This window comes from Lactuca saligna, chromosome 5 (assembly GCF_052625555.1).
Source record: "Lactuca saligna cultivar CGN05327 chromosome 5, ASM5262555v1, whole genome shotgun sequence".
In the NCBI taxonomy this organism is placed as follows: domain Eukaryota; kingdom Viridiplantae; phylum Streptophyta; class Magnoliopsida; order Asterales; family Asteraceae; genus Lactuca; species Lactuca saligna.
Genome location: NC_136421.1, coordinates 292,326,657 through 292,398,745, shown reverse-complemented (window position 1 = coordinate 292,398,745; position 72,089 = coordinate 292,326,657). Strand labels below are relative to the sequence as shown.

At 35.3% G+C, this 72,089-nt stretch overlaps 1 protein-coding gene and 1 long non-coding RNA gene across 2 annotated transcripts; both read right to left on the bottom strand.

Moving 5' to 3' along the window:
- Positions 1–20,342: 20,342 nt before the first annotated feature.
- On the bottom strand, positions 20,343–21,662 carry LOC145048195 (uncharacterized). Its single transcript, XM_078996630.1, has one exon. The coding sequence runs from the start codon at positions 21,348–21,350 to the stop codon at positions 20,547–20,549; it is 804 nt and encodes a 267-aa protein (XP_078852756.1). The 5' UTR covers positions 21,351–21,662; the 3' UTR covers positions 20,343–20,546.
- Positions 21,663–50,161: 28,499 nt separating this feature from the next.
- On the bottom strand, positions 50,162–56,141 carry LOC144998272 (uncharacterized). Its single transcript, XR_013660223.1, has 3 exons — positions 55,961–56,141; positions 55,202–55,266; positions 50,162–50,379 (listed from the first exon to the last, which is right to left on the bottom strand). It is a non-coding gene; the product is annotated as an uncharacterized LOC144998272 (long non-coding RNA).
- Between the last annotated feature and the right edge of the window lie 15,948 nt (positions 56,142–72,089).

Sequence of the window (72,089 nt, the reverse complement as noted above, 5' to 3'; positions counted from 1 at the left end):
CCGCATCGTCGATACCTTTCTAATGATATATACATATGTATATATATGTGTACGTATACATGATTTATACTTTATTTTAATACGTAAATATGCTATTATAATATGTAACTCGTTCATACGAACTCCGTTTTTAACGTTCTTTATATCCAAACGTAGGTGGAGGCGTACTCTACAACTTTCGTTTAGACTCCGTCGGCTAATTTTGACTTTATTTTTAAAGTTATATTTTTAACAGGCCGGGACAGGATTGGTCTGTTTAAAATCTCATAACTTCTTCATACGAAGTCAGATTTGGGCGTTCTTTTTATCGATGTTCTTAGTTTAACATATTCTACGACTTTTGTTTAGATCGTTAAGGCTAAATCTCGCTCTATTGTAAATTCACTATTCACGCTTCCTGGTATCGTGCCGGTTCTGTCGTGAAACTTCGACGGGTCATAACTTCATCGTTATAACTCGGATTTCGGCGTTCCTTATATGCACAGAAACCTTGAGACATATTCTACAACTTTATGTAGAGATATCGGGATTATCTCACACTTTAATTTTAACGCTCAGTTTTATTCTTTATTAATTATACATTTATAATTAAATAATAAACACATAAACACACATAATTCACATAATACTCAAATATTTCACCTTAATTACTTCAAAAAGAGTTACAAGAGTTGACCTAGACTATTACATTGACAAAAATGCTTCACCCTGAAACCCGGGCGTTACACAAAATCATCCCATGCCATCGAGTCAACCGCCACATCACCAACGGAGCGCCCAACCTCCTCTCACCAGTCTCAAGCTTTGTTATTCAGAAGATAGGAAGCAAGTCTGACCTTTGCCCCATCGGGAAAATTGTGAGTGCGGAAGGCATTAGAGACACCTGCTAACCAACTCCTTCTCACGAATAAGTCCTTCTCCTCGAAGTACTCCGTAGCCCCACATGCCCGGAACTCCCTGAAGGTCAACGAACATGCCCCAATCAAAGCCACCATCTTAGAACAAAAAGAGCTCAAGTGATCCTCCAACACCTGCATGATAACCTCATTGATCGTACCATAGATCGCAGGAGTCTGCTCAAGTATGTTGCAGGTAATCTCAGATGAAATGAACTCTCTCATCTGATCATCCAACTGTCCAGCTCTAGAACCCAAGCCTGAACCCTCACCAACACCAGAACCACCAACTGGTCTACCTTGAAGAGTCACCATACTGAAAATAGACCATATAAACCATCAAAATGCACATACACACACACACACACACACACATATATATATATATATATATATATATATATATGTAATGCCCGAAGATTTGGGCTACTCAATTTAGAAATAATTAGTATTAAAAACGACTTTTGATAGAAGATTACTTAGAATAAATAATCTTAACCAAAGTTATAGTATACGTCACAAGGATTTTATACATATAAAGAACGCTGAAAACTTACTTATAACTAAGAAGTTATGACGCGTCGAAGTTTCATGTTTAAACCGACACAGCTCAGCGTATCATAAAAAGTAAATTTCTGATAAAATACTTTTTAGCCTTAGATATCAACACGAAAGTCGTAGTAGACATTAAACAGAGAACGTATATATAGAGAACTTCCAAATCTGACTTTGTTAGAGGAAGTTATGATTAAGAGTTAGCATAGCGGTACGCAACTCGGAAATCGAATTTTAGATCGGTCGATTTTTAGCCGACATCATCTTAATGAGAATTGAATATCTCGTTAATAGGAGCTCAACAATATAAAGACAGCCGAGAACGAACGTCGGATGGCAAAGCTATGAATTTTTAACGGACTTTAACTGTCTAAGCCTGTTAAAATATAACTTTAAAAATAAATTCCAAATTAGCCGATGGAATCTAAAGAAAAGTTGTAGATCACGTTGCAACCTAGGTGTGGATATAAATAACATAAAAAAATGGAGCTCGTATGCGAAAGTTACGGATTTTAGAAGATAATTAATTTTTGGATTAAACCTCGAAGTGCCACATGGCAAGATCCGGGCCACTACTTCTTCTCACAAGTTTGCATGGGATGGCGACACCAGGCATGATTAGGCCCAATGTATCTCGGAGTACGCCCAACATATTGAGTACGCCTAGTGTCCCCTTGCGTACATCCCGCGTACATACGAGCTGGCATCCTATAAATAGAAGGTGTTTTTTACTCATTTCTCCACACCTCTTCACTCATTTCTCTCCCAAACACCCCAAATCATCTATTCTTCTCCTTAGTACCTCCTAGGTGTTAGTAGCGAGTCTCGGAGCACCATAAGACCCCAAGAAGAAGAGCTTTCGGCTCAGAAGTTCTACCGGCACAAAGTCTGGTTCCTCACTAAACCCCCTTCTAAGTGAGTTATGCTTACCACACTTTAAGTATAACTTATGTTTAAGTTTATTATCGTTATTATGAATCTATAAATAATATTTACTAGTGATTTCAAGTCGTTATACTGAATGATCTAGCATCTATTGACTTAGTGCCTTATAACTGAACATTGACAGATATGGACTTAGTGCCTAATAGATAACATTGGCAGTTATGCCTAATAGATAACAATGGCAGCTATCGACTTAGTTCATGTTGGATAAACCCTGATAGCAATGGAATTTATGCCTATTCCTTAGGAATAAACAAAAGATGAATATATGATTCATAGGGTAGATCCTTAATAATAAAGAAGATAATGGGGATGGGAAATTGGGTTAACTGATTGATGAATAAACATAATAATTATATTATGGCGTGTTGAAAACCATATGTGCTCACCAGGTTTCCCAACCTGACCCATTCAGATTATTGTATCACATGTGGCTATATGAAAGATACATTCTGCTGAGAGATTCAAGGAGTATTAAGCCACTAGTTTAATGCTTGTAATATTTCATTATGCTTATGTTTATGTATTGACGATGACATCCTAATGTTTTAATATAAATAAAAGTACATTTCTTCGAAAATGCTTTGATAACATCATTATCTTGTTTTTTGGGAACAAATTCCGCAATACTATGTTTCAAAAAGGATATTCTGATTTTTAAATAAGCATAAACAAATCAGTCTTTTCTAGCCGTGAAAATGGGGATGTCACAGTTGGTATCAGAGCATTAGTTTATGCGAACTAGGAATTTGTAGGATTTCTAGACTTAAACCTAGAATTCTAAGCGATGATTGTGAGATGAGGGTCTGCTATATTTAGGATGTATGCCTGAATAGACACGAGTACTAGTTTATTTAGGGGAGATGCCTAAATTGCTTTTATGTGCTAAATGATTTATGCTATAAGATGCATTATATGCTTTATAATGCTCTCGTTTGATCAAATCTATGGCCTATTGCCGACCGAATCTAGAAATTTTATATGCTCAGGTTTCTAAACGTTTAATTAGGATATTAGAAATGACATGTAACTTTTCAGAGTGATAAGGAGATTTATATGTCTATCGTAAATAAAGCTTTCCCTATCTTAATTCTCATCACTACAAACCAAAGGTATGATTTGGTGTATAGATTGACATGGTGAGCACCCGCAGCAGATTATGAAATGCTAATGGAAACCAACAGCCTGAACCATAGGTGATTGAGCGTGTACTAGAGGTAGCAGCTGCACTCGAGCCAATCACGATGGCAGGAGTCCAAGCAATGATCCGGGCTATGATGTTCGAACAAAGTGAGGAAATGAGACAAATGTTTCTTAATAATAGGGGTGAACCTACTATGCATGTCGTGCAGCCCGGACTGAATGAAGAACTGTTGGAGGAAGGAATTACAGTCATACGGTGAGTCAAGTTGAACCCCGAATGGTCAGGAGGAATGACCCAGATAGAGGATTGACAAGAATGAGCGGATGTATAACAACTTCTTAGGTGCCAAACCACCAAGTCTTTCTGGAGGCCCAAATCCAGTAGAGATTATGGATTGGATCTCCAAGATGGAGATGGTATTTGAAAGCTACAATTGTAGCAACAATCATAAAACTGTCTTTGCAGCCAGACAACTAAAGACCGGAGTTTTAAGCTGGTCGAAGTTGTTGGCAGATACAATGCCATGGGGATAAGCCATGAGAATGTCTTGGGAAGCATTCATGGAGTAGTTGAAAATGCAATACTACTCAGAGATAGATCTGATAGACCTAAACAATAAGCTTCAAAACCTGAAGAAAGAATAAATGAGTGTTGATGAGTATGTCACCACATTCACCGAGAAGATGAAGCTATTCCCCTACTTGGTGTCTATTGAACTCTCCACAATACATAGGTTTGCCAACGGATTGCTAGCAGACTTTGGTGCAACGGTAAAAATGGCAGCTACTTTGAAAAAAAAAACGTTAGAGCAGCTAAGAATGTGGAAACCCAACTTAGGGAAAAGGGATTAGAAAAAGATAAGGCAGGAAAAAAGAGGAATCTTGATGGATCCTCAAGATCCGATAATAAAGGAAGATTCTCGAAGTCTAACTTGGATGACCAAAAGTATGGAGCCAAGTGGTGTGAAAATTGCAAGAAGATGCATTATGGGAGATATGAAAGAGAAGTGACTTGTATTAAGTGTGTGAGGATCAGTCACTATTCCAAGGATTTTACGCTTAATGATAAGGTATGATACGAATGTGGAGACAAGGGGCATATGTCAAAAGATTTCCCGAAGAAAAATGAAGCATCAAGGCCAAATGCATCGCCGAATCCAAAGGAAAGAGCATTCCAGATGATCCTTGATGAAGCAGGTGACGATGCGAGGGACCAGGAGTAAGGATCTATATATCCGAAGATGAAGGTAAAAGTATCCATGTAGATAGTATCATGTGATGTAGCCTATTATAAGAGGCCTAGTGTAGGGTGAACTTGAACATCCATGTAATCAGTTCAAGAAATAATGTAAACCTTGGTTATGTTATCTGATGTGTTAAGTTGCTATATGATTTGTCTTGTGTGGTGACTTGGAGAACAGCGAGAAAATACTTAGGACGAGTATGAGTAGGTGTGAAAGGTAGTAGAGGCCTATACTATCGGAAGCACAAGACTCACACTTGGATTGGGGAAAGTCACAAGGTTACCAAGGCACTAGTAATTGATTTTATTTTTGTTCATGTTTGTCGTTACCACCGTTTCGATAATGACTAAGAAGATAATTGTTATTTCGAAACTAGTGGTCATATCAAATAGATTCCAACTAAGATACGTATGTTACGTGGTTTAGAGAACCAAGATCGATGTAGCATCTGACTGAAGCCAAAATATTGAAGTGAAAGATAAACGAAGCGATTAATAGAAGCATCGCAATCGCAGTTAAGGTAAGAAGCTTGTAGCTAGAAGTGCTACATGCTAGAATGTGATTATACCACATTAGAACATGAAGTAATGTATATTCCATTCTAGAATTTGAGTCTAAAAGACCTGATTCTAATCATTACATCATACGATGAGAAGTTATTAGGACATGACCCATCGGTTTGTTACGATAATCGAAGTAAATAACTTAACTTAAGATATGTGTGTTTAAGAAGGAACATGAGCCTCCAATAAAGATCGAGTTTGTAACTTGAAGGTTACGATTGAAAGTCCAACATAGTATGAAGAGCGGGTGCAAGATTGAGCACTGTCAACAGTCAAGAGGTCCAAGTGCTAGATACTAATTTGAAAGGACATAAGAGTTATGGTGATTACCTAGGATATAAAAATAACATATGTAGTCATTATACAAGCTCTATTTTGTTGATTATTCCGGGACGTAATCATCGTAAGTGGGAGATAACTGTAATGCCCGTAGATTTGGGCTAGTCAATTTAAAGATAATTAGTGTTAAAAACGAATTTTTGATAGAAGATTATTTAGAATAAATAATCTTAACCAAAGTTATATTATATTTCATAAGGATTCCATACATATAAAGAACGTTGAAACAAACTTATAACGAAGAAGTTATGACCCGTCTAAGTTTCACGATTAAAGTGACATGACTCCGCGTATCGTAAAATGTAAATTTATGATAAAATACCTTTTATCCTTAGATATCTAAATGAAATTCGTAGTAGACGTTACACTGAGAACGTATATATAGACAACGTCCAAATCTATCTTCTTTAGAGGAAGTTGTGATTTTTCTAAGATTCAGTATAACAGTACACAACTCGAAAATCGAATTTTAGATCGATCGATTCTTAGCCGACACAATCTAAACGAGAATTGAACATCTCATTAATAGGAGCTCAATGATATAAATACAGTCGAAAATGGACGTCGGATGACAAAGTTATGAATTTTTAACGGACTTTAACTGTCTAAGCCTGTTCAAATATAACATTAAAAATAAATTCAAAATTATCCAACGAAGTCTGAACGAAAGTTGTAGATCAAGTCGCTACCTATGCGTAGATATAAAGAACATAAAAAACAGAGCTCGTATGTGAAAGTTATGCATTTTAGAAGATAATTAATTTTTGGATTAAACCTCGAAGTGCCACGTGGCAAAATCTGGACCACTACTTCTTCTCCACAAGTTTGCACGAGATGGAGACACCTAACATGATTACGCTAAGTGTAGCTCGGAGTACACCCAACGTTCCCTTGCGTACGTACGAGCTAGCAGGCTATAAATAGAAGGAAAAGACAGTTGCTAGAAGCGAGGCGCTGCCCAAATTCCATGTCGTCACTTTAACAAGTGAGTGTATAGTTACTTTCATCTTACACATAGATATGAAGTATTTAATATTAATACATGTTATATGTGCTCATTATCCGTGTTCCTGGTATCTATGCTAGATGAACTATTTATACATGTTTTACTTGATTTAAACTGTATACGTATATTTATACCTATAAATATATTAGGTAAAGATGGGTAGATGAAAGATGATATGGACGGTGAGATATGAAAGATGATATAGATGTTGAGAGGTGAAAGATGATGAGAAGCCATGACTTTAATGTTGATCCAGTAATATAGCAGAGTATAGATGACAACCACTAACTATTCTAGACAGTCTAGTGGAACACTAGCAGGCTCGCAACCAAAACGTGTTTTTGAACTACATGTTCACCAAATGTACTCTAAAACCCTAGCATCTATGGACTTAGTGCCTTATAACTAAACATTAGCATCTATGGACTTAGTGCCTAATAGATAACATTGGCAGTTGTGCCTAATAGATAACATTGGAAGTTATGAACTTAGTGCATGTTGGATAAACCCTAACAACAATGGACTTCGTGCCTATTCCTTAGGACAATCCTTAGGAATAAATAAATGATGAATATATGATTCTTAGGGTAGATCCTTAAGAATAAAGAAGATAATGGGGATGGGAAATTGTGTTAATTGTTTGATGATTAAACATAATAACTATATTATTGTGGGATGAAAATCCTATTTACCCACCAGGTTTCCCAACTTTACTCACTCAGTTTATTGTATCACGGGTGGCTATATGAATGATACATTTTGCTGATAGATTCAATGAGTATTAGGCCACTTGTTTAATTACGGTAAGGCTTGTAGTATTTCGTTATACTTATGATTATGTATTGACGATAGCATCCCAATGTTTTAATATAAATAAAAGTACATTTCTTCAGAAATGCTTTGATAACATCTTTATCATGTTTTCTCGGAACAAATTCCGCAATACTATTTTTCAAAAAGGATGTTTTGATTTTGAAATAAGCATAAACAAATCGGTCTTTTTGGTCGTGAAAATGGGCATCTCAACACTAATCTATCCGTACTTTCCTCCATAATCGCTTTGAATCCTCAAAGTTACTCCTTATCCATACATACACTCCTCAATAAGACAAGGCTCCCAACACTAAATATATTCCTAGGTTCTCCCAGGGAAAGCACCATACCACTTTCTGCCATCAATTGCAGAAGGAACTCCTACTAACACCCTCTAAATAGCTTACGTATACAATTACATATCACTGACACCAGATAATTCTTTGAATGAAAGGTCTCACACTATAACGGTTGGACTGAAACAAGAGCTGCACAATAGAGTTAAAACCCAAACTTCTAAAATTATTTAGTTTCCATAATATACAACTTAGCATATTCGCTTACTAGTTAGCTGAAGTTACTAAGAACTCCTAGAAGTACAAAGCATGTAGCATTCGAGCATTGAGTAATCGGAATCAAGCATAACCTAATAAGGACATCCTATTACTGACTGATCAGTACTATCATGCAAGTCTACAAGATCATATAGTAGGCATATAAAGGCATCTCTCCTAGCATTCTATCATGCAAATCATCATCACATCCTTAGCCCTAACTAGCATGCCATTTACACATTCATAAATAAAGCATAACATAAAACATGTATGGGTATTTTGGGAAAACTTACTTGAGCTCGGTCGATTGCATGCACCACACCCTTTTCTTTTATTAGCAATCCTTTTTATAAAACATTTATTTTTGAAAAATTCTACCAAACCCTCAGTTTGAGTTCAAACATACCCGAGATTATGTCTGAATCCCTCAAACTAAGGCTCTGATACCAACTTGTAACTGTTGGATTAGTGTCTAAGTCCATAACTATTTTGGTATGTACTTGACCCGATGGTGCATGGTCCTTTTGGGTTGCCTTCACCAAAGCAACTTGATAGGATGATTTATGGAGAGTAAGGATTAAATATGATTTATTAATGTATTATGAGAATAATATATTAAAGGAGAAATCATATTGTTTAATTAATATTAGTCAATAATTAATTGGTAATTAGTTTGTGACTAAAAGAGATTAATTAAATTTAAGGGACTGGAATTGTAATTATAGGATAATTGCAATTTGGGCCATGGATTGCCTAATATTAAAGGATGGACAAATTCTAATGGGAAACCCATAAGGAAATCGTCCATGGGCTTAATAAAAGGAGTCTATGGGTTGCTTAGGGCTTAAGCATCCAAATTAGGGTTTCCTTGTTAGATAACCCTAATAGCCCAACTATATAAAGACCCCTTAAGGCTCAAAAACGTGGCTAATGTTCTTGTAAGGGTTTACACACGTTTTTGGCAGCCTCCATCCTCTCTCCTCTTCATCCTCTTGCTTATGGTGTTTGTGAGCCATTAGAGGAGTGACACTTGTGACTCTAAGCCTTCCAAAGTCAATATAAGGAGGAATTGGGATTGTTATTGCTACATAACAATCAAGGTAACATTATAAACTCATTCTTATGTTAATATGATTATTTGAATACTAGAATTAGGGTTTATAGTCTTGGATTCAAAGCATGTACAATAGAGAAACCTAGATCCAAGCATTAGGGTTTGTATGAGCACATAGGATGTCTTATGACCAAAACCCATCAGTGGTATCAGAGCCTTGATTGGTTTCTATTGTATTGATGCATATTTGATCGTAATAAGCACTGAAAATCAATTTTTTTTGAGTTTTGAAGGTTTGACTCGCCGAGTCACTTGGTGATCTTGCCGAGTCAGCTGGACTCGACGAGTCAAAGTGTCTGACAGCTCGTTTTCGCGATTTTCTTCCTGTTTTGGTTTTGGATAATTACCATAAACTCGTTTTTGTGATAAAATCCGAATTTTTTCATTATTATGTGATTATCCTTACCTAAATAGAAGATAATTGTCAAAATTTAGATAATCACTTGTTTTATTAGATAAAGTTTGATTATTTGTAATTTAGATTTGAATTATCTTGTGAAATAGTTTCAATTTATCCCTTTAGGTTTTATAGTTTAAATTTGAACCCCAAAAGTTTTGTTGTTTTGAAATTTAAATAGTTAAAACCCTAATGTTTTGAAAAAGGTTTCAAAACTTGCCCTCAAGTTTTGGAATTTAAATTTTGATTGAATAGTTTAATTTTGATGCATATTTAAATTCTAAACCCTTATGGTTTGAAAGGTTTCAAAACTTGCCCTCAAGTTTTGGAATTTAAAAGTGGATTAAAAGGTTTAATTAGAAATGTTAAATTCTAAAACCCTAGTAATGTTTTGAAAAGTTCAAATCACACCCTTATGGTTTTATTAATTAATTAAGGAGTATAATTAAAAGAGGTTTAATAAATCCATAAAAGTTTAGGTTAACCTTTTAATTGAATTAAAAGTGTAATTGTTAAAGTTAACCACATAGTATTTTAAAAGTATAAAATACACCCTATACTATATATAACATTAAAAGTATAACATTATATATATGTATGAGTAAAAGTCAATCTTACCGTTAGTAGGCCTCATTCACGAAGCTGGTCTATAAGGGGTGTTTAAGGAAATTGCCTATAAAATGGCGATTGAATGGGTATCCACTCTTACCCACCGCACTCTTGACTAGTGGAAGGTCGTTAGCCGAACGGGTAGGATAGGACGAAACCTTCCATTATAAGTATAATGAAATACAAAGTAACTAAATGTTTTTCAAATTCCCAATCTTAGTTACTTAGGTAAAAGTGAATTGATGCAATTCCATGAAATTACACTTTGTGCCCTTGCGAAGACGTCAGTGGAGCGTGTGTGGTTTACCGGCACACTAAATGGTTCTAAGCAAAGGTAGCAAAGGGTGACTCAATGTTTGTCATAGTTCGGTGGAGCGTGTGTGGTTTACCGGCACATCGAATAGGTGATGTAACATGTGAGGGCACCATGTAGTTTGCATGGTTATTCACACCCGCTTTGTGATCCTCGGCATCCCAGTCACAAACAAGAGGGGCATATCGAGATTTAAACATGCCATTGAAATGTTCAATGAATCTCAAAGGATCTAGGAGTTTTCATAGATTTAAAACTTAAATTTCTTTTTCGTTTTTCATGGTGGAAACTAGTGAATCGTCATTCACTTACCTTCAAATGTTCTGCAATTTGGGTTACGGCATCCCTCTCCCGAGTTGTAGGATATTGTGTTGGGTCCTAGCCTTGGAATTTCATTTGGGTGATTTACCAAGGACTCAATCAATCAACTAACTTGAATTCGTTTTTCTCCCGATGTCAAAGTTCGACAACTATGGTCTTCTCAAATCCCGTGGAACAAGCATTCCACATGAAGATGATATTCCACGATTCGATCGAGGAACAAGAAATCATGCTTCACTTCCTCCTCCTCCTCCAATTATTCTCCCTAACCCACAAGATTGTAAAATTGAAAGGTTCAATATCACTCAATCCCTTTTGGCAAGTAAACATAAAGAGGGCAAGTCGGTGTGTGCACACGTCTTAGGGATGAAGTCACACATTGATAGGTTAAGAATGTTGGGATCCGTTGTCTGTGAGGAAATGGCTGTTGATTGGGTTCTTCAGTCACTCCTCAACTCGTATAGTGAGTTCGTAAGAGAGTACTATATGATGAACCACGATGTGACACCTATAGATCTCACCTACATGCTTATTGCTGCTGAATCAACAATGGTTTGGCGCAATAGAAAAAGCAAAGTTGATTGGTGAATCTGCCTTCAAGACCTCTATGGATATAGACAATGGAAATGGAAGACATGCAATGATCGAAAAGTTTGATCATAAGTGAAAGGCGATGTCTGAAGTAGTTCCATGTGTTGTTCTAAAAGAGTCAATTTGCTTTTATTGCCGAGAGAAGGGGCATTGGAGACGAAGTTGCCCTATTTACCTAAGAGATCTAAGAGATGGGAGATTCAAAAGTATGACTACGCTTTAGGTAAGAATCCACTATCTAACTCCATTAAGTTTCTATTCATTGATTCTTATAACATGATGTGATAAGATTGCATTTGAATGTTTTGAAGGATCGGTGAAAAGAAAGGAAGCTTGATAAGAGAGCAAGATGAATCTAATCACAAGAGATGGATCTTGATCGCATGGACTTGAAGATTGGATTTTGAGAGTACTATATGATGAACCACGATGTGACACCTATAGATCTCACCTACATGCTTATTGCTGCTGAATCAACAATGGTTTGGCGCAATAGAAAAAGCAAAGTTGATTGGTGAATCTGCCTTCAAGACCTCTATGGATATAGACAATGGAAATGGAAGACATGCAATGATCGAAAAGTTTGATCATAAGTGAAAGGCGATGTCTGAAGTAGTTCCATGTGTTGTTCTAAAAGAGTCAATTTGCTTTTATTGCCGAGAGAAGGGGCATTGGAGACGAAGTTGCCCTATTTACCTAAGAGATCTAAGAGATGGGAGAGTCAAAAGTATGACTACGCTTTAGGTAAGAATCCACTATCTAACTCCATTAAGTTTCTATTCATTGATTCTTATAACATGATGTGATAAGATTGCATTTGAATGTTTTGAAGGATCGGTGAAAAGAAAGGAAGCTTGATAAGAGAGCAAGATGAATCTAATCACAAGAGATGGATCTTGATCGCATGGACTTGAAGATTGGATTTTGAGCTTAGATAGTTATGATAGAGTTGTTAGAAATTTTCTTTTTACATAGTTTTCAATAGATTTTGCATTGTAAGGACAAATGTTTTTCCGCTGCTTTTATAAATAAAATAAATTTTGTTTGACTTATTTATTTATTTGTTTACTTCCTTGCAATGAAATCGTTATGTGAAAATTGATGTTTGCATATTTCTACAACGAATGGATATGATTCTTAGTTATGTTATTTATGGAAATGTTAAGAATTTACCAAATACGGAGAGTTTCTCATCGCCCAAGTTTCAATTGGACAGAAACTTGGAATCACGCAACTTGGTTGTACGATGAATGAGAAATTTCATATTTGGAAATTAGAGTAATTCATTGACAAAGTGTCAAGTGAAGGACTAGGAGATCGAGTACACAAAGTTGTGTGTTGATCGAGTTTACCATAAGAGTAACAAAGATATTCGTCATGATTTGCTAAAGGCTTAGTAAATATGATTACACTTACAAGATTAAGTGTAATTTTGAATTGATTAAAGGGTTTAGATCAATAGCAAAACGAATAAGAAGAATCAAGTAGGCAGAAAGATAAGAGTTTCTCCATTCTAAGAAGAAGGGAGAGTAGCTTTTATGCTTTATGATAGGTCTTAATGATTAAGAACCATATCTCAATTGATCCTCTAAGTGAGTCTTGGTACAATTGTATGTCCAAGAAGAGGAATCAAAGATTGAAGAAATGGTCAAATCAAGAAGTCAATCATACTTCGTTCCAAAACAAGTCTTAAAGTCAAGATTGTGACATTGAGTGAATAGTATTAAGAAGGTTTATAACATTCATCAATTGTGGAAAATTGTGATGTCTTGGATAAGACAAAGACCAACTAGGACCAATTTATGAAGTGTTTTGATAAAAGCTACACTAACTCTTGAATATTTGGTTGTCAACAAATGTTTATTGACAAGAGAATCTTATATGTCAAGGAGTCAGTGGGAGTCTTAATGGTCTTGAAAGGTTTCAAGAACAAATCAAATAAACCTTATTGATCATCACTAGCACACGAGTTGAGTTTTACAACCTATCGTGAAGACATTATTTTGTTTCTGTGCCAATCCAATCGAGTTAATTATGCATGTGAGTCCTATGAGTTCTCATTTGAATGCATAAAAGGCAAGGACCTTGATCAATGGAAAGTACATTGATAGGAAAAGGTGAGCTGCTTAACTACTTGGAAGACGTAGTGGGCAGCTGTGCTACCATAAGGCAAGAAATCAAGATTAAGGAAGTTCGATCCATATGAGTTTGAATTTGTCGTAAACTTTAGTTTTAACAAATTCACATGGATAAGAACACATACACCGTTTAAATCTAAGTGTCATAAGATTTCCTCCTTCATGAAAATGATTGTGAGGAAATGCTTTCACTAAGAAAGATTTTAAAAGATAGTGATTGTAAAATTGCATTCTCGAATTCAATCATGGTTACGGTATCCCTTTCCATAATTTGAATTGTGAAGTTTGGCAATTAGTCTTAATTGTTTAGACACACATATCAACTATCAAAGGCAAAGGTGTACAAGTTCAAGAAGCCTTGATAAAAGATTATCAAAGCACTAAATATTAGAAACATGAACTTAAGAAATTCAATAAGTATTGTTTTTCTGAAAGTTAAGATGTTTATGAATACATGTCGAAGCTAGTGGGAGCATAAGTGTTATGTTTTATAATAATCATCATGATAGTGGGAGCATAAATGTTATGATTGTATGATTATTAAGGCACGTATTGCATAGTTGGCAATATTAATTATAGAAAACAAGAGTCATACTTTGCAAAGTTATAAGAGTTGAAAAGTTGTTTTGCTATAATTAAGGGAGAGAATATTATGCTTCATTTCAAATCTAAAGGATTAGGTTGTGGAATGTTAATAAATTTAGTCAAGGGTACATAGTGTGTTCTTAAAATTTCGATTATGATTACGGCATTCCTCTTCACACTACGAATTTTGAGAACATAGCAAATAAAACATTATGCGTCGTGTCCCATACGCTTCGAGTATAGGATCGATTGCAAATGATTTAATGTTTGACCATTCTAAGATTTTCCAAATGTCTAGTGCATTTAGAGGGAAAAGGGACTAGAATTGGTTTGGACTAAAATAATTAAACAACTATCAAAGGATGATTCGAAGTTCGACGAGAATTGGTCGCTTGTGAGTAGTTGGAAGTATAGTATTGGAAATTATGGAAATGTTTCCATATTGGATGGACAATATCGACATCATTACGAATAGATAAGATTCTAGTTGGAAAATATGGAAGCGTGTCCATATTGGGAAGTAAATATTGAAAATCTATGACTAGATTAGAAACCTTCATGCAAAAGGATGTTCAAAGGAATGTACTTTGAGTGAGAGACATCATATCTAAGGAATTGTCTTGTAACAATCTCCGATAGAGGACTTTGTAATATCATTGGCAATAGTCTTTGAGACTTTGGTGCAGTGACATTACAAAAGGATCGTTGCATAAAGTGTTAGAATCTAGTATATTCTATAAGTAACAAGAATTTGATATTCTTACACTTAAGAAAATGGATTCGGAGTTGTAAAATGAGAATGATTGGAAATGTGTTCAATTTGTCTATTTCACAAAAGTAAGAACCATAGGTAAACATTGTGTGCATGCTAAGAGCATGGGACAAGTGTAATAATTCAAGTAAAAAGTTGATTACCCGAAACGACAAATAATGAGTAATCGATATGGTGATAAATAAAACGTGTTTTGTTTATACTCAAAGGTTTGAGGCCATATGGGATTAGTATTATTCTTGTGTTTCACTTTGCATGTTTTGACTTCCAGAATAATTGATTTTATTAAGAATAATCGAATTATTCAAACGGGCCACAGTCGTTCATATGTTGGAAGTAGATATGAATGAAGACTGTCGTGAATTGGTGTGTGGATTGTCTAAAAGAGTATTAGACATAAGCAAATGTTTGCTGCAACGTTCATGAGTGCTTATGAATATGATTTGAGCATTGGATTAAACCCACGCTCACTTGGATCACTATCTCGAGTGATTAGTGAGACGATAACATCTTATATTCTTGAAACCGAGATGTGTGAGTTGTATCTTGCTAATCGGTTGCACATTGATAATATGTAAACGCACTAGTAACTTGGTGTTATAAAACATATTGTTGTGTGTGATTTGGTTAATGAGTGCAAGCAAGCATTGTATCAAAGTTTATTCGTTCCTTTTATCCAAGGTAGGATAAAAGCGATATCTTTGGGCCCCTCGATGGTTTAGTGATGACATACGTAAATGCTCGGTCGGGCTAGGGCTAATTTGATTTGTTCAATTAGTCTGTCGTCATAAATCGGAAATCGAGATATAGTACAAAGAGAATGATTTGAAATCATACCTCATACGATATCTAGAATGGAGGAATATATGATCCCTTATCTAAGGACACGCGTATCTGATATGATCAGAGTTGAAAGCGGCTTTGGAAAGCTACGATTGCATATCAGGATCTGAATTCATACGCAGAATAGTTGTTAGACTTATCCAAGTGGGAGACTGTTGGATTAGTGTCTAATTCCATAACTATTTTGGTATGTACTTGACCCGATGGTGCATGGTCCTTTTGGGTTGCCTTCACCAAAGCAACTTGATAGGATGATTTATGGAGAGTAAGGATTAAATATGATTTATTGATGTATTATGAGAATAATATATTAAAGGAGAAATCATATTGTATAATTAATATTAGTCAATAATTAATTGGTAATTAGTTTGTGACTAAAAGAGATTAATTAAATTTAAGGGACTGGAATTGTAATTATAGGATAATTGCAATTTGGGCCATGGATTGCCTTATATTAAAGGATGGACGAATTCTAATGGGAAACCCATAAGGAAATCATCCATGGACTTAATAAAAGGAGTCTCTGGGTTGCTTAGGGCTTAAGCATCCAAATTAGGGTTTCCTTGTTAGATAACCCTAATAGCCCAACTATATAAAGACCCCTTAAGGCTCAAAAACATGGCTAATGTTCTTGTAAGGGTTTACACACGTTTTTGGCAGCCTCCATCCTCTCTCCTCTTCATCCTCTTGCTTATGGTGTTTGTGAGCCATTAGAGGAGTGACACTTGTGACTCTAAGTCTTCCAAAGTCAATATAAGGAGGAATTAGGATTGTTATTGCTACATAACAATCAAGGTAACATTATAAACTCATTCTTATGTTAATATGATTATTTGAATACTAGAATTAGGGTTTATAGTCTTGGATTCAAAGCATGTACAATAGAGAAACCTAGATCCAAGCATTAGGGTTTGTATGAGCACATAGGATGTCTTATGACCAAAACCCATCAGTAACGTCCCAAATATCAAGACCAAAAATTTTTGTTTTTAAATTAATAAAACTATTATCCAAAACATAATCATAAAAACCATGGTGAATTAAGTGTATCAACTACATCGCAAAACATCATAGTAACATAAAATTCGGTTGAAAGTGGTGTGTGCACTGCAATCATCCCGGACTCTTCCCCTTCGAACCAGAAGTACCCAAAAACATAAACTGAGAACTATAATCACAAAGCTTAGTGAGTTCCCCAAAATACCACATATCATACGTAATAAACATATAATGGGCCCCGTCCTACATCGAGCTCCTCTCGGTATACGGATCTGTCAGTCATCAGGTCCCATCTGGTATATGTATAAACATATAAACAGATAAACATATAACACATGTAATAATCACAAAGATAAATAGCATACATAATGGTCATCAGGACCCGCCTGGTAAGTATACAAGCACATAACACATGCAAGAGTCACGCAAACATCTAACATCCTAACATAACAAACCATGGGCCGCATTGGTGCCTTCAACCCGCTAAACATAGTGAGGAAACTCACATCTAGCTGTTGAAATACACAAACGAATCTCTGCCCGTTGGTCTGGAAAATCCCCACGCTATCATCATCAAAATAATATCTAATTATTAATTGGATCTCGATCCATAACCAAGAATCTTAGTTACTTAGCCCATAACCATGGTAAAAGACCATTTTACCCTTTTTCTAACTTGGCATAAAGCCAAGGCCCAACCTAACTACTAAAAAGGCCCAAATCCTAAATGGCAACCCAAAGCCCAATTATGGCCCAATCTTCCAAAAAGGGCCCAAAACCCATCATGGGCCTAAATCCAAGGAAGCCCAATATACTAGTCAAAAGCCCAAAATCAGAAGTCTAATGGCCCACCAAGGCCTAAACTTAGAAAGCTCAAACTATGGCCCAAACCGAGAATGTCATGCCCAAATGTCCATCTACTAAGTATGCAGGGCGTACTCAGCAGCTTCAGGCTCCAAAACTACTTCATTAAGCTTTTTAACAGTTAAGACCTTTTGCCAAACTCTCAGATATGGTCCCAAATAGTGACTTATCATGTAAAGTTGGCAACTTTACACTCATGCATAACTTAATGGGATTCGAAGTTCAAAAATGAGCTTAATAAAGATCTTAATACATGCATGGACCAACATCCTCCATAAAGCTTGCATTTTTATGAACATTGGACCTCTATGGAGCTAAGATCTAACATCTATTGCTTCCGGAGTAGATCAAAAGCTCAACTTTAATTCAAAAGATTGAAAAATGCACAAATAACACCATAAAGTGGATCTAGCACAAATGACCATCAAAGTGAGAGCTTTTTACCTCAAAGGCTTGCAAATGTCAAGGTAACTCTAGATATACAAGCTCAAGCTATTCCCCACAAGTGTTCCTCTTCTTCTTCTTCACCACAAACACCAACAAACATACTTTCAAGCTCAAATCTCACCAAATGCACTTAGGGTATCGTTTTTAGGGTAAAGGGTGATGGAGGTTGATCAAAAATGTCCAAGAGATGCTATAATGATGTTTAAATAGGGTGCAAAGCCTAAAAATTAGGGTTTGCCCCTGCACCATATACGTCATGCGTACTCCACGTACGCCTCACGTACATGGGTAAAACTCGCGATCAGACAGTGGGCTAGTACGCTAAGCGTACTCATAGAGTACGCCCCGAGTACTATCCAGGGACCAAAATGTTGATAATTTTCATTAAAGGGCTAAAAGGAAACTTACCAAAACTCGAATGTTACATTTGTAATCAAATTTCTTCAACTTTTTTTTTTTTGTAAACAAAAAAACAAAATTATTTTCATACTTATTATACTTTTCAATCTTATTTTATGATAAATCATCGCTTGAAATTAAAACAATAAAACACACAAGCCACAACAGAAGTAGACCGATTATGAAATTGAAGCACAACAAGTGAGCATTGGATTTCTTAGAAAACCGATTCTAATTTTTTAGATCAAAACAATCAGTTAATCAATAATACGAAATTGAAGGCCAAAATCGATTATGAAATTGAATGATCTTATTGGATTTTGAAACTTACAATTTTGATTTATGAATCAGATGATGCATTTATTTTGAATTTAGGTAATCAATAATCAAACACACTCACACACTCTCAATGACTTAGCAAGTTCAAGAGAATGAGTAACGTCATAGCAACTTTTGACTTGGATTGGCGTGAATCTAAAGACGTAGTGACTTTGGCTTGGTAACCATACCTTTGAATTAATTTTGTTTTCGGACCCAATTTACTAGTCTACTATAAATAGTATGTAAAAATTGAGTCTCATCCATGAAATAGGTCATATGTAGTCACCCACCTCGCACACCCTCAAAGACCTTCAAAGATGACCATGTGTTTTCTAAATAATTATTACACAAAACTACCAATCATGATTATATTTGTAGTTTTTTTTTTTCTTTTCAATTGAAAACATATTTCTAAATTCTATATTTTGAATTAGATATTTAACTAAATATATTATTTAATTGTATGCTGCATTATTCCATTTATTGTGTTTTCTTTAATCAGTGAAATAATATTTAAATTAAAGTGGGAGGGAATTAATGAGAAAACAAACAAACACAAAACCCCACAAGTTTTCCTTTCGAAGAAGCAAAAGAACATGCTTCGTGGTTATCGCCATCATATTCCGGTAAGTGTTGTTCAAAATCATTACCATACATGCCAACTACAAAATAATATCCCCATTTTATTAATATCTTATAAATATTATTTATAGAATAAAACATTTATTTTGTCGCTAACTATTTTCGGCAACTCATACAAAATTTTATGATTATTTAATATTTTGTATTATACAAAAATTCCAATCGATTAAACCTGTAAGTGGGCAATATCATCAATTATAATTATTATCATCGATTAAATGTATCCCACCAAAGTGGTCCCTTTTTTATTATTATTATTATTATTATTATTATTATTATTATTATTATTATTATTACTATTATTACTACTACTACTGCTGATGGTTTTAGTCAAAAAGAATCGAAGAGTTTAAAAGTTTGCTCTTACGTGAACTCATCAATCATAGGACAAACAGATAATTGTGTTTCTTCTAAATAACAATAATATTCATTGATACATTATTTGTACAACTAAAACTTAGGGATGGATTTTGTAATTTACCCTGTATGAAATATACGTTTTTAACGGGATTTCATTAAACTAACATAGTGCAACATGTATTTAAAGAAAAGAATTTTAAAAAAATGATAAAAATAACCATAAAATCCAGAATGAGGCATTCAACAAAAATATTTTTTCTGATAAAAAATATATTTAAGACTTCCAGACTAAAATTTTAAAGTTTGAAAAGTTAAACAAAAACTCCATATGATATTAAGACATAAAATAAAACATTTTTAAAAACGAAGATACTACATACTTTAAAATGAACATTTCGATTATAAGTAGAAATACTTCATCAAAAAAAATAATAAAAAAAGCTCGGGAATTTAGAAAATAGTCTGAATTGGACATCTTAGAGAAAATGATAATTTCTCTAAAACTGATTATTTTAAATAGGCCATTAATTTTTTTTAAAGCATATGTAAAATTCATATGATCCGTAATCTGATTATTGAAGACCTGAAGTGATCACTTTGAAAACATCTAAGATCTAACTTGTACTTGTACATACACATCACTGACAACACTAACTCACTAAGAACAAATAAATTAAAAGAAAATAATAATAAAAAAAATATATATCAAGAAAAAAGAAAGCATCACCCACTTCAAGAACCTGTAGCTGCATGCTCACTGTTTCATGTCAATTTCACTCATTGTTTGATGGCGAAGACGACAATGGAAGCACCTTTGAAGCAGCTGAAATTTGATGACTTTGTTGAATCTTTCCCTTACTTTCGACCAATTTTACAAAAGAGCCATCTTTCTCCTCCATTTTCGCAGAAGAATTCGCCTCTTTTCCAGACTCTAATTCCATCAATCTTCTCAAAAGCTTCTCCTCTGCATCTCTCAAGAACTTGAACGTAGGAGGTGGTGAAGATCCGACCTTGTTAATATCAATATCATAAAGCGGATTAAAACCATGGTGATGAAATTGAAAACTTTCCGGATTTAGCAAATGTGACGCCTTCAATGGCGGCGAAGCTTGTGGGGTATCGAAATGAGCAAGAAGATCACTCAAACTTCTGGTTCTTGACCCTTTTCTACTCCTCTCTGATTCCAAATCCTCTTTGGTTTCTTCATTAATGGTGGTTAAAAACCTTGGAGGTCCATGGAGATTATGCAGCCTCATGAGTTCAAGATCGAAACTTTCTTCTTCAGAACCCATTAAAACCAGATCTTCCACCAAACCCATCTCTGGATCTTGTTGTTTTTCTTGGGTTTTTGTGGGTTCTGAAGAATTAAGGTTTTTCCAACAGGAAATGTAGGAGGAGATGTGAGTAGGGGTATAATTGGAAGAACAAGAAGAAAAAGATAGCTTTAGATTTTGGTTTTCAATATCGATTCTTCTTTTCTTCCACCATAGAATATAGTAGAGCTCCGCAGCACAGCCTAAGAGAACACACCCACATACAAAACTCAAACCAATTTCTAAACCACTAAAAGTTGCCATTTTTACCCTTTTGGGAAACTCAACATCAAATGTCCAAAAGATTGATTTTTTGATGTTCTTTTTGGAATTTTTGCAAGTCGGGAAAGCTTGTAATCAGACTCCCTGCGATTGAAAGTCGGCAAAAAAGAAAAAAAGACAGTTGTTGAAATTACACACAAAGGGTCGAGATTTTCTTGAATTGAAGTACTAACTGGAATGAGAATGGAAGATTCTGCTTTTAAATAATTGAGAAATCCCCATTAATTAAATCAAGTGTGTGAAGTTTATAAAAAGCTAGACAACTTCGAAAAGAGCCAAGGAAAATGATGGCTTGTCACATGCCAAGAGAATGCCTAACAGGCGAACTCTGCGATTTTCCAGAGCTCGATTTAATAAATCCAAGGCCCTGCTGCTTTAGTGGTTTGTGGATATTGAATACAAAGTTGTAAGTTGTTCTGAGTTTGTGGACTACAGCATGCCAAAATTTCATTAGAAAATGGCATCCAACTAGACATATGTTTTTATGATTTTTTTTTTTTTGGTAACAACAGATATACTAAAAAAAGAAAACTACCAAGATGCAAGATACATAGTTTTGAATACACTTATACAAGGAAGAACTAAACCAATTCGATCTATCTAATGAAACCAAATTTGATCTATGTTTAACCCCGTTATTTTCATACGAGCGATTCTCACCTTTTTAAACAACAATTTATTCCTTGTCTTCGAGATCTGCCACAAAGAAGCTAATCTCAAGAGATTTGACCTTCTGTTTTGACTCGGGGATTGCAGCATTACACGAAGATCATTCAGGTTGCAAGTTTTTTTTTTTTTTTTTAAAATAAAAATAAGTTATCTTATAGTTTATAGTACATTATAAACTAACTTAAGTAAAATTGTGTTTTAGCCGTGACATTCCCATAGGGCTTCATTCTATTATATAGGTACAAATACATAGATAAAGATAACAATAAATCCTAAATGATTGGATCTTGTTTGTACAACAAATCTAATTATAAGTTATCATAATTTATCTTAAGTACCATGTTTAGATAAGTAGCTCCTAGATTATCACACGAGAATACATAATCTATCTTAAGTACCATGTTTAGATAAGTATCTCCTAGATTATCACACGAGAATACTGGTGGTTGTAACTATTGACCTCCCAATTCTTTAAGCAAAGATTGCACCTAGGTTGCTTCTTCTAAGTTATCGTCTGATTCTCTTATTCCCAGACATATTTCTTTCCTTTCATGTTTTTATTCTTTCCTTACTTTGGGCTCAATTATAGGCTCTTGTTTTGTATTGTCCCTGTATATATTTTGTATCACTTCGTTGAATATGAAAGACAAAATATGAAAGACAGAAAGATTGTTCATACCAAAACTTAGATGGTATCATCTGTACTCTCAAATAAACAACCCTAATATCTTCTTCTTTGCAGTCAATCATGACAGTCGATTCATCCTCAGGGAAGAAAGTCGAATATCTTCTTCTTTGCAGTCAGTGGATGCAGTGCGATGCCATGATCAAAGGCTGGCTCACTACCGCGATGGAGAAAAACATAAGAGACAGCGTCAAATACGCTGGAACAGCTTTCGAAATTTGGAACGATCTCAAGGAAAGGTTTGGGAAGGAGAGTGCGCCACAAGCGTATGAACTCAAACAAACCCTAAACAATACCCGTCAAGATGGCTCATCTGTGTCTACTTATTACACTCGTTTACGGGCACTGTGGGATGAAATTCAAACTGTTTTCCCAGCCCCACGGTGCTCATGTGGGAAGTGTTCTTGTGATGTCGGGAAGAAGATTAGTGAACAAAAGGAAAAGGAGAGAGTTTATGAGTTTCTTATGGGATTAGATGGGGAGTTCTTGGTCATAAGAACTCAAATATTAGCAATGAATCCTACTCCATCCTTAGGCACCACCTATCACTTTGTGTTAGAAGATGAACAGCAACGAGCAATATTTGGGGGGAAAAGAATAGGAACCGAGACAACTGCTTTCGATGCCTACGCCCCTGTCAAGCACGACGGGAACCATGGGTCTCATAGTGGGAGTTCGAATCAAAAGCAAGTCAAAAGAAATAACCGCTCGGAGCATTGTGATTTCTGTGAGAGAGATGGACATACTAAGGAAGGGTGCTTCAAAAGGATTGGCTACCCGGAATGGTGGTCGAGGAAAGGCAAACGTTAAAAGGGAAAAGCAACGGCAGGTTGTGTTGAAATTAACTCCAATCCTATACCAGGACTAAACGATGAACAATATCAAGCCTTCTTAAACCATTTTGCAAAGAAAGCAAACATCCTCAAGGATGGTGCAACTCCAGAAGCCAACATGGTGGGTAGAAGCAACGAAGGTAACGACTGGATCATTGATTCGGGTTGTACCGAACATGTAACCCATAAGGCCGAATGGCTGGAAGGTAAAACCGTATCAACACACGAATTGCCTGTTGTTATACCAAATGGTGATTCCATACCCGTTGAAGGAAAAGGAGATTACCATCTACCTAATGGATCCACCATAAAAGGGATTCTACATGTTCCAAAATTCAAGTGCAATTTATTGTCTGTGAGCCGATTAGAAAAAGATCTCCAATACTATGTAACCTTTTTCCTGGATTTTTGTTTCATGCAGGATTTGCGTTCGAAGGAATTGATTGGAGTGGGTAATTGCAAGCATGGACTGTATCGAATGCAGATGGTGGAAAATAAAAGAAGGGCAATGATGACTACAACAAGGTTATGGCACAGGAGGCTTGGCCACACCTCTAGTAATAAATTATCTCATTTTATTTTGTTGAGAATGTTGATTTTAAAACTTTGGATTGTGATTCATGTGCTAAAGCTAAACACACCAAATTGCCTTTCCAATTAAGTTTTATTAAAAGCAAAGAATGCTTTGAATTATTGCACTGTGATATATGAGGGAGATATAGAAATCCTTCTCTTACTAGATCAAGATATTTTTTAACAATTGTGGATGATTATAGTCGGTCCATTTGGATTTTTCTTCTTAAAAACAAATTTGAGGCAAGTGATTGTATAATGAATTTTCACAAAGTGGTCAAGACACAATTTGGCAAAACGATTAAAAGAGTTCGTTGCGATAACGGAGGGGAGTTCACATCAAACCGCATGAATGAATTTTATGTTGAGCATGGCATCTTACTCGAAACCACCTGTCCACACACCCCACAACAAAATGGTGTGGTGGAACGAAAGCATAGGCATCTTCTCGAGACTGCACGAGCCCTCAGATTTGAAGCAAATTTACCAATCAAATTTTGGGGAGAGTGTGTCATGACGGCCGCTTACATATTTAACTGTCTCCCTTCGAAGGCTATCAACAACAAGACCCCGTTTGAAATTCTTTTTCAACAAAAACCAAGCTATGAGCACATGAAAGTATTTGGATGTCTTGCTTACTTTCGAAACACGAATACGAAGGGAGATAAATTCGAGTTAAGGGGGAGCCCGGCGGTATTTTTAGGTACCCACCAGGAACAAAAGGCTACAAAATATATGACACAACTCTTAACAAAATTTTCATATCAAGAGATGTGGGATTTGTTCAAAATATTTTTCCTTATGCCAATTCTAAGGTCGTTGATGTACAGGAAAACAAAGACCTTTTTGATTTCCCTCCATGGTACTACAAAGAAAACATTGGGTGGATAAAGAAGCAATGGACCAAAATAAAGGCCCACATGAAAATGAGACATATGAAAGTGGATCTAATGTATTAGAACAAAATGATAATGCACAACCAAGAAACAATGGTTGGCCTCATCAAGATGAAAATGGGCCACGTGAACCTGTTGTTGCACAAGAAGAATACACATCAGATTTTCCAACTGAGAATATAAGTGAGCATGCAGATGTAAATGAAGAACATGAGCCAGTAAGGCAGCAAAGAGTTAGAACCAAGCCGAGACGACTAAACGATTTCGTCGTTAACCTTCCACCATCCATTGATCATGCATCACCCACTCCCAATCAAGAACCTTCGACAATACATCCTTTAGATAATTTCATCTCTTATGATAAGTTCACCAACAATCATAAAGCTTTTTTGGCGGCCAATGGCATAGCCGATGAGCCGAAATCCTTTAATCAAGTCGTACAGGACGAGAAATGGAAGGAAGCAATGGAAAAGGAAATACAAGCTCTAGAAGAAAATGAAACATGGATGCTCGAAGAGCTACCCGAAAGAAAACATGTTATCGATTCAAAGTGGGTCTACAAGGTAAATTACAAACCCAATGGTGAAGTGGAGAGATACAAAGCAAGGCTTGTCGCGAGAGGGTTCACCCAGTTAGAAGGAGTTGACTTTCATGACACATTTGCCCCCGTTGCAAAGCTTGTCACAGTTCGCACTCTTCTTGTCATGGTAGTTATAAGGGATTGGCAAATCCACCAATTAGACGTCAATAATACCTTCCTACACGGAGACCTAAACGAAGAGGTTTACATGAAAGTCCCACAAGGTTTTAAAAAGGGGAAAGAAAACAAGGTTTGCAAGTTAAAAAAATTGTTATACAACTTGAAACAAGCATCACGGAATTGGTACCAAAAGTTCACTTCTGCCCTCCTGGTTCTTGGTTTCAAATAGTCAAAGACCGATCATTCTCTCTTCATTTACAGAAGGGGAAAAATATTTATGGCTACTCTTATCTACGTTGATGACGTGATTATCGTTGGAAATAACCCCTCGAAAATTAATGAGACGAAGGAATATCTCAACAAGAGTTTTAGCATCAAAGACTTAGGGAACCTAAAATACTTCCTAGGGATAGAAGTGGCGCGAACGAAGGAAGGTTTAGTCCTCAACCAACGCAAATACACCCTAGACATACTAAAAGACTGTGGTGCTCTAGGTTCACAACCAAGTGCGTTTGCCAATAAGCAAAATCTGAAGGTGGAAAAGGACGAAGAAGGGTCGCGAGTTGATGCAAAACAATATAAACGTCTCATTGGGAGACTACTTTACTTACAAGCAACTCGACCGAACATTGTCTATTCAGTTAATGTTTTAAGTCAGTTTGTTTCTGATCCACGACACAGCCATATGGAAGCAGCAACAAGGATCTTGAGGTATCTAAAATCCACACCAGGCCAAGGAATTTTACTACCAAAAGAAGGTGGTTCAAATTTAGTTGCATATTCCGACTCCGATTGGCTTGGATGTCCCGATTCAAGAAGGTCTAGAACCGGCTATTTGTTAATTCTAGGAGGAGCGCCAATCTCATGGAAATCCAAGAAACAGTGGGTTGTTTCTCGTTCATCTGCCGAGGCGGAATATCGGGCAATGGCAACCACAGTTAGCGAAATATTATGGATACGGTGGTTGCTAAGCGAACTTGAACTAACTCAAGATCAACCAACATCGCTCTTTTGCGACAACCAAGCAACTAGACACATTGCCAAAAATCCAGTATATCATGAACGGACCAAGCATGTTGAAATGGACTGTTTTTTTGTCCGTGAGCGGGTAGAATCAAAGGAAATTCAACCAAGACAGATCGATATTAAGGCCCAAATTGCAGACTTGTTTACTAAAGCTTTGGGTTTGCAACAACTGTAATTCCTTCTTGGCAAGTTAGGCATTTGTAACCTTCACGCTCCAACTTGAGGGGGAGTCTAAGTTATCATCTGTTTCTCTTATTCCCAGACATATTTCTTTCCTTTCATGTTTTTATTCTTTCCTTACTTTAGGCTCAATTATAGGCTCTTGTTTTGTATTGTCCTTGTATATATTTTGTATCACTTAGTTGAATATGAAAGACAAAAAGATTTTTCATACCAAAACTTAGACTTCTGTTGTATCATTTGAAAGATCCTTGTATTCAACTTTTGTACTTGATCTTGATACGATAGGTTCCTTGCAAGAACTCCAAGAAATCAAATTTGGCCGTAGAAATACAGCAAAACCTCCGGTAGACCTGCAAAAATCTAGACATCCAACACAATCAACATTTGTATATAGACAGAAGCGTAGCATTCGATCATTGAATACCTCTATTACGGATTCAAAAAAAATGTTCACAAACTTACAAGTTCAAAAGGAATACCTGAGGTATTGTTGGAAACTAAGGGCGTCGTTGTGACATCCCTAAAATTTCAGAACCAATTAAAACTTTTTATTTACGCTTGAAGTTATTGTGTTGCAGAAAATATCAGTTTAATTAAAACATTTTTGAGATAAAGCTATTTCATTATATTAAAATACCAATGATGTCACTATTAATATCCTAACATACGTCACAACATAAATAAAGAGGTCCTGAAATACTAATATAGATTCATCTCTTATTTCACTCAGCATCATAATTAGTTTCCAACAACCTTAGTTTTGTTACTTATGATGCATATAAATTGAGCAGTTCATGTTTGGGAAACCTGGTGAGATGCATGAGTTTTCAAGCTTGTAATATTTTAATGATAATAATTCATAATAACATTCTTGCAAAAAAAAACATTTACTAATATAGATGTATATAATCTGATGTAAGATCATCTACCTTGCTCAATCGATTCTCACAAATCCTAATCCGACGGTCATCTAGAAGAATCACCTTACCTGATTAATCATCTGAGCAACTGTTTGGCTACACAACTATGGGGCTCCTTGGCCAGTGTAAGTTATATTAAGGCAACCAATGTTCAAAGTATTTGATAAATATGGTATCTCATTTTATTTACGTCTGTGGGTTATAACTCCACATTAGCAACGTAATTCAATAGACCGCCTAGAATAGTCAAGTGTTGTCATCTACTTTGGTCGATGATCGAGACATACTTGTCGGTTGTCTGATCTGGACCCACCATTTCTCGTCATCCAAAAAGAGGACTACTACTCTTCACATTGATCTCACACTCTACCCCAGGATGAGACCTATTCGACATTCTACTTAATTTGACCTAGGCATCTTTTATAAGCCTTACTTTCATAGCTAAACAAGGCTATAGTTAAAGGCGTTCTACTTCCAATACAAATCCTAATCAAGCAGTGTAACGCCTGGGTTTCGGGGCTAAGCATTTTTAGATGATGTAATAGTCTAGGTCAACTATTGTAACTCTTTTTGATGTAATAAAGATGAAATATTTTAATTTTATGTGAATTATGTGTATTTGTGTGCTTATTACTTTATTATAAATATATATTTAATAAAGAATAAAAATAAGCGTCAAAATTAAAGTATGAAATAAATCCGATATCTCTGCATAAAGTCGTAGTGATCGAAACAAGGATTTTGGGGATATAAAGAATGCCGAAATCCAAGTTATAACGAAGAAGTTATGGCCCGCCGAAGTTTTACGGAAAAACCGGCACGGCACCGGGAGACGTAAATAGTGAATTTACGATGGAGGAATTTTTATCCTTACTGATCTAAACGAAAGTCGTAGAATATGTTAAACCGAGAAAATCCATAAAAAGAACGCCCAAATCTGACTTCGTATGAAAAAGTTATGATTTTTCTAAGATTCGGCTTAGCAGTGCCCAGCCCTACACTCGAATTTTAGTTCGAGTGGTTTTTGGCTTACGCAACCTAAATGAGAGTTGAAGATCTCATTAATAGGAAATCAACGGTAAAAAGACAGACGAAAACAGAGTCCGTATGTAGAAGTTATGAATTTTACGCGGATGTTTAACAGTATAATCTCTTTGTACTGTTAAATTTAAGATCGGTCGAGAATTAGCTGACGGAGTCAAAATGAAAGTTGTAGATCTTATTATTACCTACGTGTGGATATAAATAACATCAAAAACGAAGATCGTATGTGAAAGTTACGGATTTTAGAAGTCGGAAGTGTGCTGTGTGAAAATGAGTGATGTGGCACAATCTTGGCCATTGCTTTCTCCCCAAGTCTTGCCACTAGATGGTGACATGTGGCACCAAGTTCAGCCAATTTTCACCCTATAAATACCACCTATCCCACCTTCATTTTCTTCACACCTTTCTCATTCTTTCTTCTCTTTACTCTCTCTCTCTTTCTCTCTCTAGAACCTCTCTCTAGCCCCGAAATCCCCCGAGAAGCCTAGGGAACCTCCCTAGCACGAGGCGGAAGCCCCGGAGTGCTCGACAGCTCCGAGAAGAAAATCTTTTCGGCTCGGAAACGCTGCTCCAAGCAAAGCCTGGTTTTCTATAAAACCCGTTGTAAGTGAGCTACGCCTACGCTATTTTTAATATAGCTTTTATTTAATTATAGTAACGTTATTAGGAACTTATAATAAATACTTGGGCTATTATTATGAGTTATATAAGTATTTTTTAACGCTTATATAATAGTAATAATAGCTAGACTATTAATTAGTCTCCGCGAATAATAGACTAAATTCTAGTGGTAATAATACTAGGTTTCGTCGAAGGAAATTCTTTTCAAGAAGCGAAGCGCTGTCTGAGTTCGGAATCACCACCTTTTCAAGTGAGTGCATAGTTACTTTCAGCTTACACATAGATATGAAGTATTTTATATAAATTATGTGATGTGTGTGCATATTATCTGTATACTTGCTATCTATGCTGGATGAACGATTTTATACATTTTTTTTAAAATGATATAAATTGTATATGTATTTTATATCTACAAAAGGTGTTGGGTAAATCATGGGTAAATGTAATAGTTGGTGTGTGACAAAATAAAACAAGGAGAGGCCTCGTTATAGATGTTATTGATGATCCAGTCATCTAGCGGAGTATAGATGACGACCACAGACTATTCTAGACAGTCCAATGGAACGCTAGCAGGCTCGCAACCTGTAGGTGTTTATTTGAACTATGTGTTTAATTGAACTGTGTGCTCACCACGTGTACTTCATCCCCCATATGGTTGCCTTAAGGACATTTATTGCTGAGGAATCCCCTTAGCAGTAGTCTCTATCCCGATGATCGTCCTTAGACTAGGTCCCTTGTGTTAGATGTCTTAGGGACGTAAAGTGAGGATAACGGGAATGGGTAATCGGGTTGGTTTGATAAAGTTAATAAACTTATTTATTGTGGGTTGAAAACCCTATGTGCTCACCAGGCTCCCAAGCCTGACCCACTCAGTTTCTTGTATTACAGGTAGTGGCGCATGAGCATAGATGTGATGTTTTGGACGAGGGATTACGGATATAGGCCTGTAGATATGAAGTAATGTAGTAAGGCCTATGTTGTATTGTTTATACTTATGTATTGTATCGAACATGACATCCCGAGTCTTTTTAATGAAATACATTTCTAAGGAAATGCTTTTGATAAATCTTTATCATAATATTGTTTTGAGTCAAATTCCGCAACTTTTTTTATTAAAAGATTACTCTGATTTTGAAATAAAGTATAAACAAAACCGGTCATTTCTGGCCGGGATTTTGGGGATGTCATAGTTGGTATCAGCGCATTAGTTTAAGCGAACTAGGAATTTGTAGGATTTCTAGATTTAAACTTAGAATGTTAAGCGAAGATTGTGAGGTGTGAGCACTAGCTTATTTTTGGAATTATGCCTAAAATGCTTTTATGTGCTGAATGCTTTGTGCTTGATATGCTGTTAATTGTTCGGATCTATGATCTGTTGCCGACCGCATCTGGAAACCTTATGTGTTTAGGATTCTAAACGTACGACTACGATATTAGAACTAGCATGTAAACGTTTCGTAGATATAAGGATGATTTGAACATCAGTCCCAAATAAAGATCTAAATTCACCTTATTTGGTGTATAGATCAAGATGGCAAGGACCCGTAGCGGAAACGTGAATGCAAATGGGAATAGAAACCAACCCCCAGTAATTGAACAAATACCGGTTGTGGTAGCCGCTGCTGAGCCAATAACGATGGCCGGAGTGCAAGCGATAATCCAGGCGATGTTGGATCGTCAAATGGAAGAAACCATATGTTTGATCCAGAAAAATCAAGAGGAAGCGACTATTTAGATCGAACAGCCCGAATTGAACGAAGGGCGGACTGAGGAGGGAAACTACAATGGGACTGTTGGTCAAGCCAACCCACCAATAGTTCAACAAAACAACCAAGGTGACGAAGTTGAGAGTTATGGATGCAATTACAAGGATTTTCTAACCTGCAAACCATCAACTTTCACGTGAAAGGAAGTTCCGATCGGGGTTATGGATTGGATCTCGGAGATGGAGTTAGCTTTCATGACGTGCGGTTGCAGAGGAAAACTACAGACCACGTTTGCAGTGCGTCAGTTTTGAGGAGGCGCTGTACGTTGGTGGAATACCTTGGGGAAGACTTTAAGCCCCAACAAGCCCTTGCAACTGACATGGGCAGAATTTCTGGTGTAATTCAAACGAAAGTACTGCTCAGCTCAAAACCTACTCAAGTTAGAGAACCGGTTTCTAACCCTAAAGAAGGGAAGCATGTCAATCGATGAATACACGAACAACTTCACAAAAAAGATGCTCAGCTCAAAACCTACTCAAGTTAGAGAACCGGTTTCTAACCCTAAAGAAGGGAAGCATGTCAATCGATGAATACACGAACAACTTCACAAAAAAGATGGAGTTTGCCTTGTGTCTTGTTCCGGATGAGCTGACGAAAATTGATAAGTACGCAAAGGGACTTCCATGGGAGTACGCGGTGCCAGTACGTCAGGCACCTACTCTGGAGGCAGCTATCTGGACTGCCAAGTCTGTGGAGGATATGATTAAGGGAAGAGCTGTCAGCAAAGTCGACGTTGGTGAGAAGAGGAAATTTGAAGGGTCTGCTAAACCCAACAAAAAGAAGAGCAAGTTCGGTTCAAAGAAGTTCGGGGGAGGAAATGAATTTAAATGGTGTGAGAAGTGCAAGAAGAAGCACTCAGGAAAATGTGGCGAGGAAGTAACCTGCTACAAGTATGGGAAAACGGGGCACTATGCCAATGAGTGCACCACCAACAAGAGGGTGTGCTACGAGTGCCGTGAAGAAGGGCATATTGCTAAGGATTGCCCAAAGAAGAAAGATGTGGGAAGGCCCAACATTCCACCGAAGTCGAACATGAGAGCCTTCCAGATGACGCTCGAGGTTGCAAAGGAGGCAGCAGACGTCGCTTCAGGTACCTTTCTTGTAAACGGTTTGCATGCCAATATACCATTTGATTCTGGAGCCAACTACTTCTTTGTGTCGTGTAAATTTGGTAGAAAACTAGCACTACCTGTAGAAAAACTTGATAATGCCCTGATTGTAGAAGTTGCCAGTGGCAAGTTCGTACCTGTTAGTAATCGTATTAAGAACATAGTCATCGACCTAAATGCAAATGAATTCCATGAGGAACTATTACCCATAGAGTTAAACGGTTTCGACATCGTTTTGGGTATGGATTGGCTTAGCACCAACGATGTCGAGATATTATGCCGAAAGAAGATAGTTAGGATAAACCCACCCGGAAAGGAATTATTTATGGTGTATGTGGACAAACGCAGATAGAATTTTGGAATCATCTCCCTGATGAAAGCCAGGAAATGTTTGTCCAAGGGATGTGCATCATACTTGGCATTCGTAATCGATGCTAAGAAAGAGAAGAAAGAGGTGCAGAATATACCGGTTGTGTGTGACTATCCGGAATGCTTTCCCGAAGAACTTCACGGATTACCACCTGATAGGCAAGTGTAGTTTCGTATAGACTTGTTACCAGGAACAACACCGATAGCGAAAGCACCATACCGATTAGCACCAACGGAGATGAAGGAGCTTATGACGCAACTTCAGGAGCTGTTGGACAACGGTTTCATTCGACCTAGTTCATCACCCTAGGGAGCTTCGGTGTTATTCGTAAAGAAGAAGGACGGAAGCATGAGAATGTGTATAGACTACCGAGAGCTGAACAAGGCAACGGTGAAGAACAAGTATCCATTACCGAGGATTAACGACCTATTCGATCAGCTGCAAGGTTCGAGCTACTTCTCAAAGATCGATCTTAGGTCGGGATATCATCAGCTGAAAGTGAGAGATCAGGATATCAAGAAGACTGCATTCAGAACAAGATATGGACACTACGAGTTCTTGGTTATGTCGTTTGGACTAACTAATGCTCCAGCGGCATTCATGGATTTGATGGATAGGTTTTGTAAACCATTCCTCGATAAATCTGTGATAGTGTTCATCGACGACATTCTCATCTACTCGAAAAGCCAGGAGGAGCATGGCAAGCATCTACGGGAAGTGTTGGAAGTGTTAAAGAAGGAGAAGCTTTACGCTAAGTTCTCCAAGTGTGATTTTTGGATTCGAGAAGTCCAACTGTTGGGTCATGTGGTTAACCAAGAAGTGATAATGGTAGACCCAGCAAAAATCGAAGTTGTAATGAAGTGGGAACGTCCAAAGAGTCCCACGGAGATCCGAAGCTTTCTAGGATTAGCCGGATATTATCGACGATTTATCCAAGGCTTTTCTTCGATAGCTGCTCCATTGACAGCTTTGACTCACAAAGGAGCTACATATACGTGGAATGAGAAACACGATGAAGCATTCGAGAAACTAAAGAAGAAGTTATGTGAAGCACCGATACTTTCTCTACCAGATGGAGTTGAAGACTTCGCGGTTTATAGTGACGCATCTGGAGTCGGGTTGGGTTGTGTTCTGACCCAAAGAGAAAAGGTGATAGCATATGCATCTTGACAATTGAAAGAGCACGAAAAGAACTACCCCACTCATGATCTGGAGTTGGCAGCGGTAGTATTTGCCTTAAAGATATGGAGGTATTATCTCTACCGCACGAAGTGCAAGTTGTTCACTAATCATAAGAGTCTCAAGTATCTCTTTAATTAGAAAGAGTTGAACATGAGGCAACGACGCTGGCTAGAACTACTCAAGGACTATGACTTTGAGATATTTTACCACCCAGGTAAAGCAAATGTTGTTGCTGATGCTCTCAGTCGGAAAGTCAATCTTGAAAGGAAAATGCCAAGAGCATTGAGAATTGAAGTCGTCTCGACGATTGTGGAAACTATCAGGAAAGCCCAAGAAGAAGCTTTAGAGAAGAATGACCGAAAGGAAGAACGTTTGGGCAAAACGTTAGTGTTCGGTACAAACAGTCGAGGACTGAAGGTATTCCAAGATCAGATTTGGGTACCTAAGATGGGAGGAATAAGATACCTTCTGATGGAAGAAGCACATAAGACCATGTACTCGATTCATCCTGGTAGTACTAAAATTTATAGGGACCTAAAACCCTATTACTGGTGGCCAACGATGAAGCTTAATGTTGCAAAGTATGTGACCGAGTGTGTGACTTGTGCGAGAGTTAAGGCACAACATCAGAAACCGTATGGGAGTTAGAATCCTTACCTGTACCCATGGGTAAATGGGAAGACATCACCATGGATTTTGTGACTAAATTGCCCAGGACGAAGAACGGACACGACATGATTTGGGTAGTCGTGGATCGTTTCACCAAGAGTGCACACTTCATAGCAGCCAACGAGAAGTGGTCTATGGATAAGCTCGCAAATGCTTACATGAAGGAAATTGTAAGACTTCATGGTGTTCCTCTTACGATTGTATCAGATCGTGATAGTCGTTTCACATCGAGGTTTTGGAGGAGTGTACAAGAGAGTTGGGTACAAAGTTGTGTTTGAGTACTGCTTATCATCCACAAACTGATGGTCAGAGCGAAAGAACGATTCAAACATTGGAATATATGCTGAGACCATGTACTCTTGAGTTCCAAGGGAATTGGGACGAGCACTTACCTCTGGTATAATTCTCCTACAACAACAGTTTCCACTCGAGCATCAAGAAGGCACCTTATCAAGCCTTGTATGGACAGAAGTGTCGTACGCCGTCTTGTTGGCTTGAAGCCGGAGAGAAGCAGTTTATGGGCCCCGAGATAGTCCATGAAACTGCCGAGAAACTAAAGGTGATTAGGGAAAGGATGTTAGCAGCTTAGGATCGTCAGAATAGCTATGCTGACAAGAAAAGACGATCGATGACCTTCGAAGTTGGGGATTCGGTTTTGCTTAAAGTCTTACCGTGGAAGGGACTTATACGATTCGGGAAATGAGGAAAGCTGAGTCGAAGGTTTATTGGACCATTCAAAGTGCTTCAGAAGATTGGGAACCAAGCTTACAAGCTGGAATTGCCCGAAGAACTCGATGGTATACATAACACCTTCCATGTGTGTTATCTGAGGAAATTCACAGGAGAAGTTCCCGACATAATTCCAATCTCGAAGTTAAGAATTGATGAAAATAAGAGGCTAATCGAAGAGCCCGAGGCAATTGTTGACCTAAAGACTAAGAAGCTACGACGAAAGATTGTTGACTTAGTGCTAGTCTGATGGAAACATTCGAATGAGTCGAATCTCACTTGGGAAACAGAGAGTGACATGATGAGTCGCTACCCACATTTGTTTGTTGATGCATGATTCCAGGACGGAATCATCCTAAGGGGGAGAGAATTGTAACGCCCGGGTTTCGGGGCTAAGAGTTTTTAGATGATGTAATAGTCTAGGTCAACTATTGTAACTCTTTTGATGTAATAAAGATGAAATATTTTAATTCTATGTGAATTATGTGTATTTGTATGCTTATTACTTTATTATAAATATATATTTAATAAAGAATAAAAATAAGCGTCAAAATTAAAGTGTGAAATAAGTCTGATATCTCTGCATAAAGTCGTAGTGGTCGAAACAAGGATTCCGGGGATATAAAGAACGCCGAAATCCAAGTTATAACGAAGAAATTATGGTCTGCCGAAGTTTTACGGAAAAACCGGCACGGCACTGGGAGACGTAAATAGTGAATTTACGATGGAGGAATTTTTATCCTTAGTGATCTAAACGAAAGTCATAGAATATGTTAAACCGAGAAAATCCATAAAAAGAACGCCCAAATCTGACTTCGTATGAAAAAGTTATGATTTTTCTAAGATTCGGCTTAGCAGTGCACAGCCCGACACTCGAATTTTAGTTCGAGTGGTTTTTGGCTTACACGACCTAAATGAGAGTTGACGATCTCATTAATAGGAAATCAACGGTAAAAAGACAGACAAAAACAGAGTCCGTATGTAGACGTTATGAATTTTAAGCGGACGTTTAACAGTATAATCTCTTTGTACTGTTAAATTTAAGATCGGTCGAGAATTAGCCGACGGAGTCAAAATGAAAGTTGTAGATCTTATTATTACCTACGCGTGGATATAAATAACATCAAAAACGGAGATCGTATGTGAAAGTTACGGGTTTTAGAAGTCGCAAATGTGCTGTGCGAAAATGAGTGATGTGGCACAATCTTGGCCATTGCTTTCTCCCCAAGTCTTGCCACTAGATGGTGACATGTGGCACCAAGTTCAGCCAATTTTCATCCTATAAATACCACCTATCCCACCTTCATTTTCTTCACACCTTTCTCATTCTTTCTTCTCTTTACTCTCTCTCTTTCTCTCTCTAGAACCTCTCTCTAGCCCCGAAATCCCCCGAGAAGCCTAGGGAACCTCCCTAGCACGAGGCGGAAGCCCCAGAGTGCTCGACGGCTCCGAGAAGAACAGCTTTTCGGCTCGGAAACGCTGCTCCAAGTAAAGCCTGGTTTTCTATAAAACCCGCTGTAAGTGAGCTACGCCTACGCTATTTTTAATATAGCTTTTATTTAATTATAGTAACGTTATTAGGAACTTATAATAAATACTTGGGCTATTATTATGAGTTATATAAGTATTTTTTAACGCTTATATAATAGTAATAATAGCTAGACTATTAATTAGTCTCGGCGAATAATAGACTAAATTCTAGTGGTAATAATACTAAGTTTCGTCGAAGAAAATTCTTTTCAAGAATCGAAGCGTTGTCTGAGTTCGGAATCACCACCTTTTCAAGTGAGTGCATAGTTACTTTCAGCTTACACATAGATATGAAGTATTTTATATAAATTATGTGATGTGTGTGCATATTATCTGTATACTTGCTATCTATGCTGGATGAACGATTTTATACATTTTTTTTAAAATGATATAAATTGTATATGTATTTTATATCTACAAAAGGTGTTGGGTAAATCATGGGTAAATGTAATAGTTGGTGTGTGACAAAATAAAACAAGGAGAGGCCTCGTTATAGATGTTATTGATGATCCAGTCATCTAGCGGAGTATAGATGACGACCACAGACTATTCTAGACAGTCCAATGGAACGCTAGCAGGCTCGCAACCTGTAGGTGTTTATTTGAACTATGTGTTTAATTGAACTGTGTGCTCACCACGTGTACTTCATCCCCCATATGGTTGCCTTAAGGACATTTATTGCTGAGGAATCCCCTTAGCAGTAGTCTCTATCCCGATGATCGTCCTTAGACTAGGTCCCTTGTGTTAGATGTCTTAGGGACGTAAAGTGAGGATAACGGGAATGGGTAATCGGGTTGGTTTGATAAAGTTAATAAACTTATTTATTGTGGGTTGAAAACCCTATGTGCTCACCAGGCTCCCAAGCCTGACCCACTCAGTTTCTTGTATTACAGGTAGTGGCGCATGAGCATAGATGTGATGTTTTGGACGAGGGATTACGGATATAGGCCTGTAGATATGAAGTAATGTAGTAAGGCCTATGTTGTATTGTTTATACTTATGTATTGTATCGAACATGACATCCCGAGTCTTTTTAATGAAATACATTTCTAAGGAAATGCTTTTGATAAATCTTTATCATAATATTGTTTTGAGTCAAATTCCGCAACTTTTTTTATTAAAAGATTACTCTGATTTTGAAATAAAGTATAAACAAAACCGGTCATTTCTGGCCGGGATTTTGGGGATGTCACAAGCAGTATTATTATTGCTATACAAATAGCACATAATATAATTATTACAATTAGTATTTAATAAATACCTTTATTAAATTATGCTTTTGAAAGTAACTACGCACTCACCTTACAAGAGTGGGTGATTTGAGGTTAGGGCAACGCTTCACCTATCGCATTATCCTTTCAATAGACCTAGATTTAAATAGTGTTAAGACTTAGTCTAGTTTCACATTTCTTGTGACTATACTAATGATAGTCTAGATTCCTCAACAATCCCAATGTCCACATCAAGATTTATCAAGTAAGGAATAACCAAGTAGGATCATATTGGAGATACGGTTCATTTGGTATACAAAGTATATTGTTTGGAAATCTTACTTTAAACACCTCATTAAATTCAGCCTAGACATCACTCTCGTAAGTAGATCAATCACTGTCATGACTTGGAATCAATAATAAATCTTATTTATAGGCTCATAATAACGATTATGATTATAAATATAAGTCACACTTGAATTAAGATAAGTGCAGCTTAACTTACAGAGTTTTCTAACGAGAACTAGTAATTACGCAGGGATAAGTGCAACCCGAGAACTTCTATTTCTCTGGCTCTCTGATATCGCAGGGCCTCGCTAAAGTATTCAGGAACTAGAAAGTATAGGGACTAGGGGTAGAAGAGATTCCAGAGGATTGGGGTGGAAAGGAGAGAAAAAATAGGCTGAAAACGACTCGTATTTATAGTTGGGAAAAGGGGCATGTCGTGCACCTTGTCGAGGCGTGTCGTGCATCTGGTCAGGGGTGTTAGCGTGGTTCTAGTCAGAGGTTGTCACGTGTCAGATTTTGGGTGGGCTGTTAGTGTGCATCGTGCACCTTGTCGATGTGTGCGAAATTTCTTATGTTTTTCAAATATTAATATATCCACATGTAACTATCAATAAACACTACAACTTTCATTTAGAATCCATTAGATAATTCTCACTTTATTTTTAAAGTCATATTTTTAACAGACTTAGACCGTTAAAGTCCATATAAAAATCATAACTCTCTCATACGACCTCCGTTCTCGACTGTTTTTATATCGACGAACTCGTATTCATGAGATCTTCGATTGTTGTTTAGATTGTTTTTCCTAACAATAGACTAATTTTAATTTTGGTTTCTATGTCTCACACTGTTATGCTGAAACTTCGAAAAATTATAATTTCCTCACACGAATTCAGATTTACGTGTTCTTTATATGCATGAGTTCGCTTTCTCGATCACTACAATTTTTTGATCATTTATCTTAAATAATCTTTTATTTTTAATTTCTAGTTTAACCTTATTTATTAAGTTTCAAATTAGATTTTTATTGTATACATGTAATATCTATATAATTCACATAAACACACACACACACACACACACACACATATATATATATATCATAACTCTCTCATATGACCTCCATTCTCGACTGTTTTTATATCGACGAACTCCTATTCATGAGATCTTCAATTGTCGTTTAGATTGTTTTTCCTAACAATCGACCAATTTTAATTTCGGTTTCTATGTCACACACTATTACGCTGAAGCTTCGAAAAATTATAATTTTGTCACGCAAATTCAGATTTAGGCGTTCTTTATATGCACGGATTCACTTTTTCGATTACTACATTTTTTTGATCATTTATCTTAAATAATCTTTTATTTTTAATTTCTAGTTTAACCTTATTTATTAAGTTTCAAATTATCTTTTTACATAAATATTATACACATGTAATATCTATATAATTCACATAAACACACACACACACACACACACACACATATATATATATATAACTCTCTTTCATTAATTCATAGAGGTTCCAATCGGCGAACGACATACATACAAACTAATAACTATGCTTAGCGAGAAATGCGGATGTTACAATCATTAGTGGTTTTGCAACAGTATGGAATCCTAATGTTAAAGTTGATAGAGATGAAATGAATCTCAAGAATGGGTCCATTATTGATACTAATGTGTTGATGAATAGTAATGGCATTGCTCATAACATTTTCCTATATATAGGCATGAGGAGATTATTTTAGACCATAGATTGCCTTCTTTAATTTGCACAGATATTGGGGTCGATGAGAATTTTCAAAACCTGGTGGTTACTACATATATACTTCTTTATTTAAGAACGCATGAAGAAAGGCATTGATGACATCAATTTGTTGAAGATGCTAACCTCGAGAAACTGGCAATCAGAAAATTCGAACGGTGGCAAGTTTCACGAATGGGCTAAAAGTTTCCTGATAATTAATGCCATATTGTTGAATGAAACCATGAGCCACTAGTATTGTATGGATGTTCTTTAAGCTTGAAAACTGTAATATCTTGATGTTGAGGTATTTCCATTTTTAACCTTAAGTATGAGAACTATTTTCGTTTTAGCCCTTATGTGAGATATTGTTTCAAAATGTCCTAAAGTCGCATTTTTGTAATTTTTTTGGCGGAGCTCTCGTACACTGGGCGTACACAGCGTACGTGGGGCATACGTTCCAGAACCTCAAACCATAATATTTAGGGTTTGGACCCTATATAAACATCATTAACTCATCATGGCTCATTCCCTCATCAGCCTCCAGCTCTCATTTTGTCCATGGCAAACCCTAATCTCCTATATGTTCATTTGGAGCTTGAAAGTGTGTGTCTTGGTATCTTTGAAGCTAAGTAAAGATTGAAGAACCACCTTGGAAGATCAAGATCACTTAGATCCAGAAACACCTCACCTCCAAGCTTCATTTTGAGGTATAAAGTTATGAACTTGATGATCATATCCCTAGATCTTGATATTTTAAAAGGTTATGCTTATGCTTATTTGCCCCATAATCTTGGTCCGTTTGGGTATAAGCTAGCCTAGACCAAATGAGTTGTCCTTTTGGATGTTTTTTGTAATGTCTTGATAAATCATGACATAAAAATTTTTGTTTTTAGATTAATAAATCAATAATACAAACGATTTCCATAAAACCAAGGTAATTCAGAGTTAACAAATCATCAAATCAGAGTAAATCACGAAATGCAAAAACTTATGGTGTGTGCTCTGCAATCATCATGAGCTCTTCCAACTGAAACCAAAGTACCTGAAACATTGACTGAAAACCGTAAGCACAAAGCTTAGTAAGTTCCCCAAAATACAATTCACAGAATATCATGAAACATACATATAAATGCCATGGGCTCCCCCTATGGTCTTTACCTGGAATGCCATGGGTTCCCCCCATGGTTTGATATCCAAATGTCGTGGGCTCCCCCATGGTCTTCCATCCAAGCATCACAAAGACAACTAGAATTCCACATAACAAGTAATGGGCCAATATTTGTGCCTTTGACCCATGGATACAGTGAGAAGACTCACCTCGATCCACTGCAAATTAAATAACACTCAGCTGCCAAACCAGAAATCCCACACTAACAACAAATAAATTCCAATTAATAATTTATGCCATAAACCATTAACTGCACTCTCAACTCATAAGTCCCAACTCCTAGGGTAAAAAACCATTTTGCCCTTTCTTTAATGGTCCCAGACTAAACTTGGCCCAAGGCTCACTGATGGCCCATCAACAAGGACCAATTTATACCTAACGCCCACTCAAAATCCAAACAGCTAATTCATAGCCCAATGAAACAATGCAACCCAATCAAAGCCCATTCCAAGAGAGTCCAAGTCCAAAAAGCCCAATTCCCATATGGTCAAACGTACGCACGGCGTACGTTGTTGGTCTAAAAACGGGCATCATAGGCAGAACACACGGCGTTCCCTAATGGTACACACTGCGTTCCTGGCAACCACCAAAAAATCATTCCAATGGCTTAATCCTTTAAACCAAATGTCCAAAACCTCAGAATAGCTTAACAGAAGTGACTTGATCCATAAAGTCGAAGGCTTTAAGCCTTTGCATGCCTTAATGAATCCTTATCACCAAAGATGAACTCCAAAAGGTCAAAGTCACTAAAAAATGTCTTACAACTTCTTAATACCTTAAGACCTCAGTCCAAACTTCCAGATCTGATTTCAAGGGACTTCTTAAGTCATAAAGTTTCCCACTATATGACTTAACATAACTCAATGGGACCTAAATCAAAACTCTAAGTCCCAAACTTCATCAAATGACAACCAAATAATGTATGGAAGGTTTATACCCATCAAGATCCAAACATTATGAAGGTCAAAGGTTCTGGAGTAACTTCTACTCACAAGAACCATCTCAAAGGGACCAAAACCATAACAAAATACCACTTAGCTAGATCTACATGAAAGAGTTGTCAAGGTTGAGACTTTATACCTCTAGAAGATATATCTAGGTGCGTAAAGCATGGATCCAAAGCTCCAAGTCAAGAAATGACTCTTCAAGAAGTTCCTTATTCCTCCTCAAGCACCAAAACACACATAAATCACTTTGAAGCTCAAGAATCACTCAAATGGAGGCTAGGGCGTTCCTAAATTAGGGTTTTAATCTGTCCTGACAAACGCAGCGCGTTCCCTTGGGGAACACATGGCGTTCCTAAATGCTCCCGCGTCCAAATTCCCTTGTACGCCATACATACCCGATTTGGCCCAAACCCTTTTATAAACTTCATTTAGTTTGAAACCAACCGAAATTAAATCCAAAATTCATAAAAAGGTCCGAACCAACGCCTTACCGATACCCTTGTGCTCTAAAACACAAACCGAATACTTGGATCATCCAACTACATCATCCACCTCCAAATGAGCCCAAACTCAATTCTTCAAGGGTTCTAAGTATGCTAATACCCACTCCTTGATCATCACCCCGAAATGGGAAACGATTCGAAACCTAACATTACATTTTTGGGAAGTTTGAGTGATAAAAATGTGATCTTGTACCTCCTTTTCCCTCCATGCAAGTGTTGAACTGTCTTAATGGGATAATAAGTTAGGGTTTTAGCTTTGAGGCCTTGTCTAGTCATGGAGAGTCATAAAGGTGGAAACTTTATGACTTAGAGTATTGTTTTAAGCTTAGATATGTGTTTGGAAGGAAAAGTCTTAATGGATTATGCACATAAAAAAAGGGAATAGTTGGCTATGGAGTACGTTGGGAATACTTCAGAGTGCGCTGCATATATTCCCTTAAGCCCCCGATGCTGGATAACAAGTATGTTAGGCGTAATAGTTGAGTACATCGGGCGTACTCGGACTAAGTTAAAATGCTTTAGTTTTTGACTCTTTGACCTTGACTAGGGTTTGACCTAAGGGTATTTTGGCTATTTTGAGTGGTATTTGAGATTGATCATTATTTGGTGATTAGGTGACTGGTTGAGCTAACATTAAGATTTGTGTCCTGTTCAACGATCTTTTCAGAATGAGAGGTGAGTTTTCTAACTGAACTTATGGGCCAAAGACTTGGAGGCTGGAAATGAGGCCAAACTCTAGGGCTTAAGTTGTTTAAATAGGGTGCAAAGTCCCGATTTTAGGGTTTCCCAAACCCCGTCCAGCTAGTCGAGTTAGTCTTCCAAAAACGCACACCCCAAATTTCCAACACATGTTTCTTGCCCCAAACTCGACGGGATGATCTTAGAAATGAGGTTTTATTTCCATAATTAACCTTCTAAATTCCGAGTGTTACACCCCGACACATAATGGTACCCCGACACGAGTAGCACCTGAGATACAGCGTTATCAGAAAATGAATTTGTACATAAATAGTACTTATGGCACATAATAGTACACTGACACAAGTATTACATGAGAAAAAGAGTTCTATTCTCCATTACAAACTCACACACACACCCCAACATAAAACTACCCAATTTCCAAACTTAATTGAACTAAGCATCACTTTAAAGTCTTAAGGTATAACAAAACAAGATTCTAGTACCCAAAATCATCCAAAAGTTATGCCTATGTAATATCTTTACAATACAGGGTAAATCTAACATCTCTTCAAGTTAACTCAAACTAAGCATCCACTAAGCATCATTTTTAAGTCTTAGTGTATAACAAAACAAGATTCTAATACCCATAATCATCCAAAAGTTATGCCTATGTAATATCTTTACAATACAGGGTAAATCTAACATCTCTTCAACTTAACTTAAACTAAGCATCCTTTATAAGTCGTATCTCATCACTAGTCAAGACTATATTGCTTAATATTAACTCCCAATACCTACTATGTTTAAGAAACATTATCCTAATCTAGTGTATGCATTTAACACAGAGTATTAGATAACAACATACTGAAACTTACTATAAATAATAATTCTATTATTATCATGTAATAATATTCCATATACATCTTAGCACATATATAACAAAATTTGGTTCACACAAAGTATATTTTGTCAATATACATTTAGCACGTATTTCAGGTAATAAGCATATTAATATATAAACTTTCAGTAGATACTTAGTACTTTAAATAATATTTGTACTAAAATCATGTTCATGAAAGTAACTATCCACTAACCTAAATACAATTATTACTACATCTCAGTATTCGTTCATATTTATACGGGTTCTATAATTTTTCCTCAGATTCCTAACCATCCTAATGAATACATAGAGATTTATCAAATAAGGAATAACTAAGTAAGATCATATTGGAGGTAGGGTTTGTTCAATATACAAAGTTTATTTGGAAATCTCACTTTAAACACCTCACTAGATCTAGCATAGACATCACTCTCGTAAGTCGATTAATCAATATTATAAAGTTGAATCACTGATAAATCTTGTTTATAGGTTCATAATAACGATAGTGTACTTAAACATAAGTTATACTTAAAACATAACAAGTGTAGCTTAACTTAGAGAGTTTCTAGCAAAACGCCAGGAATTGGGTAGGGAGAACTCTGACCCAAAAGCTTTTATTTGTTAGGATTTCTAAGGACCTAGAATCTTGCCAAAACACCCCAAAAGTAGGGAAAAGTCAAGCTTAAGAAGGAAGGAAAGTACTCAGAGAGATATGAGTTGAATGTGTGCAAAATGAGGGATCGGTCACGTCAGGTCTTGTGCGGCATCATGTGTTATCCCCCGACTGGTCCATGTTACCTTGTCATTTTCCATCTCTGACACTAACACATGTCACATCGTAATGTGGATTGGCTTTTCCAATGTCGTTTTAAAGTATGTACACGAAAAACAATAGTCTAGTTTTAGTGACTCCATATGTGTGTCATCGGGTTCTTTAGTGACATTGTATATTTTTACATGTATCAAATGTATGATTGTGCTACATTCTCTTAATGACGTGGTTTAAGTTGGGTTCTACGAAAAAAAAATGTGGGGATGTGTCAGGTTTGTGTTAGTGAGTGTGCTTTGTTTATTGTTTTAAAAGTCAGGTGTAACACCCGTTTTCCAAAATAGATCGGTTGAGGGCTTAAAGGGATCAAAGGTAAGGTTTCGGGAAATACCTTGTGTTACGACGAGGTGAATGGAGCACTATGACCTAGCATGTCAAATGCTTAACCGCATATTTGCATAGTTGCCACGACGTGGCAAAAGGAAGGCACGACATGACAGTAGTTGCAGCCCAAGCCTATGATCAAGGTTTAGGGCAACCTCTTTAGCCTCCATTGTTGAGTTCTTGAAGCTTTTGGTGGTGTTTTTCGTGTCTTGAATGAGAAGGAAGAATCTTGGTTCTAGATCCAACTTGCAAGTCTTATCATCATCTTTTAACCCTTACTCTGAACCATTATGAGTGCTCAAGTTCCAAGCTTTATGTTCTATGCTTTTAGACTTGGGCTTTTTGTACATTTTTTTATTGTTTGGGAGAGTTTGAATGAATGGATTCCATAAAGTTGGCAACTTTATGGATCCTTGAGATCCCTTTGAGGTTTAATGTTCAGATCTATGAATTGGTTAGGTTTTAGTTCATGCATGTGATTTTTAACCATAGTTAAAAATCATTTTAATGCACTGTTAAGAACATTGTTAAGACCTAGCTTAAGAAAGACATACAGATCTAGCTTAAGAAAGACATACATATAAAGCAACAATTTTTGTGATTCATTGGGTGTACGGAAGCCATCTGGAGGAGATGAGTGTGTGGCTTAATCCATTAAGTTGTCCAAGATCAGTTTCCACAACATGGTAATATGCTCATCACGTCGTCGTGTATGTTGTTGTCGTGATCGTTTTGTCATGATGTTCCCACGTCATGGCCAAGAATCCTTCACGTCATAGTTGACCATTGACTTTTGGGAGTGAGCATGTTGTTATGTTTCTTGGGTCTTCGATTTTGGTGAGTTTTCTTATTATATTATTTATGTCATAGTAGGGGCATGCTAGATTAGTTGAGTCTTAGTTGTTGAAGGTTGTTAATTACTAGGACTATTGATAACCCATAGAGTATCAAGATGTTGGTGATCGTCTAGTTGAGTGCCTTAGGGGGTTGTATGCGGTCATGTAGGCTAACCTTAGAACTCTTGATCTAGGTTTTCTTGCTTGTTCCTTGTTTGGTTGTGGCCTTATTACATATAGTTATGCGTTCAATAGTGGTCTATTAATGATGACGTTAAGTGTTGTGTGAGGATGAGCATGCATACGATTAAGAGTCTTCATCGTTGCTTATGTTTATGTTCTTATTTACTGATTGCTATTATATGCGCATCTACGTTGTTGATAACTCCAAGACTGATGATGGTATCAGAGATTATTATGATGTATTACAGTTGCTGATAACAAATGAGTTTTCTTAACTTGGGTTTTATTTAAAATGGTGTTTTTACCTTATTTAATAATAAACTTTATGTGTGAAAATGGGACGTTACATCAAGTCGTTCTACTATGCATCTCTCCTTGAATGCATGGTATCTTGAAAATGTGTGCAAACAAACTAATCATTTATAGTCATCAAATATCTTTTGATAGGTTTGAGATGTTTATAAAATTCTTAGTCGCGACTTATAAATAGTTTATCATTCGGTTGCTCACGAGACTTTGTGGCGGATGTCGTGATGGAGGCATTGAGTATTCTCTTTTTAATTGTACCATCATCACATAGTGATCAGTGTACACAAGGGCAAATGTAATGACCTAATGATTTTGAAACTCTTTAGGACATCTCCAAAGAGGAAAAAAAGTTAGTTTTCATCGGTCAAAAATTGAACTATCACAACAAGTATGTTGGCTATCAAGATGTCTCTCTTAGACATAAACATAAGGTGTTTTGTTGGTGTTGGCTCAGTCTTCATAATGAAGTAACTACTTCATCACCATCGAACAAAAACTATAGCGTAGTCGTCATATGAACTCAATAACCCGTGTAACAATTGTTGACAAATGTAAAACTGCAAATCACTATACCGAAGACAAAATGGATGAAATATAGATGAAATTTCCTTCAACAATGAACTATGTCGCACTAGTACTTCCTTGTTCAGGTTAATCTACAAGAAACATCAGTCTCTTCGTTCTCCGTTTAAGTCTATTGGTTCCTCATACTCACCCATGAAAAATGAATTATGCCTACTTGGTTCATCGTTTAAGTCCATGAATGATAAAATATACATTGGTGGTTCCTGATTTAAGTCTAAACAACTATATTTGTAAGAGCTTAATTTTAATGCTGAAAACTCTTCACTTTTGAGACATCCAGAGTTTTTTTAATGGATCCGTTTTCTTTAAATAATTGTAATTGATATGATCTAATTGATTGTTGAATATTTTTTAAACTTTGCATATAGGATCAACATTAAGATCACCATGTTCATAGATATAGAAGACACCAAATCAAGCTTTCTCCAAAAAGAATAACATACAAAATATCATAAATTGATTATAAATCTAAAATCATTATTTTAGTCCAATAGCTTACTCAGGCATGTATCGACATACATTGCAAGTTTGCGAGCACAAAGTAATCCAAAGCATGTCCGCAATTAACGTCCACAATTCTCGTGGGTTGTTACAAATCTTTAACGTCAAAAAATCATGTGCCTTCAAATACTACCAATTCTTCAAATGGACAATTATATTTTTTTGTCTGTGCATCTTTATTTTTGGCTAAGCGGTGGTTAATCGATAGATTAATCGGGAACCATTTTCAAAAATTTATAAAACTATTATTAATCCTCCAAAATAAACGATTAATCGGCAATTAGGTCCGACTTTGACATGGATTGACAAAACTAGATTAGATCGGATTAATTCGATTAGGTCCGATTAATTCCGACTTTGACATGCATTGACCAAGCCCGATTATAATGACCGGTTAGCAATAAATCTCATCGGTGAAGGTCCGATTTCTACAGCACTGATTATTACCTTTGATCATTTAGTGACGATGACGCAACCTTCGAAGTCATTAAATCTCCATGAGATCTAAAGACCTAACAAATGAGAAAAAAAAAACATGCTAACATTGCTTTGTCATTAAATCTCTACCATCTAAATATCTCGTAGAGATTAACTTATATGTGCAAATGTGGCACATTCTCAAAGTTATGTCATCGTCACTAAACGATCAAAGATAATAATTAATGGCTTCATCTCAAAAATAGTATTTGGTTGTAATTGTGGTGATATATCCAAAAATAAAGATGCACAAACAAAAGAAATATAAATATCATTCAAATTGGTAGAAAAGTATTTGAAAGCACATCATGTTTGGACGTTGAGGTTTTGTAACAACACTAGAGAATTATGGGCGTCAACTGCACACATGTTTTACCATGTGATCACAAACTTCTTGCAATGTATGTCAATAAAGGGTCTGGTTAATCTAATGATTAATACTGACATTTTTATATTGATTTATAGCCTTCTATATCTTTGGAATATGGTGATCTTAATGTTAATCATCATATGCAAAAGTTTTGCTTATTCTAGATTCTATTGATTTGTAGCCTTCTATGCCTATGGCATATGATGATCTTAATGCTAATCATCATATGCAAAAGTTTAAAGAAATATTCAATAATCAACCAGATCATATCAAATATAATAACTTAAGAATGGAGGAGATAAGGGGTCAAAAAAAATTGATCAACGAACCTTTGGTTAAAAACCGCTTGACGCCTAAAAGTTGAAACGTTTTAACCATCAAAGTCAAGCTCCTCACAAATACAGTTTTTCAATCAGGGATCACCAAGGTATACTTCATCATTCATGGACTTGAATGATGAACCGACTGGGCATACTTCATTCTTCATGGGTCCGTACGAGGAACCAATTAACCAATGTTCATAATACATAGACTTAAAGGAAGAACCAATATACTAATGTTCATACTAGATTGATTTGCATAAGAATGTTCATACTAGATTGATCATCAGCATTACATTTGTCAACAATTGTTAGACGGATTATTGAGTTCATATGACGACTATGCTAGAGTTTTCATTGAATGGTGATAAAATAGTTACTTCATTATCTTTCTTTATAAGAATGAGTCGGCACCAACAAAACACCGGATGCTTATGCCTAAGACACATCCTAATAGCCAACAAGTTTGATGTGATGATCTAATTATGATCAAAAGAAGGCTTTATAACTTTTTTTTCCTCTTTGAAAAGGTCTTAAAAAGTTTAAAAATCATAAGGTGCTTACACCAATCACTATGTGATGATACAATTTGAAGGAGAGTAGACAATACCTCCCATTGTGGCATTATGGATGTGCCACAAAACCCATCAGGCATCAGCAACCGAATAACAAACTATGTATAAATCGTGACTAGAATTTTACAAGTAACACAAACCTACTAAAAGATATTTTATGACTATAGATGATTAGTTGTTGGTTATTTTTGCTATGTAATATTTATATTATTATCTTACCAAAAAAATTATATCATTGTTTTTTTTTTTTTTTTTTGAAAGAGAAAATTATATCATTGTTGAAAATTAATAATAATGATAATAATAAAGATAGTAATAATAATATAATGATTAAATAATAAAGTTAATAATAATAATGTAATAAGTAATAACTAACTAATAAAGTTAGTGAAATAATTAGGTAGTATAATAAGCTTATAGACGAAGATGTCCACAAGAATATATAAAAGGGAAAAAAATGGTTGTTCGTAATATGGGCCTAAAATGGGGGTTCTTTTGGGTGAGACTATATCTTTGAGGCCCATGATTATTAGTAAAGGGAAAACTCGGGTCGGTCATAATATGGGCCACTCTGATGCCCTAGGTAGAATATACAGATGAGAAAGTGTTTGTGAGTATGTTAAGGCTTACTAATGTTGTTTTAATCTATAAAAATGTTATAAAATCTCACAAATACCCTTTCAATTTGTATTACAAATGTGTTTTGAGGTAGTAATTCAAGTAGCTAGGGCAGAAAATTGACGGTGGTCAATTGCAAAACCTGCAAAACTGTTTTGAATGTTAAATGTTAGTCCACACTGAAGATATAAATTATTATTTAAATAAATATTGGTTCGTGACTAAAAGAAAAAACATAATCATATAATAAAGCTGAAAATCCTTAGGCTCAAGAACGTGAGCTAGGTTCGTGTTTTCCTAGGAATTTCTAAATATGGAATATCTTGCATATTTATATACACTTCATCCTCAAAATGGATCAATATGACAAATATTGACAGTTATTTGTCAAAACCAAACAGCAAACCACAAATGCACTTATTACTTTTTTGAAACTAAATGGTGAAATATATTAAAATCACAATATCTTTATATGACAAAATGAGAAAAATAAAGCTATTTGGTAGCCATAAGAAAAAAAAAAAAAAAGTCTTAATATTATAATTGGTTAGATTTTAAAAAAATAATCTCATAATACAAAAAATATAGCCCATACTGTTATAAACTACAATGTCTTAATAAGAAAAAAGTGAGTGTAATCCCACAATTGGTAATATATTTAAGGTTGATATTTTTGCCTGCTACAATGGAAAAAAAAGTAAAAGTACATCTAAACAAGATGGATTTTCAAATAATAATAATAATAATAATAATAATAATAATAATAATAATAAATAGAAAGAAATGCCTTGAAAAGAATAAAAGTTAAAATGTACTAATTGGTTTTGTTTTGAAAGTACAATGCAATAATCGAAAAAGTATACTGCTATAAGTGGTTATATTTTCAAATTACAAAAGTAAATAAAATTAAAAGTATCACACTTTAATAAGTAATAAAAGTGAAAGTGGAATGCTATAAGTGGTAATCAGAATCAAACATGTTGAAATTTTCAACATACAAATGTCTTGATACAAAAAAAGTACATCTTTGTAGGTACTATTTTGAAAGTATAATATCAAAAAAAACGTTGAATATATGCAGGATTTTCAAAGTGCAATGCATGATGTTTATATTTTCAAAGCATAACATTTAAATAGTTAGATTTATAAAAGTAAAATGTCATAATAAGAAAAATTATATGTAGTTGAATATCTACATAGGAAAAAATAAAAGTATAATTTGGTAATTAAAACCAAAGAAGGTTTGGTTTTTTTAATGTTTTTGTTTTGTTTTTCCGGCATTTGAAATTTCTGGATTTCCAACTGGAATATGAGATTTTTGAATTAATAAACCTGTAGTGAGATTTTATTAAGGTTTTAATTTGTAGGATTTTATTAAGGTTTTAATTTGTTTTTGCTAAATAAATAAACTATGATGTTTTAATACATAAAAAGTTAAAAATGTAAAGCTATGCCTCGTAAAATAAGTTTAGCTTTAAAGTACAATTTCTTAATAAGAAAAAACAGAACATTATCACTGTATAAAATTGTAAATGAAGTATAATATTGGAAATGATTAGATTTTCAAACTACAATGTCTTTATAATAAAAAATAATTTTAACAATTATGCTAAACTAAATAAAGCAAGTTCAGATTTTAATTGTATGCCTTATCAGGTCAGATATTGAAATTATAAAACAATAACAAAAACTCTAATTCTAAATAAATTCAAAATCAAACAAGCTTAGGAATTCAAAGTACAATGTTTTAAGAGTAAAAAATTAAATACAAAATTTCTTATAATAGGTGGGATGTTGAGACTATAATGTTATAATTGAAAGTATAATGCCATTTAAAGGTTAGATTTTCAAAGTATAGTCAATATCTAAATGGGAAAAAGAAAAAGTAGGTCTTAATCAAAATAAATTTGAAAGTTCAATGGTTTAAAAGGAAAATGCTATTTAAGTTTAATATCTTAATAAGAAATTAAACTTAACTCTAAGAGGTGACCTACGTTAAAGATACATATTAAAAACATAACATCTTAATAGGAAGAATAATGAGAAGCATAACACTATTTGGTTACCAAAAGTAAACACGTTTAGGTTCCAAAAATAATACATTAGATTCCTGAAGTGTATAAAAAAACAGATCTAGAATGTCTAAAAAGAGATTTTCAAAGTGCAATCTTAAAATGTAAAAATAAAAGTATAATTTGGTAACTAGAACCAAATAAGATTAGATTTTCAGTTTTTTAAAATGGAATATCTTAATAGGAAAAGAACAAATTTTAAAATTACAGGTGAAAGTAAAAAGTCTTATTAAAATGTGTAATGCAATAATTAATAACAAACAAAAAAAAAAGATTATGAAGGTACAATATCTTAAAAGGGAAAAATAAAAAGAAGAATATCTTCTAAACAGATACGATTTTGAAAGTATGATGCCATAACTGTAAATTAAAATCAAACAAGTTTAGAAGAGATATAATGTTGAAACTCTAATGTTGTAACTGAAAGTACAATGCCATATATGGTAACCAAATTAAAAGATTAGATTGTCATAAAATAATTCTAATATTGGTTACATTTTGAAAGTACAAAAATGAAAAATTAAAATTACAATGTTTTGATGGGAAAAAAAAAAAAGCTAAAAGTATAATGCAATAAGAAAAAGTTTGAGTTTGTTAAAGTAAAGTACTACAATGTCTAGCTTTAAAAAATATATATGAACCAATCTGAATAGTATAAAGCAATGGTGTTATAATTGTGGTATAATGTCTTTATCGAAAGAAAATAATTGAAATTGTAATGCTTCAACTGGCAACCAAAACGGAACAAATATCAATATACACACACACACACACACACATATATATATATATATATATATATATATATATATATATATATATATATATATAGAGAGAGAGAGAGAGAGAGAGTAATATAAACTAATTAATAAAATCAAACAGTTTAGTTTTCTTCAAACAAATATACAATGACTTATTATGACAATTTATAGTCTTCTTAGTATAATGCCACAATTGGTAATCAAAATTAAAGTTGCATCTTTTTAAACTACAATAATAAGAAAGAAAAAACAAAAGTACTTCTTGAAAAGTTGCATTCAAAGAATAGATTAGAATAGAAAAAAAATAATGCTGCAAATGGTTAGATTTTCAAAGTAAGTTTTAATGAGAAAAATAATAGAAGTATAATGTTTTCATAAAAAAACTATATGTATATTGATATAAGCACTAACAAAAAAAAAAAAAAAGTAGTATAGATTTTTATAATACAGTCTTATTAGAAGTTAGATTCTATAATTGCAAAGCCTTAACAAGAAAAACAATCAACATTACAATGTCTTGATAGGTTAGATTTTGAAAGTATATAGATACAATTGAAAATATAATTTTACGCAAAGGATAAAAGTACAATGTCTTAATAGAAAAAAAAATTATATATTTAACACAATAATAGGCACCAAAAATCTACCAAATGTAATTTTGTAATGTACAATGTCATAACAGGAATTGTAATGTATTAATAAGATAATATAGAAGAAAGTAGAATATTATAATCAATCAACAAAAACAGCTTTATTTTTTCAAAGTACATGTCTAATAGGGAAAAAAAACTAAAATTTCTTAATATGAAAAAATAGATACATACCACCATTAATGGTGACAAAATCAAACAAGTTCAGATTTTTGAAACAAATTAGATTTTTAATGTACAATCTCTTAAAGAAAAAAAACTAAAGTACAACTCATAACCAAAAACGAAAGTATAATTCTACAATTGGTTAGATTTTCAAACTATAATGTCTTTAATGAAAGAAAATAATTGAAAATATAATGCTACAATTGGTAACCAAAATCAAACAAATTTCAATGTAACATGTTTTAAAAGGTTTGATTTAAAAAAAAAAAAAAAAAAAAAAAAAAAAAAAAAAGGTTAGATTCTCAAAGTGCAACAAGTAAAATGCCATATATGATAAGATGTTCGAAAAGCACCATCTTAAAAAGAATATATATATATATATATATATATATATATATATAATGCTATGCGACAAGATTTTCAAAGTAGAGTGTTTTAATGAACAATTTTGATAGTACATCTTAGAAAGAAAGATTTTGAAAGTATAATGCTATAAATGAGACCATAATGCCATAATTGGTTAAGACAATGTCTTAAGGGACAAAATTGGATGTTCAAAGTACAATGTCTTAATAGAAAAACTAACACAAAAGTTGTATTGTCTTTATAGTTAGAAGATATGAGGCTATATTTGAAGAATATTACTAGAATTTGTTAGTTTTTAAAGCTACAATGTCTTTATAGAAAACAATAATTAGAAGAATATTACCAAAATCAAACTTGTTCAGATTTTAAAGAGTATTAAGTTTTAACAAGTTAGATTTTCAAAGTATGTCTCTATAACACAAAGTACAATGCTAAAATTATAATGTTGGATTTCAAAAATATAACGCTATAATTATTAGTATAGTTTCATAGATGTTTAGATTATCAAATTACAATAAATTAATAGAAAAAAAAAAATTAAATCAATGTATTGATAAAGATTTGAACTGTAATACTGTATTTGATATCCAAAATCAAAAAAAGTTTAGATAGCCAAAGTACAATGTCTTGGGGAAAATTCAATGTCTTCAAATGCTAAAAAAAAAAAAAAAAAAAAAAAACAGAAGTACAATGTAATTGAAGGTATAATGCCATAATCGGGTAACCAAAATCAAAAGGTTTCAAATTTCAAAGTACAATATCTTAATAGGCTAAATCTTCATGTACTCTTTATAAGGAAAAAGATTTTAAAAAAAGTATAATTTCTTAATAGGTTAATTCTTGAAAACATAACGCTATAGAATATCTTAATAAAACGAAACTACTGAGAGTTTAATGACAGAAATGGAAACAAAATGTCATGAATGTTAAGCCTAATAAGTGTAGTTTAGCTTCTTGCCTTTGCATCTGCATCGTATAATGGTGAGCTTTTTTTTCCAGATTTCTAGGTGCTCTCAACTGCTCCTGTTAAGTTATTGTATCAAATAGCCACAAAAAGAGGATTTGTTAGATGATAATAGCTGAAAAAGGTAGAATATAAATACATAAATGTGGCAGATTTATGTGTTGTTATTAGCCAAAATTACAATAAGATTAAAATCGAGTAAGCACTATCACAAACGGAATTACTTTGACCAAATTACTTTGCTCATAACTGCGAATCAATGGAAAAGAAACACAAACACAACAAACTGTGATCTGATAATATTGTTTGTTCATAAAACTGCTGAAGGGATTCTGAAAGACATTCACGAAACCATCGAAACACACAAGAACACTGGCGAATTGATCAACAAAACCATCTAAACACAGCAGACACGCTATATTAGATTTTACAGCAAAACTCCCAATGAAAAGAAAAAGAAGAAAATCCCCAACGAAAGGATCAACAAACCTATAGAAACAGTCTGTAATTTCCTTCCCTTTTGAGATGCAATGAAACTAGTTCAGTTACTTAAACCCAGAAAATCAGTTGTTTACAGATATAGAAACGCCATCGAGATAATGGAGACGAAGACAGGGTAAAACCAGAAAACCTGATGCGAAGAGAAAGAACTAAGAAAACAGCAATTAATCTTCGATTTTTCTCATTCCTACATAAATTTTAAACTCACAGAGGAAATTACAGCATCTTAGTACAGAAACCCCTGAAACTTACAACAATCTTGATGATTCTTGGATTAAAGACATGATGAGTCTCCTGCCAAGGATTGGGACTGGGGGTGTTTGGGTCTCCGGGGACCGGATTTACAGAGATCGGTCTAAGCTTTCCGGCAACCGGCGGAGTTTGGTTCTGTGAGAGCGGACGATTGAGATATATTATGCACACCGACCCAACCCTTTCGACTTTCTAACGGTTAGTTATTTATTTACTTTTATATTTAAAACTTTTCCATAATTAAGACTTCCTATTAAATCATCTATTTATTAATATATAAAACAGCTTAAATCTATCCATTAAAGTTTGATTTCTATTTTTTATAAAATAATATATTTATTTACTAAATACTTACGCTTTTATATAGGAGATGCCATCACCAATCATAGAACCAAGGCCTCTCTTAGGTCGGACGGAGTGGGTGCGGGAAAGGGATGAGGGAACCTGCACACCACTCTGTAGGTGAGGGAAAGAAATGCGGGAAAAAAGGTGGGGGGAGAGGGTGCCGCACTCTTTCTCCTCACGCTTTTTTTTTTTTTTTTTTTAATATTTATAAAATTATATACTTATTATAAAAATATAAAAAAATATATTAAAATTCATGGTTTTTAATTCCCTACAAAATAAGTATAATATATGTATGAAATATATTAAAAAAAAAAAGTGGGGGAAGGGCTTCCCACCCATTTCTTAGCTTTTAGGTGAGGGAAAGAGAGGTATGGCCCACCAAAAGTGAGGAAGAGTCCCTCCCACACCTCTGATCTTAGGCATATACCTCCCGATCACACACCAATTCGTTTATGTATAAACTCAGGGGTATGCTCTTATTGGCAAAGTAAAGTCGTTGTATCACCTTGGTCACCTACCGACGTTTCTATCCATCCACTATGACAAATGTGCAAAGGTCAAGCATGCATGATGTATGATGGTCATTATCAAATTTGGTTCATCGGTCTTGGCCAAGGAATTTTTGGAGAATATGTAATGTACCAAAATCACAATGTATAAATTTTATTTTTGATTCAACCATAAACATTATTTATCCATTTTAATCATTCAAAAATATATCACAATAAAATAGTTATCAGAATACGATCTCAAAATCACAAAGTGCGGAAACAATGGTGGATACGTTGCGATCATGTCGGGTCCTTCCTTCCTGAACCGGAAGTACCTGAAAACATAAACATAAATTGTAATCATAAAGCTTAGAGAGTTCCCCAAAATACTTTATGTCATACATATCAAACATACAATGGACCATGCCCAAAAACCATCGGGCCCCGCCTGACATCAAGCCCCACTCGGAACAGATCTGTCAGAACATGAGATGGGCCCCGCTCATCAAATTCATCAGGCCCCACCTGGTATTGGGCCCCAGCCGATATTCATATAGACAACTAAACACATGCAAGAATCACTAAGATAAATATCATATAATACACCCATTAGGTCTCGCCTGGCATCAAACCCGACCCGGTATATATATATCTCATACTACACATGCAAGAGTCACGCAGACAACTAGCATCCTAATCGTAATAAATCATGGGCCGGAATTTTGCCTTCGACCCGCTAAACATTGTGAGGAGACGTACCTCTAACTACTGAAACAACTAAATAAATGCTTGGATTGCTGATCCGAAAAATCCTTGCGCTAAACAATCACATAAAACCCTAATTAATAATTGGGACATAAACTATAACTAGGAATCTCATCCATATGTCCAACTCCCAGGGTAAAATATCATTTTACACTTTCCTTACATAGCCCAACTTATCCAAGCCCAAAAACCAAAATGGCCCAAGGCCCAAAATTGATCTAATGGGCTTCTAAGAGAACGCATGGCGTCCACTTAATGACGTTTGGCGTCCGAACGCCCAACGTTCTAACCCAAACACATGACGTAACCATAGAATCCAAAATCCTTAACAAAGGTCTTAATGGCTTAAGATCTAACGTTCAAACTTCAGATCCAATGTTAAAAGAACGTCTAAAGTCATAAAGTTGCAAGCTTTATGACTTTGCATGGCTACAAAGAGCCCAACACCAAAATATAACTTAAATCACACTCTAAAGTTCCAAAACTCTTGCATGGAAGAGTATCAAGGTCCAAGCTTGCATTTTTATGATTTTAAACCATCCAAAATGCTTGAAATGACAGCCTAAACCTCTTGAGCATTCCAAACTCACAAAAGTCAAGTTCTTGGGACCAAAAAGAACATAAAACTACACTTAAGCAAGATATAATAAAGAAGTCATCAAGATCTAAACTTTATACCTCTAAAAGGTACTCCGAGATGCCAAGAGTCCAGATCCAAAGGCTAGAGAGAAACACCAACACTCCAAAGATCTTCCTTCTCCACCAGGAACACAAAAACGATACCAAAATGTTACTCCAAGGCTTTGAAACACTCACATACACTTAGGGTTTCAAAATAAGGTCTATAAGGGACGGAGGTTGTAGATAAGAAACATTATGAGGCTATAATGGCCTTTAAATAGGGTGAAACCCCTGAAAATTAGGGTTTGTCCTCTACGTGTGAACGCCTAGCGTCTACAAACGCCTAACATTCTGTCACACCCCCAAACCGAATTGGCGGAAGCATTCGGGGGTGGAGGACGTCATGTACAGCATCACAACAATTGCATCATAGTAATCAAAGTAAACACAACCATTACACTAAAATATAGATAATTATATATGTTTGATACATAGTTTGTATACATCAAAAGTATAACAAAATATAAAAGACGTGACTCTATACGCTCTGTCTTCTCAAAAGCCTGTGGGAGTACCTATCTACTGATTCCTGAGAATATAAGCGATTTTTGAAAGAGTATCAGCATTAAGCTGGTGAGTTCATAAAAATGTTTTTATAATGAAAATATGTCATTGAATTTGTAAAAATGTTTGTATGCTTCCCAAGAAAATCCAATATTTTCCAACATATAAGTTTGTTACTGTGTTTTGTAGTGGTGTATAATGTATTAGTTCGTATGGCTGGTTACAACCAGTTGTATTGTATATCGTTGTTTTGAATGAAAAACCCTTTGTATGAAAACCTTGTCTATCACCAGTAATGTATAGAATGTTTTGTTTGAAAACCTTGTTTACCATCAGTATGATTAGTAGTTTTATTACTTAAAATAAAACAATGTATTGTATCCCTGGAATCCTCCAGTGTAATGTATAGTAGTTTTATTAATTAAAATAAAACTAATGAAGAATGAAATCATGTAAACAAATGTTAGTTTATACTATTGTGAGTCATATAACCATGCTTGATATGACCGATGACCTCTGCGACGTTCTTCAGGCGTCGGACGATATGATATTTGTCACCCCAGACATGCCTGCCTAACTATAACTAGCAGTTTAGGTGTGGGATTGTCAGTCCCGAATAGATCTATTCACAAATCTCATGCTCTCCCTCCATGAAACTCTGATTACACTAAATGATAGGATTTATTCTTTACCCCGGAGGGTACAATTGAAGAGATGTCTCACAATCCTGTATTAACTAGTTTACGTGTAGTTTGTATTGTTCTCTTGTATTTGAATCCTTTTGTATACCTTGTAGAGTAATAATAGTTATACTTAAATAATTATTTAGTGATGTGCTCTTGAAATCCAAAAATAGTAATGTATAAGCTCTGAATTTGTAAAACTATATATTGAAACCCCAAACTATACCTATTATAGTTTGTGTCACACCCCCGAACCAGACGGCGGAATCGTCCGGGGGCTCGTGTGACTAACAATTAAATAATCATCACAATGAATATACATGAAACATAACACATTCATCACCAACATTACATAATACAACCATTGTTGTTTACATCATGTACATTGTTAAATTACATAGGTTCAAATTGTTAAAAATACGACAATTGATATTACATAGACAAACCAAACACACTTGTAATTCTTCCATCTTAATGATTACCTGAGAATATAAGTTATTTTGAAAACATCAACTTATATAATGTTGGTGATGAATGTGTTATGTTTCATGTATATTCATTATGATGATTATTCAACTGTTAGTCACGCGAGCCCTCGGACGATTCCGCCGTCTGGTTCTGGGGTGTGACATGTTGGTATCAGAGCAATGTTTATAGTGAACTAGCATATCTAACCATACATGATATGCAAATATAAACACAATGGGACCAAACAACTCTAAACAAAACAAAATTTTAACATTTGTGTATGCATATTAGGATAGTAACCTAACGATACTTAATAAAAGCTTCTGGAGGAAATTGAACACTATGGTTAAACCTGGGCAGTTATGTAGTCATATTAGGGATAAATATAGCATGATCAGGTATATTTATTCAGAATATGACCAACATGTGTTCAAGAGTAACTATAGCAGGAAATGAATCCAAAAGCCTACCCCACTCTCCAATAACTCTAGGGAATCCAAACACTAATAATTAAAAATACTATGAGAATAATCAAAACATGACTCGTTCCCACGCCCCATGCAGTCACCATGGACGATGATCAGCAAGGGGTACACTTCTACCAAGCGCTAGTGGCTTAAGGAGTGCTTGAGGAGGATCCTGAAGAAAACCCCAAAGGATGCCCTGTCATGGGTCAACAGGTAGGACCTGAAGTGGAACCAGAAGAGTATGTGGTAACTGATTACGAATATGACGAGTCTGACCGGGAGTCAGATGAAGGAAAGGACATTGAGGAGGCGTGCAATGAACCCTATCTATCGAAAGCCCCATCAGATCCACGTGCGGTTCAGAGGGGTGATGCATACCATTTATGCTCTCTTGAGGAAGAAATAACAAATCTCAAGCGTCAACTCTTTGCGACCGAAGCAAGGGCTGTACGAGCCGAGCAAAGGGTAGAAGTAATCACCCAAGAGGCAAACGAACTGGCTGAACTTCTAATACGTCAACTCGATGATTGAGTGCCATCGTCAGCACTACTGATGGGACTTGCTCTACTACTTGCTATATAGGTGTCACAATATGTGAAACCAGCCATATCTCCTACTAATATTGTGTTCCTTCTAACGCGTACCACCCTATGTACTATCGACTCTATGTTTAAGTGATTACCCTACTCACAGGGTCATCATGCTACCGGATTTTATATGTACAGTATGCCTTTTTGGCAACTTTTCATGTATCAAACCTATTAGTATTAATGAAAATGCTTTATGTTTTATCATGAAGTTGTTATCTGCTATGTGTTTTACTTCCTTGTTTTATGTCAAAATGTGAAATTACTTAAGTAGATGTCATACCCATATACTATAGGATCGCAACTCATAAAAACCATAGGCACTCAACGTCTTTCCGTTCCATGACAGAAAGATGCCTCAAAGACCCAACCGTGGAAACAATGCAACGCCAACCCCGACGGAAATAAACTCGGTTGCGTTCCAGGTAGCAGTGTCTGTTGCGGTCACTGCAGCACTTGCACAGATTCGCAATGGAAATAACGGAGAAGGCAACAGGCAAGGAGTTGGAAGCACAAATCAAGGGACAAGCCACGGAGTCGCACGACCATGCACCTACAAGGACTTCACCAACGCCAAACCTCGAACCTTTAATGGGACAGGAGGCATCATAGCCCTGAAAAGGTGGATTGAGAAAGTAGAGTTGGTATTCAAAATCTACGGATGTTTGGATGAGTGTAAGGTCAAGTTCGCAGTCTGCACGTTCATGGACCAAGCTCTCTCCTGATGGAATGGCCACGTTGAGGCTATGACGCTCACGGTGGCAAATGCGATGCCATGGGAAGAGCTGAAGGAGATGATGTTAGCAGAATAATGCCCTAGAGGTGAGATTCGGAAGATAGAGCAAGAGTTGTGGAACCTCACGGTCCAAAACTCCAACATCGACACGTACATATCCAGGTTTAGTGAGTTATCTCTCATGTGTCCCGGAATGATCACCTCAGAAGAGAAAAATATTGAAAGGTTTATTTGGGGACTGACTGAGCCTATTCAAGGGAATGCCATTGCAGCAAACCCTAAGATGTTTGATAGTGCTAAGAGACTGGCCAAGAAACTGTACGATCATGGAAATAAAAAGGGTGTCAAGACAGTGGTAGCGGAGGCTAAGAAAGAGGAAGAGAACAAGAAGGGGAAAAACAACAAGCGAAAAGGAAAGAAAAACTCGGAATCGTCTAAGAAGCAACAAATGGTGTCTGTCCATGCTGCAACACAAGCTATTACCACACCACATGCTTCAGCCTCATCCACACCAAATGCTTCCAAGCATTACTCGGGAAATCTCCCCAAGTGTAACAAATGCAATGTAACACCCGCGTTTCCAGGCTAGGCATTATCATTGATGTAATAGTCTAGGTTAACCCTTGTAACTCTTTTTTAAGTATTAATGATGAAATATTTGAGTATTATGTGAATTATGTGTTTATTTTCTTAATTATTATAATTTAATGAATAAAGAATAAAATAAGCGTCAAATTTGAAGTGTGGTATAATCCCAATATCTTTGCATAAAGATGTAGTGGTCGAAACAAGGATTCCGAAGATATAAAGAATGCCAGAATCCGAGTTATAACGAAGAAGTTATGACTTGTCGAAGTTTCGCGATAGAACGGACAACGTTGAATGATGTAAAAAGTGAAATTTACGTTAGAGCAATATTTAGCCTTAGTGATCTAAAAGAAAGTCGTAGAGTTCGTTAAACCGAGAGCGTGCATAAAAAGAACGCCCAAATCTAACTTCGTATGAGGAAGTTATGATTTTTCAAAGTTTCGACTTAGCAGTATACAACCCGAATGCTCGATTTGAGATCGAGCGGTTTTTAGCCGAAACAATCTAAATGAGAATTGAAGGTCTCGTTAATAGGAGTAAAACGATAAAAAGATAGGCGAAAACGGACGTCGGGTGAAGAAGTTATGAATTTATAACGAAATTTTCCTGTCCCGACCTACTAAAAATAAATAATAAAAATAAAGTCAAAATTAGCCGACGGAGTCTAAACGAAAGTTTTAGATCGTAGTCTCACCTACGCGTTGATATAAAGAATGTCGAAAACGGAGTTCGTATGAGGAAGATATGAATTTTTGAAGTTTATTAAATATTTTCGATATTTTATTTATATATACATTTCGATATTATACGAAAGGGGGGGGGGGGGGGGGGGAATAAGAGATCTTATCGTCATTACGCCCAACGTAATTCAACCTTCCAGCCCCTATAAAAGGAGGTCAAGGGCAACCGAGTTCATTGCTCATTTCTTCCCTTTTTCTCGCGGTTTTGCATCATTTTTCGTGCAAGAATCATCCCGAAGCCCCGGTATCATTCCCGAGCCCCGAAGCAAGTCCCGAGGTCCCGAAGATCCCGAGAATTAAGATTCCCGATCTGAAGCTCTGCTCGCGAGGAGCCCGGTTTTTGTGAAGATCTTCCAGATCTGCCGAAGAATACTACTTCTACAAGCCGTAGTGTTGTCCGATCATCTTCTGATCAAGTGAGTGTGTAGTTACTTTCTTCTAACGCATAATTATGAAGTATTTTATACGAAATACATGTTATATGTATAATTTTGTTGTTATGTGCGTGAATATATATGCACTCTCTTCTATCTCATAGATCTGATTTGTTTTCTATGAAATACGTGTTATGTAGGTGTGCCTCATCTGTTATGTGGAATATGTATTGAATGAAAATGCTATACAAGTTTTAAACTATGTATAAAAATATATATATTTATATACTAATATGTTGTGTAGAACATGGGTAGATAGTTGGTGTGTAATAAACAGATGAGAGGCCTCGATGTTGTTGTTGTTGATCTAGTTATTCAGCGGAGTATGGATAACGACCACAGACTCCTTCTAGACAGTCTTGTGGAACGCTAGCAGGTTTATAACCTGTAGGTGTTGTGAACGATGTGTTCACCGGTGTACTCTATCCCTTTCATGGTTGCCTTTAGGATATCTATTGTAGAGGAAACCCCTTAGCAGTAATGTCCATCCCGATGAAAATCCTAGATTAGGTCCCTTGAGATAGATGTTGTTTTAGGGACGTAAAGTGAGGATAACGGGAATGGGTAATCAGGATAGTGATTGGTTGGTGAAATTAAATATAATTTATTTATTGTGGGTTGAAAACCTTATATGCTCACCAGGCTCCCAAGCCTGACCCACTCAGTTTTATTTGTATTACAGGAAGTGGCGCAAGGGCGTAAGATGGATGAATCATCGAGTTGTTTTGTTTACAAGTCTGTATATGTATATATTTGTTGAATGTCTTGTAATGTTATCGTTTATACTTTATGGTCTGTATCGGAACATGACATCCCGAGTTTTGATTATATAATGAAAATGCATCTCTTGATGGAATGCTTTGATAGATATTATTTTATCATGTTTTGTTTTGGGAACAAATTCCTCAACACTTTTAAATCAAAAGGATTTACTCTGAAATTGTTTTAAAAAGCATAAATGAAATCGGTGTTTTCTGGCCGTGATTTTGGGGATGTCACATGCAACTTCCACCATCATGGGGAGTGTCGAGAGCTGAGTTGCACAAGGTGAAATTAGAAAGGCCATACCACAAAGTATTGTAGGACTCGGCTTCAACAGAACCAAATGACAAACAACAACAATAACAACAACAGTAACAACAACAATGCCAATATTGGAGCTAGCTGTACCTATTACGGATGTGGGAGAATGGGCCATATCAAGCGAAACTGCCCCAACACAAACAACCAAGATACAGGAACAGCAGGGAGAGTTCTGACGATGGGTCGGGGTGAAGCAGTGCAAGACCCAGCCATTGACACCGGTACGTTTCTGCTTAACAACTCATATGCATGCAATTTATTTGATAGCGGAGGAGAGCAAAGTATTGTGAGTAATAGGTTCAAACATTTACCAAACAACAACCCCAAAGGCTTAATGAAGCCTTCACGGTGGAAATGGCTAATGGGAAGACTGAATCAACTAAGGATATATATATATATATATATATATATATATATATATATATATATATATATATATATATATATATATATATATATATATATATATATATATATAGGGTGTACACAAACTCTAAATAATCACACCTTCCAAATAAACCTAATGCCTGTAAATATTAGGAGTTTTGATGTGATCATCAGCATGGATTGGTTAAGCCCCCATCATGCCGATATTATGTGTCACGAGAAGGTCGTTCGCCTTCATCTTCCTAACTATGAAACCCTAATAATCTATGGAGATAAACCCAGTGCAAACCTTTGCCTTATCTCGAGTATCAAGGCGCATAAGTGCTTACAAAAGAAGAGCGATGCATTCCTTGCTCACATGGTGGATAAGACCAAAGTGGAAGCGAGCATTCAAAACATTTTGGTGGCATTTGACTTCCCGGATGTGTTTCCAGAGGAACTTCCTGTAATACCCCCAGAATGACAAATCGAATTCTGAATCGACCTAGTGCCTGGAGCCGCTCCAATTGCCAAATCACCCTATAGGTTGGCTCCTGTTGAAATGCAAGAATTGTCAAGTCAACTAAGTGAACTCTTGAATAAAGGATTCATTAGACCAAGCTTCTCTCCATGGGGAGCTCCGGTTCTTTTCGTTAAAAAGAAAGACGGATCCTTCAGAATGTGCATTGACTATAGGGAACTGAATAAGCTCACTATCAAAAACTAGTACCCGCTTCCACGGATCGATGATCTATTCGATCATCTCCAAGGAGCTAGTTACCTTTCTAAGATAGATCTGAGATCCGGTTATCATCAACTCAAAGTCCTAGATGAGGACATTTCTAATACTAATTTCCGAACTCGTTACAGTCATTACGAATTCGTCGTGATGCCCTTTGGTCTGACAAATGCCCCCGTTGCATTTATGGACCTCATGAATCGAGTCTGCCGCCCATATCTTGATAAATATGTAATCGTTTTCATCGATGACATCCTCGTGTACTCGTGAAGTGAAGAAGATCCTAGCCAACACCTCCGACAGATCTTATAGACCCTTCGAGTTGAAAAGTTATATGCGAAACTTCCCAAGTGTGAGTTTTGGCTCCGCAATGTGAATTTCTTGGGACATGTAGTTAGCCAGGAAGGAATCCATGTAGATCTCTCCAAAGTCAAGGCCATTGAAGGCTGGGCGATTCTAACAACGCCAACGGAAATTCGTAAATTCTTAGGACTCGCAGGCTGCTATCGAAGATTCATTCAGAATTTTTCTAAGATAGTCAAACCCCTCACCACATTGACACAGTTGGGTGTACCATTCAACTGGACGGAGAAGCAAGAGATCTCTTTTCAAACCTTGAAGCAAGGCCTCTGTAGTACTCCAGTGCTATCCTTACCGGAGGGAACCGTAGACTTCATAGTTTACTGTGATGCTTCGAATCAGGGTTTAGGTTGTGTTGTTATGAAACGCGGGAAGGTAATTACTTATGCATCCAGACAACTGAAAACTCACGAAGTGAATTATGCCTTGCATGACCTGGAATTGGGAGCGGTGGTCTTCGTCCTGAAAACTTGGAGGCATTACCTATACGGTACCAAGTGCACCATCTTTACAGACCACACGAGCCTCCAGAACATTCCAAATCAAAAGGAAACTAAACATGAGGCAGAGGAGATGGATCGAACTGTTAGATGACTATGAGAGCGAGATCAAATGCCATCCAGGCAAGGCTAATGTAGTAGGCGATTCCCTGAGCCGAAAGGAGTATTAATGTCATCATGTAAAGACTCTATCGATCGCCATCCAATCTCCCCTAGCCTCATAGATCAAGGAAGCCCAAGTAGATCGCCCCTATGATGGGCCGAGGTGGGCAACTAGCAAAAGAGGATTCGTCGGCCAGTGGTCTTATAGGACCCAAAATCATTCATGAAACAACCGAGAAGATAGTCCAAATCAAAGCTTGACTTCAAGCATCGCGAGACCAATAGAAGAGCTATGCTGACAAGCGGCGAAAGCCACTAGAATTTCAAGTCGGAGATCGCGTGCTATTAAAGTTATCTCCATGGAAGGGGATGATTCGCTTTGGGAAACGAGGAAAACTGAAACCACGGTACATTGGACCATTCTAAATTCTTGCATGGATTGGTCCAGTGGCTTACAGACTACAACTATCCGCCGAGCTCAGCAACGTAAATCCAGTGTTCCACGTCTCGAATCTGAAAAACTATCTATCAGATGAAACCCATGCCATCCCATTAGAAGAGATTAAGATAAACGAGAACCTCTTGTTCGTCGAAGAACCAATTGAGATTATCGATAGGGAGGTAAAGCGTAGAAAACAGAGTCGTATCCCAATCATGAAGGTTTGATGGAGCGTTAAGCGAGGACCGGAATTCACATGGGAACGTGAAGATCAGATGAAGCAAAAGTACTCTCACCTATTCTTTCCTTCACAATCCTAGTTTTCAAAAGAATTTCGGGACGAAATTCCTTTTAACCGGGGGGTGGGGGTGATGTCACAACTGGCATTTTAGCCTGGAAATTCTATTCTTGTGTAACCATTTGACTATTGTAAAACTTATATTCTAAGTAAATCTCACTTAATGCACCTTTAGATTCACCATTCATGTTCATCAAAGAGTCTAAAGCCCTAAGATCCATGGTTTAAGTCCATGGTGGACTAGGAGTTCCTTATTAGGACTAATGGACCAATAAGTACCCAATTCAACCTCATTGGACATAGAAGCCCTAATTGGATCCTAATTGGACCGAATTCATAAATCTAAAACATTTTGGACCACTTGGGTCTAGAATGATTCATTCTAGCCCTAATGGGCCTTATTGGGCCATAACTAATCCAATTAACCTTAGTGAACCATAAGCCCCTCTTTTTTAATCTATTTGGGTCGTAACCCATGTAAGGAGCCCATTGGGCTGAAAAATAATGATTGGGCCTTATAGTTTCAAACCAATGCAAGAATTGGACCCAAACTACCCTACCCATTCCCCTAGCCCAACACCTTCGGCCCATGAGTATAAATAAATAAATAAATAAAGGAAATGGAGTTGACTTTGGAGTTCCATATCCATAAAATCCAACATACATTTAGGCTTTAAACCATCATGTATCCATGCTAGTCCTTTCACCATCTCGTTCCCTCTCCTCTTCTATTCTCAGCCGAAGACAAACAAACACATACACACACACTACACTAAACTCTCTCAAACACTCTCAAAGATCATCCTACACCTTCTTCCAAAATCTTGAAATTTGCTTGTGATTCAAGGAGGTTTTCACAAGGCAATCATCACTTCTTGGTAAGTCTTTATACATCCAAGTCCATAACTCTATTTTCATGATTGGATCACTCTTTTAAGCAAGTTTTTGGTGATTATGCTTCCTAGAACTCCATAAGTTTGAAATCCACTCAAGAAAGCTTGCTAGGACCAAAATCTTCTCCATTTCTTCTTCAAAATCGAACTCCATAAGTTTGAAATCCATTTCTTCTTCAAAATCGAAACATCAAAGCAAGGCGATAATACCCGCGAGTTACACATGTATAAAATTAAATATAATATATGGTGTGATTTTATTTATAGTTGTTATTGTTAATTAATTATTTAAAGTTTATTTGCTTAAGGTTTAAATTTCTATCATTATAATTATGTAAAACATCAAACATTATTTTTTGATTTTAAAGGTAACAATATAATCATTTATATAGAGTTATTTTTAACTATTGTTATTATAAGTTATTTTAAGCTACTTATTTGAAAACTTTTAATGATTATAAAAACAACATTAAGAAATATTTTAGTTAAATTAGGATTACAATTTAATTTTTGCATTTACCACTTTTAACTATTTACAAAATATTTTTTGGTTTTTTAAGTTAAAATAAAATTTATATTTAAGTTGACACTATAGTGTTATATTTAAATTAACAATTTAAGTATGTTGTCCAAACTGTTCAAAAGTTGTAGCTTTAAACTGATAATAGTTTAGATACAACAACATTTTAAATCTAATAAATTAAATGTAATATTTTAAAAGTAAAGACATAATTTTATAATTAGAAGTAAATATATTATTTTAAAACTAAAATTTAGTTTATTTATGATTACACTTTAGGTTTGATATTTATTTAACCTTATTAACCAACTTATAATCATTATTAGAAAGACTATAATTTACCACTTTTAACTATTTACAAAATATTTTTTTGGTTGTTTAAGTTAAACTAAAATTTATATTTAAATTGACTCTGTAATGTTATATTTAAATTAATAATTTAAGAATTTTATACAAATAGTTCCCAAATTATATCTTTATAATGATAATGATTTATATCCAATAATATATTAAAAATAATAAATTCCGTATAATATGTTAAAAGGTAAAAAACATAACTTTGTAAGTAGAAGTAAGATATTATCTTAATTTTGAAATTTAGTTTATATATGATCAAACTTTAGGTTTGATATTTATTTAACTTTATTAACTAACTTATAATTATTATTAGAAAGAAATTGAAAAGTCATTGGAGTTTCAAATGAATGTGGTGAAAGGAAAAATGCATGGGAGTTTCAAATGAATTTGGTGAAAGGAAAAATGATTCCTTTATAAGTATACTTGGTGAATCCCCGCACGTTGCGCGAGAATAGAATTATATAGTTAAAATAATAACTTTTACCAAATTATTATTTAATATTTCTACTTTGAAACAAAGTGTTAGTAGTAAAGAAAACATATAGTTAATATATTAGTTTTATTAAACATTATAGTTTAATATCTAAGTCATTGTGATATATACAATTATTTGATAATTTTATAAACCATTTAAAATTGTGTAAATTATATATCAAATGAATGATAATATAACGGGTAACAAAACGTATTAACAAAAATATAAACTGCAACTTTTAGTAACATAAAAATAGAAAAAAACATCTATTATAACATTTATATTAAAAAAGATATATATACAACGAATAATAAAAAACATGAAAAATAAACACTATAACTTTTAATAACATAAAAACACTAAAACATCTATTATAACATTTATATTAACTCTTCATATTTAAATCACAAATATCTTCAAATATATAAATGTTTTTAATGAGCAAAACTTTACAACTTTATAAAAGAAATGAAAATAAAAAATCATTAGTGATTACTAATTAATAATTATAATTTAAAAACTCTTGAGTAGTAAATAATAAATATACATAAATTAGAAAAATCTTGAGTTGTAGTGTGAGTTTCAAATGAATGTGGTACTTAGAAATGTATATTTATTATTATTATTATTATTATTATTATTATTATTATTATTATTATTATTATATATTCTTCTAAATAATTAGTTTTGATGCATAATTTTAATCCCTTCAATTATTAAATATAAAGATATTTAATTATAAATTTATAACATACATAGGTACATATACATGTTAAACAAATCACATATTATATATATATATATATATATATATATATATATATATATATATATATATATATATTCGTAGATGTCATATGTAATTATTGTCGTAGTAATATGGATAAATTACTTTAATATAAAGAACATATCATGATAAGTCTATCATAATTACATATCAAATGTTCAAAATTATGTTATCTTTTAAATATTGTCTTTTAAATATGTTGTGTAGGATAACTCAATAAAAAAATAATAAAAAATAAACATAATCAAAATAGAAAAACTACAATCAAATAAATAAGAGCATTGGGTGGTTAAATATATAAATAAAGATGTTACATAAACATATATGTTAAGTATTTAAGTGTTGCGTCTTGGGCCTTTTTGTTTTGTAATCGGATTGGGCTTGTCCATCCGTAGTTATCTAGAATAGTTTCCTTTTATCTAGATAAGTTGTTAGGGTTTTATTATAAATATATGCATGCACGTATGCGTATTATAGAGGATAGTCGATTACGTTGATTCTTGTAACCCTAATATACCTCTACAGATTGAAGTTCTTTATCGAGCTCTTCTGGGGTATTTGGCATTAATCATTCGACATATTCAGTGCAATACTTGTGTTCTTCATTACGTTCTTATTTATATTTTGCTTAGAATCATACGATCATGATAGAACATTGTTCTAACAATTGGTATCAGAGCAGGAGATTGTGTGATCAATACACTTTACTTCTGTATTCTCAAATATTTAGGGTTTCCGCTTTTATCGAAGCCGTCGTCTTCTTAACGACGATTACTCAGTTTTTGATAAAACCCTAATCTCAAGTTTACAGGTAAGATTCTAGCAGCTCACCATGTCTCACGGCGATACGCATACAAACCCAATTAACATCTCAAACAACATCGGATCTACAACTAGAGTTCCTATACTCTACACTCAAGACTACGAAGTATGGGCTCATCACTTTGAAGATTACGTGGTTGGATCTGAAGATAATGGCTATCTCATCTGGGAAGCTATCGTTCTTGGTGATGGGTTTTGGTCATAAGACATCCTATGTGCTCATACAACCCTAATGCTTGGATCTAGGTTTCTCTATTGTACATGCTTTGAATGCAAGACTATAAACCCTAATTCTAGCATTCAAGTAATCATATTAACATGTAATTAGGTTTAAGATCATACCTTGATTGTTATGTAGCAATAACAATCCCAAATCTCCTTTGTAATGACTTTGGAATGCTTAGAGTCACAAGTGTCACTCCTTTAATGGCTTACAAACACCAAGAGCAAATGGAGAAGGTATAAAGAGAGAGGAGAGAGGTTAGAATTCGTCCTTAGGACTTCTTGGGAAGGAATACATGAATTCATGAGCCAAGGGGTGTTTATATAGGTATAGAGATAGGGTTTCAGTCATTATCCTTATCTAGTTGCTTATCCACAAAGCAACCCATAAGATAATCCTTGAATCCTTATCATAGTCGAATTCTAAGGCCTTATCACCTCAAATTCGTTCACCATATATTTAAGATAATCCTTACCTTATTTTGTAACTATCACATAATTACAAATCAGCCCCTCTAGTTTAATTAATTACACTTGATCACAAAATTAATTCCTAATTAATTATTGACCAATCTTAATTAAACAAATATGATTTCTCCTTTAATATATTATTCTTATAACATATTAATAAATCATAATAACCTCTCTCTCTATTTATTTCTCCAATCATGTTG

What these genes read in the sequence shown, in the direction of transcription:
- LOC145048195 (XM_078996630.1), bottom strand. Translation starts at nt 21,350, where the DNA reads ATGGCAACTTTTAGTGGTTTAGAAATTGGTTTGAGTTTTGTATGTGGG.